General features: G+C 41.3%; 1 protein-coding gene and 1 long non-coding RNA gene across 2 annotated transcripts in view; both read left to right on the top strand.

Annotated features, from left to right (window-relative positions):
• The window catches only part of LOC118999010 (uncharacterized), a 10,040-nt gene extending 7,234 nt beyond the window's left edge, over positions 1 to 2,806 (top strand). The window contains exon 2 of the long non-coding RNA XR_005069017.1: positions 2,508 to 2,806. This is a non-coding gene — a long non-coding RNA (uncharacterized LOC118999010). The remainder of the gene's footprint in view (positions 1 to 2,507) is intronic.
• Positions 2,807 to 14,790: 11,984 nt separating this feature from the next.
• Positions 14,791 to 70,742, top strand: CD47 (CD47 molecule). The gene is made up of 11 exons (XM_037063358.1): positions 14,791 to 14,836; positions 27,205 to 27,552; positions 40,443 to 40,532; positions 53,977 to 54,084; positions 55,233 to 55,325; positions 56,361 to 56,459; positions 57,857 to 57,949; positions 63,472 to 63,503; positions 64,849 to 64,873; positions 65,504 to 65,536; positions 67,467 to 70,742. The coding sequence occupies exons 1-11, from the start codon at positions 14,791 to 14,793 to the stop codon at positions 67,469 to 67,471; spliced, it is 972 nt and encodes a 323-aa protein (XP_036919253.1). The 3' UTR covers positions 67,472 to 70,742.
• The last annotated feature ends 1,347 nt before the right edge of the window (positions 70,743 to 72,089 follow it).

Raw genomic sequence — 72,089 nt, 5'->3', positions numbered from 1 at the left:
TCCTCAATTCAGGTTTTCAATACTTCTATGTTTAAGCAACATAATTATAAAATCCTTCTTGCTGAACTCCTCATGTCCAGCAGAGCCATCCCACACGCTGTCAGAGATTTCACTTCACACACCTCTACTTGAAATCCTTCCAGGGTCTCTGCTGCCTAGAAAGTGAGGTCCACAGTGCACAGAGTCCTGCCTGCTCTGACTCTGCCTCCTTCTCTAATCTCATCTCTCACCACACAACACCTTGCACATTGTGCTCTGATTATACCAAGTGACTAGTTGTTTCCCAGAAATGCTCTTCCAAACCTCTGTACCTTCATTCATGTAATTCTTTGTGTATATCTTCGCTACTCAAAGTGTGTTCCATGGACAAGTAACTTCAGCATCACTTGGGAGTGTTAGAAAATTAGGCTCTCAGGCCTCACCTCAGACCTATTAAACCAAATCCATATTTTCACAAAACCCTCAGGTGATTCCTGCACACATGAAAACTTTAGAGTACCATGAGACCTTACTTAACAGGATTGATAGCTTCTGAGACTTTAAGCAAAATCATGTCTAACAAAACCAATTTTACCATAGGCTGACTGATATAGACAAGAATGAAGTCTGTACTGCCTCTCATCAATGTTACAATGAAACGATGTTATTCAAGGACCTGCTGTACTTCCTAGAATGCTCTTTCCACCTATTTTGCCCATCTTACTGGTCCTCAGCCTTCAACGCTCCCCTCTTAGTTATTAAAAATGCAACCTGCCCTTTATTATCTTGAAATAAATGTCCTGGATAACGTATCTATGCTCATAATTTTAAAAATCCTATATAATATTTTAACTATAATAATAAAAAAGACCCTAGTTCACTGTTGGTGGGATTGCAGACTGGTACAACCATTATGGAAAACAGTATGGAGTTTCCTCAGAAAACTAAAAATGGATCTGCCTTTTGACCCAGCAATTCCACTGCTGGGATTATATCCTAAGAACCCTGAAACACCAATCCAAAAGAACCTATGCACCCCAATGTTCATAGCAGAACAATTTACAATAGCCAAGAGTTGGAAGCAACCTAGGTGCCCATCAACAAATGAATGGATCCCAAAACGATGGTACATTTACACAATGGAATTCTATGCAACAGAAAGAAAGAAGGAGCTCCTAGCCTTTGCAACAGCATGGATGGAACTGGAAAGCATTATGCTGAGTGAAATAAGCCAGGCGGTGAAAGGCAAATACCATATGATCTCAATTTTAACAGGAACCTAAACAACAAAACAAACAAGCAAGCAAAATATAACCAAAGACACTGAAATAGAGAACAGGCTGACAGGGACCAGAAGGGAGAGGGGAGGGAATTTCAGGGGAAAAGGGGAAGGATTCACAGGAACAAGTATAAAGGACACATGGACAAAAACTAACAGTGGTGGAAATAGAAGGGAGGTGGGGAGCACTGGGGTGGGTAGGCTAGGATGGGAGTAAAAGATAGAAAACTGTGCACTTGAACAAGAATTAAATTTAAAAAAGAAAGTAATATGAGATAAAATATGTATTTCTATATGTGAATGCTTGGAGACAATGGCTCTCAAAGACCTAACAAAGTAATGAAGCATTTGCCTAGACTCACTGGAGGTGGACAAACACCAATGAAGGTGGACTCAGGTGCACTGGTGACACAAACACCATGAGCAACAAGACAGTCAATGATACGACTCCTGGCAAATTCCCAGAGAGGGCAAAATACGATCTTCCTTTGGCTCATAAGAGAGTCTATTCTTGCAAAATGAAGGTTTTATTAAAACTGTGCAGGATATGCTTTCTGGCTATACGTGACAAGAGTTGGGTTTGGGGCTAAGAGCATTCTAGTAAGCAGAATTTCACCTACGTAAATGTCCGGGATGGAGCACTCAAATGCCACATTGGCTGCAGAGGGTTCTCTGTTACAGAGGGCTGACTCATGCATGACAGCACATGCAGCATCTCTGGCCTCCGTCCAGTAAATGCCAGTGCTGTCTTCCTATCAGCAACCACCAGTGATACCCCCTACGATTCCCAAACCCCCAGAAGGGGCAATATCTCCTGCTGAGAACTGTTGGTCAGCCTGATCCACACAACACTTCCTTCAAGCCTCAGTTCACACAGCCGCTCTCTCCACCCCCAGTGCTTCCCCATATCTTTCCTCCAGGGGTGTTCTCTTAGTTCCCAAACCCAGTTCTGGCCCAGTCCTAGTAGAGGAGAGGGTGGTTTGTAGGCCGGGATGGTTTCTTGATCACTTCCTACCTCCCAGGGAATCACACAGTCTGAAACTGATTAAATCTTCAACGGAATAAATGTCTTAAAATAATAATAATTAATAAATAAAACAACTCTGAGAGCTTGTGGACTAGTGGTATAGTCATTCATAACAACTGAATGTTTTCTAATATATCTACACTGAAGATAACTTGATAAATACGGACAACGGTTGGTAACCTTTCTTTTTTATTCTTCATAACTGCATGTATTTCTGCATAGGATACAGACATTTGACACGTTCAGTGCCAGCTGTGTCGGGCACTGTGCTGCACATTCCTTGAGGAAGTCACAGTGCGTCGTGAGGAAGAGCGAAGCACACAACCTGGTATATTTAAATCTGCTGTTACGCCTCCCAGGTGGCACCAAGGGAAGGCAGGATAAATCCTGACCAGGGCATTTGGCATAACATCTTCTACACGCAATAGAGCAAAGGATCACATGTGGGGACTCTCACATAAAGACAATATGAAGAAATATGTGGTTTATTTATTGACAGCACTTTTCAGAAACTGTCTAAAGTAAAAAGAAAAAAGAAGATGAAAAACCCCAGAAGGCAAGCGTTTCCCTAAAGGTTCATGGGGTATGGAAGGGGAACTGTTTGCCCTTGGCTGCATGACTGGACACCCTTCTAGGGACCTTAGGTCAGCTGTTAAAACTGGCCTTCTACACGGAATGGCATTCCCATGGCGCTCTGGGCAAAGGGGCACTCTGAAGTACTGTTATTGTTTTTTTCCCCCTCTAACATGTTGAGTTTGGTACTTGTGCTCTGAGGGAATTTACTGCTAAAAAAATACACTTTTTTTTTCAAATAGTAAATAGAATAGATCTTGAATGTATCTGTACTTTTAGGAGTGGGGATGGTGGTAAGAAATGAAAACAAACATACTTTTGACAGCTCTAATATTTCGGAATTGCAACATATATACATGCCTGATTCTTCTCTGTCCCAGAGTATTCCACGGCTCCTGGCATGTCTGAGACATAGAACAAATACCTGTTGAATGAATTAATGCCTTATCAATGAAATGGCCTGTATTTCCATTTGTTCTGAGCTTCAGAACTTTTACTAAACTTACTGAGCTTTAGGGAAGTCAAGCTGTGAAGGAAAGGGACGGTGGAAGGGTTTTTTTCACACCCTGGAGTGAATGCAGTCTTTGAGGCACGGAGGACTCAGTCAGGGAGGGCTGTGACCTCCCCAACCTAGCACAAAGGTGGCCTTTTTTGTTTTCCTCTTTCCCTTCACTGGTTTCAGGAGCTGGTGCCAGCTGAGTCTAGATGGTGCGCACTTTCCACTTGAATGAAACACACCCTGCCCTCGGTTCTGGGAGCTCCACTCTGTTGCCTCCATCTGCTGCTTCTGATAAATGCTCACATTTTAAATATATTCCTATCAGCTCACTCCCAAAGTGGTTTGCCAGCTCTCCACACAGCAAACAACCCCACTGGCACAGAGCCCCTTCTTGGGTGGAAAGAATTTGGGCAGAGAGAAGATGCATCTTCCAGTGAGGAAAGATGAGAGAGAAAATCAGGAACTCGCCTGGAGAAGCCAAAGACAAAGACCCCATCTGTGTCCTGTGGGTCTCTGGGGGTCATCAGGATGAACACAGGGCTCTGGGGTATCTTGCAGAGGGCCAGGGGGTCTGAAGTGTGGCCATGCTAAGAGCAGAGCAGAGGTGGAGTTGAAGATGGTTTGCTCTTTCTTGGAAAACAAGTTGAACATTGAATGTGCTTAGCCTGGTTGACTGACAACCCTCCATTATGAATAAGCCCCAGGGAACAAGGATGCTCGGGAATTTGCCTCCAGCCCTCAAAGCCTCCCCGGGCACATACAGCTTTTAAGCAGCTCTTCCAAGTCCCCTAGCTAGTTTCAGCTGGCAGTTGCCTTCCTTTCGGTGTTTCTTCCTTGCAGCGACTGATCTCTAGCCAGCATAATTACCAAGTGCGTCTGGGAAAGATGAAGTAATTCGGTGTGGAAGGTCTCCCCAAAGAACACGATCACAGCAGATGCCAGCAGGGCACGTGCTTGTTCTCTCACAGTCGCAGGGACACAGAATGTTGGAGCTAGAAGGGGAGGTGGGGTCACTGAATCCAATTCCTTTGTCCTAAAGGCATCTTCAATTTCCATGTCTCAAACCTACTCTTGATACGCACCCCCATCTCCCCCATCAAACCTCGCCTCTCAGTTTTTTCCCACTCCAGTTAACAGTGACTCTATTTCTCCAGTTGCTCAGGATAAAAACCTTGGAGTCCTCCCTGGTTTCTCTCACAAGCCACATCTGGTATGACCACAAATCCGGCAGGCTTTATCTTCAGCAGATACTCACTATCTGACCCTGTCTTGCTACCTCCATGGCTACCGCCTGGTCCCAGCCACTTTCATCTCTCCTCTGGATTATAGCAGCCCAAGGATCAGCATGGGCCAGTCTGACCTGCCGCCTGGTTTTGTAAATAAGGCTTTATTGCAACACAGCTGTACTCATTAGTTTACCCTGTGCTACAACAGCAGCATCAAGGAGTTGCAACAGATACCTCATGGCCTGCAAAAAATACTTACCACCTCTAGCTAACCCCATCAGTAGACGATTAAATTGCAAGGTGAATGATATCATGCCCTGCTCAAAACCCTCTCCCTCAGGGTAGAAGCTAAATTTGTATAAGGTTCTGCAGGAACTGGGCCACCCCATGATCTTCTGACCTCAGCTCCTACCATCCTCCCCTGTGGCGTTCATGCTCACCTGGCCACAGCGCCCACTCTCTCCAGCCCAGGTAACCTCTATCTCCACGTACCCCTTCTCTTCCTCGGACACGGCAGGCGTGGGTATTCCCGCTACGGGACCCTGTGGTCACTGTTCCCTCTGCTGCAAATGGTTTCCACATTCACATCTACCCAGCTTGCTCACCCTTCATTCACTCTTTACTGAAATGTCACCATCTAGTGACCTTCTCTGACCCCCTTATTTAAAATGGCCCTCCCTCCCCATCTCCCTGCATTGTTTTATTTTTCTCTGTGGCTTCTATCACCATTTAATAAATGTACCACATTTCCCTTGTTAGTTGTGCCTGTTGTCTCTCCCCCACCTCCCTTCTTGTTGGGAACCTGGATTCAGAAGATTTAATCCCCCGTGGCCAAGGCTGAGTAAGAGGCCTTGGGAGTCTAAGCTTCTAAGGAGACAAAGCTTACCTTCCTGGTAGAGGCGCAGCCTCTGCCCGCTTTTACTTCACTCTGCTTGGCCCCAGGCGGAAGATTGGTTAGCAGATGATGGGTAAGACTCCTCAAGGGAGAGATGACGTAAGACAGGCATGGTCATGAAGGGGCCCTTAGGGAAGGACTTGGGAAGCTATAGAAAAAGGGGGTAATGGACCCTTGGCTCTCCGCTTTGACATAGCCTGAGTCCTCATTCTGTCTGCAAGAAGTCTCCTAATCTCTTGGCTATCTTACTTCCCTCCTGGACTTAAGCCTGAAACAATGCTGGAAGTGGGTGCAGCCCTGGGCAGGAATGGGCGGTTTCCTGGAGGGATGATCAGGCCTAAGAAAAAATACGCAAAATCTTATGAAACCTGCTTTGCTAAGAATGCTCTCAATTTTCTGATAAGGGTCTGAGGAGGAAATAAGTTTGTTTCCCAAAGTTTAATGGTCCTTTAGCTAACTGACCCTGAGTCCGAATAAGCCCTCAAAGTTCTTTGAATGTTATCTATTGTTTGATCCTTACAGCCTGACAATGATGAATGAAGGGAAACCTTCCTCGAAGTACTGCTCCAGAAAAGCAATAAAAGCCTGTACAGGTAGGGGTCAAGGCCCTCTTTCCCTTAGAGAGTGGCCGTGCCATCCCTTTTCCTCCACAGGACTTCTGCGGTCCGTGTGAATCTGTTCGTCGCAGCCACAACACCGTGGACACCACTGGCTGGAGTCCACATCACTTCTAAAATGCCAAGTCCCATGAAGGCAGGGGTTTTGTCTGCACCTAGCCATGGACTTTTAAATAAATACAACTTTGAAAGCAATGATCCACAGCAAATGTGAAATATATCAGTGACTCAGCAAGAGTTTCTACAAATACTCCCACTTAGGGAACAAACTCTGGGAACGCCAGGCACAAATGACCTGTGGGTTTGAGGAGGCACTCTATTTCCCATTTTCCCACTTCCCTTTTCTCATCTTACTGCTTACCAGGTAACAAGCATCCTTGTGCTGTTCTTTGAGTCTATGGCTATAGTTTCAGTAGCAGTCCAGATCTCACTATTTTTTTCCCACTTACCATTAACATTTATCTCTCTGGCTTCTATTACTAAAAGACTCTGGCCTATTCCCTTCTAAGCTGATAAACTCATTAAAGTCCAAATATTAATGAATGATAATGTCTCTACCTCCTAGAAAATAATTTGCATTTAAACAACTTTCAGTACCTGAATCCAAAGAGGCCGGTGTTGTGAGAATTCCCAGCAGGCAACAAGCCTGGGCCAGTTGGAGTAGCCGTGGAGAGGTCCCCGCAGCAAAATCAAATCACAGCCCATCGGCAGCTGTCCACTTTGCCTCCACAGGGTGAGTCCAGCCGTGTATATTCCCATCAGAGTGTCCAAGCACACAGATACATAGGGTGTCAGATAGAGGCACTGAGAACATCTTCATTTGCATGGAAATGAGCCTGTCAATATGTGTACACACTTACATATATTGCTATCAATTCCTTCCCTTTGCGCTTTGATAGCTTTTCTTCCAGTTTACAGTCCCACTAGCGAAGAGACACTTCTTGGGAAGGGAAAGGAAGCTAGATAGGAATAGGACTCAGCCTCCAAAGAGGCGAGAGAGGGAAAGGGGGGTGACTATTGGAGCACAAATAGCCACAAGCATGTTCCATTGGCCTTCTGGGGCCATGTCTGCCACGCTGCAAAACACAGTGAGGATTCAGAGGAAGAAAAGATTGAGAAGTACAACTTTTTCTCCAGTAAAGGACTGGTTATGCCCGCAAAACCAAATTCTGGTTTATAAGATTCTAAGCAAAAATCTTCTTATCTTACTTTTGCATATCTGGTTTATGCAAAAAAAAATTCTGGTTTATAAGATTGCGTGCTGTGCAAGGGACACAGTAGACTTTTTTAGGCAACCCAGTACTGGCAAATGAAAGTAAGAGAATTGCCTGAAGAAGAAGGAGATGTCCTTTAGCCAATCTGACTGATTTGTTTGTCAGGAGCTGCTCTTACATCTCCAGGGGCAGAAGCACTCATCACTCTCCTGGACAAGGATGCCGCTTGCCTCTTAAGGACAGTGGAAGCTAAGATGAGCCCTTTACCTTAACATACCAGCACCAGCTCCAGGTGGTCTAGCCCATATGGCTGTCGTAAATAAATGAATCATTTTCTTTTGGATTATGATAGAGTATAAATAAATTGTTTCTCTCCTACTTCACTTACTGCCATGGAGGTGCGTCTGAATTTGTCGTCTGGTGAAACGGGTATTGACCTGTCCTCCCTCCAGGGAATCTTTGGTTTGTTTACTTCATTCTTTAGACAAAAAGGTGCAATTAGGTAACCATATAAAAGAATGGTACATTTCATCAACATGGCACCTTGTAAATGGAAACTCACAAGAGATTGGCACAGATGTCATATAGCCAGTACCTTTATGGGCACACAAAAAAGGTAGTTTGTAAACCACAGTGAAACCAGTTTCTTGAACCACTGCTAAACTCACTAAATATAGAACTAAAGAGACCCTCAAGGCCCTTGGAAGTACACATAGGTTTCCACCAGAACACCAGCAGGGTATTGCCCCTTCACAGCGGATGTTACAGAATTCTCGCTCCATCGAGAGGCCTCCCTTGGAGCTGGCGGGATTCTGTCGCTTGGGCACCACGGCCACCTGACAAGCACTTGTGACCACAGCTAATAGAAAATGCCCAGTGCTCCAGGAGACAGCCAGGCTTCCCAGGGATTCTCCACTGTACCCTAGGAGGGCCTTTCCCACCAAATCAAAGGAGGCAGAATTGCTGATGATATTTTCACCAAGATGGATCACGTCCCTAACAGGCCACCTGACCCTAAGCCAGTGGCTCTCAAACTTCAGTCTGCACCACAGTGACCTGGAAGACTCCCTAAACCACAGCTTGCTGAGTCCCAGCCCAGAGTTTCTGGTTTAAGAGGTTTGACATAAGGCCAGGAATTTGCAATTTCTAATAAGTTTCAAGGTGCTGCCGATGCTGCAGATCCAGGTACCACACTCTGAGCGCTATCCCTCTCAGCCCAGTCTCCATGGAATTTTTTCTGTTCCGCTTTACCGTTGTGGTTCACGGAGCCTGTGTTTAGGGAACAGAGTGTGGAAGTTGCAGCAGCTGGCATGTGGGGGCCTTCAAGCCCGGGCTGCCAATCAAGACAGGCAGATAAGTGAGGTTAGAGGGACACGGAATTGTGCGACCTTTTCCATGATTCCAAATATGCACGTCCCTCTTGTTTGCCAGTTTGATCCTACTTTATCCACTTCCCTTTTAAAGTCCATCTGATGATAGTTTGAGTCTGCTGGCCCATGCCCATAAGCAACTCAACCAGTATTAGAGAAAAGTAGACTGGCAGGTGTACCCAGAGAACTCATGGGGCATCAATAAATACACCTCATGAGGCACAATGTCTCAAGCACTTTTGCACATGTGGCCGCAGCAGGGCAGCGAGGAGCGCGCCGAGAGGGCCCTGGTTTCCGGCAGAGAGCAACGGTTTCTCAGCAGAGGTTCTGGCTGCTGCAGGGCGGGGGGCCTCTTCTGAAACTGGAAATGAGACAGCCTGACACGCAGTCAGCTTCTCCGTAGTTAGTTTCAGAGGTCACCCATGTGCACTTGCCCTCATTCTTTTTTTACCCCTAGAAAACGTGCCTCTCTAAGGATACAAAAGGCTGTTTTAAAAATCTATTTCTTTCTATACCTTAGCCCCAAGGAGGAAATACAGTGCAGTGAAATATTGCCAACAGAGTTGGGACTATAAGGACCAGTGAGGCCACAAACTGGTTTGGGTTACCGCCCGTGTTAAAGGGTGTTTTCACTTGTAAGGCAGGAAGTGGGTAGCTGCCTTAGCTGCTGAGAATATCTCTGAAGGGCGGGACTGTAGTTATTGAATGCTGTCAATGATGTCTGTCAGGAGAGATGACACATTTATTTCTATGCTTGTTGTACTTCCTTTGTAGGTCAGCTGGGGCTCTGCTTTGCCTCATCGTAACCCTAGAGCTCAGGCTGAGGGAGCACCCCATCAGAGCCCTGCTGATTGCCATGGGGTGGGGGAGGGAAAGAGAGAGTGGCAAATAGCAGGCTAGGTCTTGACGCTTCTTCCCAGAAGTAACACATTTACTGGCTGTTGTGGGTTGAACAGTATCCTCCCAAAATTCATCTCCACTCGCAGAATCTATGAATGTGACCTTATCTGCAAGTAGGGTCTTTGCAGATGCTTTGAGTTAAGGATCTGGAGATGATATTACATTGGATTTAGGGTGGGCCCTGAATCCGATGACTTGTGTCCGTATGAGAAAAAGAGAGGACATAGAAACAGAGAAGAAGGCCATGCGAAAACAGAGGCAGAGCCTGGCGTGATGCAGCTCAAAATGAGGAACTCCAAGGACCGCCAAGACCTTCCAGAAGCTGGAACATGGTTCTGTTGACATCTTAATTTCAGACGTCTAGTCTCCGGAACTATGAGAAAACGAGTTTCTCTTGTTTTAAGCCCTCTTGCATATGGTAATTTCTTAGGACAACCCTAGGAGACTAATATCGAGCTCAAAGCAAGGCACAGTATCCTACCCAAATTCGAGGGGGCTGGGAGAGACAGTCCTGCTGTGCTGAACAGCTTCCCTTAGATCCAGTTTCTTCCCTTACATACTCTGAGCCTGTGAGTGCATAAACAGACTCCCTTCTGCTTAGCTTCTGGTTGCTATTTGCCCAAAGCAGAAGTTCAGAATGTAGGAGGAGAGTAAAGTCACGCTGTTTACTCGGACACCTTCCTCTCCACCAGGCTGGTATTGGCTGTTCCTCTTCCGAAGGTCACAGATCCTGCCAGGAAGCCCTCCTTCGGTTCCTCCTATCTCTCAGGGTTCTCATAACCATCCTTCTCCTTGCACCTCCAGAACTAGAGACCAGGGGACGACAGCTGTTGCTAGCTAACAACACTTCTCCTTTCCTTGTCACTCTCCCTTAACCCTGCCGACACCCTTGTAAACAGAGCCTTTATTAATCTCATCTCAGTGTCTTCATTTGAGCATGCCATCTGTTTTCTGCTGAGACCCAGTGGATACACATATTGCGCAGTTAAAAGGAGAGCTGGAACGTTGGTGGACAGGGTGGGGACGACCTCCCTGAGCTGAGAAGCCACACTAGTGAAGCAACGGTGGGAACTGCAATGAGAATGACAATCACACAGTTGCTTTGCTTCCACCTTTCCTTCACTTGCAGAGGAAGGAGCCCGAGCTCGCCAGCAGGACATACTCCAGCTCCACCATTTACTACCTGTGATATGAACATCTCTGGTCCTCAGTTTCTTCATATGTACAATGGGCAGGACAATGCTTCCCTTACTGAGCTGTTTATACAAAGAGATAAATACAAAGAGAACCTGACTGTGGTAGGCAGAATAATGCCTCCCAAAGCCCTAATCCCTGGGAATCTTGGCATATGTTACTCTACCTGGCAAAAGAGACTTGTGGGTGTGATTAAGTTTACAGACCTGAAAATGGGCAGATTAGCCTGGATTCCTCAAGGGACCCAATCCAATCACTTGAGTACTTAAAAGTGGAAGGGGAGACAGAAGAGCAGTCACAGAAATGTGGCAGAGGAAGGGGAGGCGGCGGAGGCATGACAACAGGAGAAGGCTCTGCTGTTACCCGAAGCATGGACGCTAACCCGTACCAAGATGGCAGCCAGAAAGGAAATGGAGACCTCATCCTACAGACACCGAGTTTTGTGGACTGCCCAAATGATCCTGGAAAAGGATTCTCCTCCAGGGCGTTCAGAAGGGAAAGCATCCCAGACAACACCTTGATTTTGGCCTTGGGAGACCAGAAGCAGGGAAACCACTGGACTTCTACAGAATTGTGAGATAATAAATGGGTACTGTTTAAAGCCCCTAAATTTGTGGTAATTTGTTCTGGTGGCATCAGTCAATAAATACACCAGCGTGGAAAAGTCTCAGTGCATAGTCTATGCCCAATACAAAGAGGAGAGTTGGGCAAGGTCCGAAGATGCCTTCCCAGGACCCCAGATATGATGTACTCTCAAAAAAATCCACCTGCTGTGATTTTACAACTAACCTAGGAGCTGGCTTTCTCTAGTGCTTTCCAGCTGTCATGAATACAGGCCCCCTACCTGAGCAGCCTCCAGTCGAAGCAGCAAAGAGGAACAAGAAGTGCTATGCTTTTCCTGATTGAGGCCAAAAAAAGCCTGGGCACAGTGGCATCCAGATGGAAATTCACACCAGATCCCACTGTCATCTCTCTGGTAGGCTATCCCCTACCCAAAACCCTCAGTCCTGCCATCCTCCTACTTGGAGGCAGTTTCTGTTTCTAATATTTCCCCCTAATTGAAGCACAGGCTAGGAAGAAGATCATTTCTTGCTGCTGGAGACTTCCCTCTGTTTCCCTAAGCCAAATTCATCTCTCTAACTGCATGTCAGTATCTTCCATCTGCCTGACCATCTAAGCCCAGTCTTTGCCTGTTGAGCACAGACACTCATTGCTACACTGCTTTATTTGATGACTGGGGCAGCTATGCTTTAATAAGTGGCTCTAGTTGAAATAGTATTCCAGGACACTGGGCCCTGAGCCAGGTATCAGACATGTGGGTCCCTCCGTGTTCAGTTGCCAGCAATGTGTACAGAAGAGAATGCGGATTATGGGCTACCCACTGGGCACAGACTTGCACCTCAAGCTTGAATCAAAACTGTAGACACTTTGCCAACTCACAGTGCCTCTTCAGTGTTTCAGACCAGCAATTGGTGATCCTTCAGATAATAATTTTTGCTGTTCTTCTAGGAGGCTCATCTCACTGTAAGAAGATTGTAATAACAAGAGCTAATATTGATTGTGTTCTTGCTGTGCACCAGGCACTACTTTATGTAGCTGTAAAAATGTTAATATTAAATTCTCAATTTAAAGAGTTAATTTCTCTTATTTTTATCATCAAGCTGCAGAACTGAGGAAAATAGGGCTCAGACAGGTTAAGTGACTCGTTCAAGGTTAACCATAGGGCGTAGCTGAAGCAGAAACTTGAACCTTGGCTAGAGTGTTTCTGTATACCACATACCACACCAATTCTCTAGGTTGAGTCCACACACTCAGAGCTTTCAGGTATCGACCACACACTGTGACAGACCCTGGAAGTACAAATATGCCCAGGAAAAATTTCATTTTCTCCTAACTAACATGATAGAAGAGGAGACAGATATGTTCAAAAAATATATAGATACATTTTATTAGCATCATAAACACAGTGCAATGGGAGAGATAATTAGATGTTGCAGGGTGAGAAGAAAAAGTAGGAAAAAGAGGACAGGACGACAGACACAATCAAGAGAGACGGAGACAGAAAAGTATCACGGATAACCAGGGGCAGAGTACTCACTATCCCTCTTTCCCTCCGTTTCCTCAGCACTAAAATGGAGGCCACAACACCCACTCTGAGGCTGTTATGAAGATTAATTTTGGTAATAAGTTGAATGTGTATTACCTCTGTTCAAAACATTCTAATATGCATTAATTACTCTCTCACCTTCCAACCAAGAAACTCCTTAGATAAAGATGAGCTCAAAATCCAAACAAAAATGCTTAGAAGTGTTAAAGAGACGCAGAAATGTAAGGTACTTAGATCCGGGGAAAGGAGCACACGGTTATCTCAGAAAAAAGATAATCAACACTAGGCAGCTTGCTTTGGATTCTGTGTCCCAAAATAGGCCTCCTCTTGCCCCACTGGCAAAACCCATTCCAGCGAGATTCCCCTGAGCAGAGGTGGTCACTCAGGCGGCCTCTCGTTCACCTGACTACAGATTACTCCATTCCAGACAAAGCTACATTTAGTATACGGCTCAGCAGCTCCCAGGACAAAACAGGGCATCACTCCAACTCTACCTCTGAAAGTTGGGGACAGTCCCTTCCCACTCACCCTTCCGCTTTGCGGGGGTTGGTTAGTCTCAGAGACAGCTGACAGCCGCATTTAGCCAACCAGCTGCTCTGTAACACACCGCGTCCACAATGCTCCAAGTCTGGTGGGTGATCCTTTTTGTATCCGCAGAGGCAGCAGTTGGAGGAGAATCCATCAGTCCCTTTGATAGCCTCGGGGTGTCAAAGCTGCCATTCAAGTCATGACCACCATGATTATTAACCATTGTTTTAGTGAAATATCTGTTTTCCTTTCTTTTTTAAAATCATTTAAAAACAACCAAATTTCACTGGAGCAATGCTTGCCTCAAGCCACGTCAACCCATGTATGAAACACCTTCTGTTTGCCCAGTTGAATAGGAAGTCTTAGAGGAGGGAATACTTAAAACACTCTGTCTAATTTTAAAGCATTGATAAAGCTGTGGGAAAGAGGTTTACATAAGAAAACCATTACACAAAGTTACACAGTATATAATGCACTGCTACTGAGTGTCAGAGAGCGGAAATTTTGTTTCCTGGATTGTATTACTTGGGGATGGGGTGCGACGGCTGAGATGCCATGGGTATAGGATTTGGAAAAGTGGGATATTGTGGTGGGGAGTTGCTTTCTTTTCCAGCAGGTAAGAGAAAAACAAGCAGAGGCGCTGCCAGGATAGCAGCCCCTTAGGGTAGCCACCGGAGCCTGACTGTGACAAGAGTTCATTATTTAGGATAAATTTGCAGGTAGTTTTAAAAGGGCTTCGCTTCGGTATGATTGATATGGCCTGTGTAATTCAGTGAGATATTGAAAGACCTTGTTCCTGTTATGGCTTGGAGCCACATTTTGAATCCATTTTCCCAGAAGAGCGGGCAGTGGAGGGAGGAGAGCGGGGCCCAGGGCGGTGGAGAAGCAGGAAGGGGACGCGGGGAGCGGCGGGTGCAGTCGAGCCCACCGTGAGCGCAGGAACCCAAGCCCAGCCTCCCGTGGCGAGCGGCGACGCAGCCCGGGAGCGGGGTGGTGGAGGGTGCGGCGGGGCGTGCCTGGGAAGCCCGGCCTCCGCCACTTCCCGGTCTCGGCGAGCCGAGGGACAGCGTAGACTCGACTCCGCGAATGAGGACCACTCGCGTCAGCAGGCGCCGCGGCGGGGCTGGGCGAGGGCGAGTGCGCGTGCGCGGCTCGCGCGCGCTGGGGAGCGGGTGTGCAGAGCGGGAGCTCGGGTGCGCGCAGAAGCCGGAGCTCGCGTGCGCGCGGCCGGGCATCCTGGGCGGTGGGTCCTGCTTGCGACAGGCGGTGGCACAGGGTCCTGACTGTGACGGAGGTGGTTGCTCCAGACCAGGGCGGAGGCGGCAGCGGCAGCAGCGGCAGCAGCGGTGGCGGCGGCGGCGGCAGCAGCAGCGGGCGCGGAGATGTGGCCCCTGGTGGTGCTGCTGCTGCTGAGCTCGGCTTGCTGCGGTGAGTGGCCCCTAGATCCTGGCTCTGCGGATCGCGCCTCGTCGCCTCCGCGGCGCCCCCGCGGCCGTGTGGGTTGTGCCCCTGCTGGTTCCCGCGGTGCCCTGGAGAGGGTGGCCGGGGTGGTAGATGCGAGGGCCCTGCACGCCCCAATACGAACGTGGGAGGGCCCCTTGGGTAATGAGACGCCCCCTTCCTTCCTCTTTCCCTCCTCATCTTCCCATGGGTGACAGCAGGGTTCATCTCCTTCCCGCGTTCTCCGCCTCCAGACGCACACACCGAGGAGGACTCCAAACCGTGCTCCTCCAGCGCAAATTAACTGTAGAGAGAAAGAGCGATTGGAGGCGAGTGGGTGGCAGCTGTTGCGGTCCCCCCTCTTTCGCACCCCTCTTCGTTCCTCAGTGCTTCAGTGCGTGGGGATGAAGGAGGGAGAGTGGGAGAGCCCGGGCCTCTTGCGATGGAAGTGCGCATTTTGGCGAAGTCTGCAAGACGGGTTTTTGTTTGTTCGTTTGTTTTGCTTTCTTCCTATTTGCCCTCTCACTTGAGCATGGAAGTCAAGGGGACATAATGGATGCAATTAAGTTTTATTTACAACCCACCATTTAATCAGAAGAATCTTCGGGCCGCTTAAAAAATAGATATATACATTAAACCCTAGAAATAGGCTTCCTGGAAACTCTCGCTACCCCCACGCCACACCAACCACTTTAATACAGTCCAAATTGCACATTCAAGTTTCCCCGCTCTATTTTGGGAAACGTTTAACAGTACTATAGATTTCGCTTGAAATTTGAAGACGATAACCCCTAGTCAAAACGTATTTGCAGCTAAGGGAGACTTGGTGTAAATTCCACCCCGAAGCTTTCAGAATCTATTTAAGGGGGGAAAAGGCGTGCTTCGTAAAAACTGAGGAAAGAATAGGAGTTTTTGTGGCTTCCTTAGGTAGCTCCTTTTTTGAACTCTTTGTAAGATTCAAATTGAGTTTGAGTAACAGTTACGTGCAATTGTCATATTTAATTCTACGATACTAAACTAATTAGAATTTAAATGGATTATTAGCTTCACTATTCCATTCATTACGAATTGGATTTCAGCTACTTTCAAGGTGTTCTTAAGACCCTGCTTACCACTTTCCCCACTCTCTGAATATCCTAGGATGTTGGAACTTAATAATCATTGTATCTGTTTTCTAAATAGTTGACATTAGATAAAGAAGTGTTTTCTGCCCCTATCATCAAGGATTTGTTGCTATTACTATAAAAATAGCTAAAATAATAGTGCTTTCAGAAACCTGTCTTCCAATCAGAAAGCATGTTGAACCAGATGATATATTTGTGATAAAATATCCCTAATTCATACTGTAGGCATCAAGAGCTAATATGAAGAATAAAAACTGTAAATCATGTACTGCTTTAAAAACAGGGGTCTGTTTTCAAGGAAATTAGAAAGAACTGCTAGAATGGTACTTTTGGGGATAGAAATACTGTTAGGCCTCCTTTAGTAATAGTTAAGATTATGTATAATTAACACTTATTCACAACGAATATTAGTGTGCTCAATTCCCTGTAGAGTTATAGAATTGAGAATTTATGGTATTTTATTGTAGTTAGTCAATAACTTGAAAAAATAAAAAACAGAATAGAGGCATTTTGTATTTGGGTTCTGTTAAGTATTGAATATAAACAAGGAAGTGATAGTATTTGCCATAAAATACAGTGGATTTTTATGTGTGTGTTTAATATTTAATTTTAAAAGGATATGTCTGAATAGATGTTATCAGTCTCAGAACACAAGTAATTCCAAAGCAAGGTATTTGAGAGACTGAATTTAGAATCTAGAATGAGTAAGAAAGTGTATGGATTTGTATATTCATTTATACTCGGTCTTTGGTTTTGCTTTCACTTTCTTGTAAATGGTAATCAAAGGGCATTTCCTGGTAGGTTCTACAGTATCAGTTCATCTTTGTAGTAAAATAAGTTATCTCAAATGCCCATTTGATCTAATTACAGGCAAACTGCAAGCCCCTGTATTGGCTTACAAGATGCAGAATGAATTATTATGCTCCTTTCCTCCCCTCTGCCCCATATGTCCAATTGTACTTTGTTTAAAAGTACACCATCGTTTCCAGTGGTATTTATGAACTGATAAATAAAACCTTAAATAATGACAGTATATAAACTGTCAGGGGTTGAATCATTTTTCAAAGTGAGTTTTTGAAAGCAAGGGTACGCATGATTGAAAAACATGTTTATTGTCTAAGTCTAGGAGTAATTTGGCTTGCTTAAAAGAAAATGTTTTCTCCTCAAAAAATATATTACTTTTAAACAGAAGTTGCCATTTTAAGGAAGTAAATGCCTATTTAAAGTAGTTACAGAGGGGGCCGCCCCAGCAGTCTGGAGGCAGTGTGTCAGAGCATCACACTCTACGTCTGCCATCAGGGGATGGCTCATGCTGTCATCGGTATTTTGGCAGATGTTTTATCTTTGCCACTGAGTTGTTCATGGAAATTTCATAGGCCAGATTCTAAAGAGGAGAATAGGTGTTTTTCCCAAAATTGAGAAATATTCTAAATTCAAACCTATCACTTATATTATTAAAACTAAGTCTGTATTCTTTCATGTCAATCCAACTATTGCTAGTATAGGCATTGCTTTTAATACATTAATGTCATTTTTGTGACACAGTTTTCAGAAAGCCATTTCCCCATCTTTTAGGTTTTTACTGTCATAGCTTTTTATTTTAAAAAGCTATAAAATAAAATACTCTACATTTTTATATCTTATGTCTCAGCCTGATATAATGCACTCTTGGGTTGTCATAAAGCTACTTTGACTTGTACTAGCACAGATATTTTTTCTGTGATAAAAGAATACGAATCCTAGTGCAGGTCAGTGTTGCTGAGCTCATTGTAATACTAAAGTAAAAGATATAGAGCACCAGGAAATTTGATTCTGACAGACCTAGACTTAAAACAATAGAACCTGGATTTTCTCTCTTTGTGGTTGTGTGGAGAGAAATAGGACTCAGAAGCTACACCCTTCTCTGTTGCATCCCATATCCACAGAACAGTTGTATATGACTCAGAATCCGGTCAGCCCCAGGGTTTGAGAACATTTGTGCAAATTGGAATACATGTCACACTTACAGGTTAAAAGTCAAGGCAGGGAAATTGGCACGTGCAGGGTCTGTCAGAATTGCTTTTTTTTTTTCTCTTTCAAGCCAAGTTTGAGCCCTTGCTGTGCTCCAAGCACTTTATAAGGCCCTCTTGGACACAGCGACAACTTTCAGACCCTGTACCCCTTAATAACATAAAATGTAGTTTATAGATGGTAGGGATTTTTTGTTTTTATCCTTCAGTGATACTTAATATGTTTTAAGTGCTTGATAAGGCCTTAACTCTGTATGGTGCTGACTTTAAACTGCCCTTCTCCCTGTAATTCTAGGTCAACCACTTCAGTTCTTGTAAGGCCGCTTCAAAATCTCGTGAGGGCTTACTTTGAGCCAGAACTAAACACTTTGTGCTCACCTCCACTCTATTCCAGACCTTATTTGATCTCTAGTGAGGAGAGATCTGACTAAGTCCTCCTTTTTGACCGTAATTCTAACCCAATTCGGTTGGCGGCCCTCGTTTTTATACCAGACTCAAGGTCTGATGGCAAACAGAATTCACTTCCAGAAGGTATCTTTACTCAGGAGCTTTGCTTCATTTAACGTAGTGACTGCTGGGCCTTCTTACCCCATTCCTAAACATCCATTCCGAGCAGATAATTAACCTCCTACTCTGCCGCAAAACAAATTAGGATGTGTGGTGTAGGCTCTCTCAACTTCCCTCCCATTGTTTCTAAACTTATCCATAAAATCTTAGGTAGCCTTTGTCTCTTCATCCTTTCTCACCCAGTGTCAGAGGTATACCTACCTATTCACCCTTTTAGGGAAAATATCACTTGTCTGCAGCTCTTCCACCAAATTGGAGACCTAACCAGTTTAACTCATCAGTCTTGTGTCTTAGATTGTTCCTTTTCCCTTGTTTCTTTCACCTGAGCTTGCAGACAGGCTCAGATTTTATCCCATGCTAAAAACAAACAAGCAAGAAGAACCAAAACAAATCTTGCCCTTGTCCCTGCCTCCAACTCCTACCATTATCACCTCTCTCTGTTCTGTTAGCCTCCCATGTTTATTGAGAGGATAATTGCCTCTTCTTTCTCTCCTCCCATTGACTTCCCAAATGCAGTCCAACTTCTGATCTCACTTGTCTATTGACATTGCTACAGATAAAGAAGCTAATGTAATTTTTAATCTAGAGGCTGTTTGTACTTATCCCATTTAGCATCTGTTTTGTCCATATCAAGACCTTTCCTTGATGGAGTTCTTTGCTGTCTTACCTGCTTCTCCCACTACTTAATGCTTCCTTAGTTTATTCCTTTCTTGACTATTTCCTCCATGAACATTGGTATTCCCCAACATTTAATTCTCTGGTACTTGCTCTGTTGCTTTGCAGAAACTCTCTGGGCAGTCTTGTTTGTGCTCCTGATTTCAATTATCAGCTATATTCTTGGTGATTCCCAAGTCTTTGTAGCTCCAGCCTTTCTCCCTAAACCTAGATCCATATATCCTGGGATCTACTGGACATCTCTGTTTCATTGTACCGCAGGTACTTTAATACTGGGCCTGTTAAATATTAAAAGAATATTTTCCCCTAAATCCCCTAAATCTTTTCTCTCTACAGTTAATCCACAATCTAAGTGGTTACACATCCTATTTTGGTTAACAACTAACTCTTTTCTTTCCTCTTCTTACATTTGATTCACATTGATTTTCTTTCTTCTTCTTCTTCTTCTTTTTTTTTCCTATGATGTTTGGCCTTTTCTCCAGTTGTCCTTTACCTGGACTATTGCAATAATCTCTTAGTGGGTTTCCCATTCTTGTCTCCCTTCCTGTCCTCAATTCATTCTTCATATTGCTTTATTCATCATTTAAGTGTAAGTAAATGTGAATGGTTTGCTATTGCTTATTTTATCAAGTCCATACTCCTCAAAATCATATTCAAGCAAGCCTTTCAGTATTTCTTAGCCATCTTTTCCAGTCCCTTTTTTCTAGAGATCACCTGAATAATCTTCTTCCAGTTACTCATTCTCTTCATTCCTCTGTACATGTTACTGCTCTGCCTAGAAAGCCCATCCTTCTCCATAACACTCCTGCTCATCCTTCAAGACCCGGTTTAAACATCACCCTCTAGGGAGATCATCCTTTGGTACACTCATGTGATTTTTAGGAATTCTTCCATCTCACCTGCAACTGACTTAATTGAGATTTTCCATTGAAATATAGAGCTTCATGATTCCATAGTCAGGTTCTAGAAGTAAGATGTAGAGGATTCTCGTGAAACATGGGAGCAAAATGAATCTTCCCTGATAGGATTTTTTTGATATTTCCTTTCTTGGGATTCATACTTTATTTTTTTTTTACATTCATAAAGAATTTCTTGAATTCTGTTTGCTGGACCCTGGGTTAAGTCCGTAGGATACCAAATGATGACACCGTCCTCCCTTTTCTACCTTTTGAGTCTAATGGGGAGACCGGTTAAGTCCAGCATTAATATGAGATTCAGTAATAAGGATAGTGACAACACTTGGGTGGGGGATGATGGGAGCAATAAAGAGACGATAAGTACATGAGCAGTGGTAGAGAAGGGGAACAGGGCTAAACATCTCAACTGTCCTTTAGCAGGAAGAGCCAAAGTTGCTCAACTCTAGCTGCCATGTATTGAACATTTGCTATGTATGTGAAAGACATTGTGATGGGAACTTCATGGTCCTTATCTCATTATTAAGTTTTAACAAAATCCCCATGAGGTATATACTATCACTATTCACTTTATATAGATGAGGAAACTGAGGTGCAGAGGTTAAATAATTTGCCTGTTTGCATCAATAATTTGCATCTAGAAAGGACTAAGTCTTGAGCCAAGGTCTGACTCCAAAGTATGTGCTCTTACCTATATACCCAGTGAAGGGTATGGGCCTTTTTGGGCTAGGGGAATGTGTGCAAAGATGTGGATATGAAAGTACAAATGCATATTTATGGGATTTTGAGAAGGTCATTGTGATTGGACTTTGGTTTGGAAATGAGGAAGGTTAGGAGGTGAGGCTAGACAGGACCTTGGAGGACCTAGTTTGTATTTCGTATTAATACACTTAGAATTTAGCCTGAGAAAAGGGAAGGGTGTTGTTAAAGTATCTTAAGCAAAAGAGTACACATTTACATTTAGAACATTTATTTTTAGGAACTGTGGAAAATACCCAGGGGCTGGGGTGGGGAAATGTTGAGACTGGAGTCAGGGAGCCATGTAAATGGCAGTAATTCAAGGCAGAAGTGATGAATGTCTAATTCATTCATAAAGCAGACATTGGATTTAGGAACTATTAAATAGGCCAAGTCCACCAAAAATTCTCCAGGGCTAAAAAAGAGGAAAAAATCCAGTGTAATTCTTAGGTCTATGTCTGATTGATTAGTAGATAATAGAATATACATTAGGGAGGTGAGGATTTGGAAGAAGGTGAATTGATTTTTGGACACGTTGACTTTGAATTAAAGGTAGTATGTTCAAGTAGAAATGCACAACACATAGTTGGCTTTCCCAGGTCTTAAGGAGAAAGGTTGAACTGGTTAAATAAAAAATATGTAGGTAATTGCCTTGGCTGGTGTGAATCAGTTGGTTGGAGCATCCTCTGGTATACCAGAAGGTTGGTTCAGTTCCCAGTCAGGGCACATACCTAGGCTGCAGGTTCGATCCTGGGTTGGGGCCCATATGGGAGGCAGCAAGTCAATGTTTCTCTCTCACATCGATGCCCCTCTCTCTCAATTCTCTCTCTCCTTTCCTCTCTCTCTAAAAATCAATAAACATTTTGTAAAAAATTTTAAAATGTGTGTAGGTAGTTAAAACCATGAAGTATGGGAGAATACTGAAGAGGGGAAGGCAATACTGAATATGAGCTTTAAGAAACACTAATGTTTATTGTGAATTAATGAATAGTTTTCAATAAAGAAAGGAAGCTGGGATGGGTAAACTAAGCCGTGGAAAGAAATTTGGAATTCAGAGACATCGTAGAGACCAGAGGACAAGAACAAGAAAGGAGCTGCCCACTGGCTCAAGAACTATAGAGAAGTTAAGATAGAAAGTGAACCCTGCATATTGGATTTTTCACAAGGAATTTTTGGTGACTTTGTCAAGAGCTGTTGTGAAGTAGAGGTGGAGAAATTGCAGCTAGGTGGTAGCAGTTTAAGAAATGGAGTGGAAATGAAGAAATGTTTTTAGGTTATTATTTTAAGAGGCTAAGGAAGAGAAAGACAAATACGAGAGGTCATTAAAAGTTGGTGAATATTCAAGCATTTTTTAAAATGTTAAAAAAAAAACCCCTATGTAAATGGAATAGGGGGATGTGGGAGGCCGATAATCAACTAGGAAAAGTCCTTGAGGAGATTGATGGGTGTGGAGGCAGAAATGGAAACTTGATCTCAGGTGAAGAGATTCATTTCTGAAGAGAAGTGTGGGTGGGGGACAGGTGTGGGTTGTTGGGGTTGCAGGTGAATTTATAGCTGGGGAGTATTTGAAGCTTTTGGCTTCTCATCTGAAGGATTCCATTTCAATTAAGAAATAAGGACAGGACTGCTTTGGAGAACATAGGATAAGTCTTGCTGCCGGAGAGTGATTTAAGAACTCTTAACAAAGAAGAGAAAATTTACTTACGTGGAACATGTTTTAAAAGATTGTAGACCACCCAAATGGGTGGAGACTGTAACAGTTGTTCCCCTGGTAGCAACATACATTTTCTTGGAAGCCTGTAAAACTGATTATTCTCCTGCCCTTCTAGAGCTCCTTGTACATACAGGAAGGATAGCACTTATGTAACCTTGTGTTATAAAAAGTACATATCATTCTCCCAAGTGAGAATTGTGAGCTTTTAAAAGATAATTCATACTCTTTTTTCCTCTTTGTATCCTCACATCCTATCACAATGTTTCAGATCAGATAATTCTCAGTAAATGTTGCCTGCAGTTTTAAAATTTCTGAGCTGGACCTGTGGACTGTGTCTACCATATACTGAGCCTTCTTGGCGAGTACATATTGACTTGTCTGTTTTCAGGACTGTGGAATGGGAGGTGGTCTAGGTTGGTGATCTGTATTAACAGAAATTGTAAATGGCCAATATTTTGGGCATTTAATATAAAAGAATCTTCCCATTTAAAAAAAAATTTTCTTGGTAACTCTGCATCACTGATGCTCATATTTATATCTTTCTATGTGATTTAGATTGCTGTAAGCATATCTTGATTATTCAGAATTTCCTCATTCATGTTAATTATCTATGTTCCCTTATTTTCTCTCTGTATTTCAAATCTTTTCTTCACTTTGCTCTTCCATCAGAATGCAGTAGGCAAAAAGAAAACCCAGATCATAATTTTACTAGGTAACAGTGTTTTAATAAGTGTTTTTAGGAGATAAAGTTGTGGTTAACCGCAGGTAGAGTGATATTTTTGGACTACCCTTATTAATTATTAGTGCAAACCTTATTCAGGTTTTGGTTTATCCATGTCAAAAATTTTTTTGAATTTTATTGACAGCCTTAGTTCTTTTTAAATTGCTTTAGCTGTAAGATTTTTTTTATTACAGCAAATAATGCAGTACCATTAGTACTTCCCGTATTCCGTAGAAAATTCATTCACTGGGCATGAGTTATGAAATTGTGAAGTGTTTGGTGACCACTTTTTACTTACATTGAGCCTTCTAAAAAATGTTCACTGGGATAACTGAGCTCTTGTATCTTATTAAAGGATAATTTTTATTTTTATTTATTTGTTCATTTATTTTTTGAGGAAGCAAAATATGTAGTGTATTTACAACCTAAAATAGAGCGCCCATACCCTTCCTGTGGTGATGTACACGGGGGACACGCAGAGAGGTTATGAAATTCACGCCCATTGTTGTCTTATTATAATTATAGAACTCTACGTCCACATAGGTTGTTTAAAATCTCATGCTATGCCACCAGCATGATCTCTCACAAAAGATGTCACATGTATTTGACATTTTCGTGGCACGTTTATTGTGGATCTAAGAGGCCAAGTACTGGGTAATGATTCTATTCCGACTTCCAGGGGCCGATTCTAGGGGTGAGTTTCCTGTTGGATTGTTTGTAACCAAGGAAGTAACTGGCGAGATTTGGAGGGTCTTGGTCTAACTTCAAATTGCTTTGCAATGACTACAGTAAATATGGAGTCTTTAGAATTCCTTGACTGTTCCATTTGGTGGAGTGATCAATCAATTTTTTGGATAACCTTTTCTTCTTAAAGGGTAATTTTTAGAAAGTAATATCTTGACTCAAACAAATATAAAGTGAACATGTTTCAAAGATTTTATTTCATGCATTAATAAGCAAACCAGCAAGATGGTAAAACCATCTTAGTTTTTAAAGAAAATTGGAAGAACGGACACGTTTATAGGTAATCAGGAGTGCTGAAATGAATTTGTTAATATATGCAAATTGGTCAACGTCCCTAGGGCAATAAAATGTAATTTTTAGAAATTCTCTCTTCCACCAGGTGGAAATCCATTGCAGAACAAAGTTTATTTGTACCTCTACAAACATGAATTATTTGCATTACCATCAGTTTTCTACAACTTAAAAAAGTTGTTGAATACCTCAGTCAAACACAGTATAAGGCACAGGCCCTTATAGAATCAGATATTCCTGAAGGACCTGTCAGACAATGCCCAGAGCTCCACTGAAGAGACACTCAGAAATCCTTTTATCCATTTCAAAATGGTTCTCCATATTTTCTGACTCATTCTTTCTTTTCTAATTCCAACATCACAGCCAGCCACTTTTCTGTCTCCTTGTTGTGTACTATAGCCTCCCTCTCAAAGCTTCCTTCTCAGGGGAAATAATTCAGAACCCCATGGTTTTTGAAAAATGCAATTGGAAGTCCAGGTTTTGCCTGGGGCCTCCTAATATTTGGATGGCTGGAAATGTAGGGAACTGGGAAGAAGTGACTGTGGATGCCCACAAGCTTGGTTCAGACTGCAAATTCCCAGAAAACTCATATAACGATTTGCACCTGCCAGTCAGAGAAGGTCTATAGGTCATTCATTATATAAAACTGTTGTTGTGCCTAGTTTTTGTAGTATTACCCTGTATGTCTGTAGCATGGTATTGTTTGGAGGGCCCTTGCCCATATGTTTTTCTCCTTTGATGCTCGCCACTCTTCTGCGGAGCAGTCTACTGTCCATTTTTGATCCTCTTACTTACAGAGAATAAACCAAGACATAGAAAAGTTAGACAGATTGCTTAAGATCACATACTGGCAAGTGACAGGTAGGACTTGTACTCAGGCTTTCTGAACACTGTCCAATTTGTATTTCACTATGTGTGGGGGCAACTTTGCCCCAAAAGTTCCCCCCTCCGCCACGGATGAAAGTGAAACTACCAAGACAAGATCTGCTTGAGGGGGAAAGGTGGTCCATCCCTCAAAGGGGAAGGGCCAAGAGCCCCTTCCTCAAGGGACTTTTATTGGGTTCGTTTGCACCAGAATATAGGTAAGGATCAAACAATAGATAGCATTCAAAGAACCATGAGGGCTTATTCTCAGCCAGGTTCAGATAGCTAACCAGCCATAAAGCTTTGAGGAACAGATTTCTTGCTTGGATCCTTATCATTTAAATGAGAGCATTCTAAACAAAGCAGGTTTCACAGGATTTTTACATATTCTTCCTCATGCATCATTACCCCAGTACCCGTCCTTTCCAGCACAGGGTTGCACCACCTTCCTCATCATAGTTTTTTAGATGAGAGCCAGGAAGCCCTTCTCCCAGACTGAAATGGGGACTCAGGCTATGTCACAATAGCGAGGGGATGAGGGTCCGTCACTCCCTCTTTGTTGCAGCGCCATCCCCCCAGTCCTTCCATTATGGCCTCCCAAGTGATCATGTCTGGCCTAGGTTGCCCCTCTCTGGGGGGTCGAACCCACCATGGACACCGACCATGCTTTGGGGGCAGGGGAAGAAGCAGAAGCAGCCCTTGCTGCCAGAGACAAGCTTTGTCTTCTGTGGCCTGCATTCCGGAGGTCGCTCACTTAGTCATGGGAGGCAGTTACAACTCCTGAAACCAGGCAGGGCGATTCCCAACAACTATGCATCTTAGCTTTCAATTTAATGGACATTTATTCAGTAATCTGTTCCTCGAACGACATCCTGTACCCCTGATTTTTATTCCCAATTTACATAGAAGGAAGAAATCATGAGGATGAACAATTAGAGTTGACATTTTATTTATATTTGTTAGTGCTTTGTTTTTTGAGGGAAAAACCAACTAGTTACTTAGATAAAAGTGTTGGTAAATGGCTGAAAAATGTGGAAGACAATCACAATTTCTTCACAGTCTTGCACATTTTAGATGGAAGATGAGTGATTGCATTTACTTTCCCCATTTTGTATGATAAAAGGTAGTTTATCCTGTTGAGAAGAGTTAGAGAGAATGTACCCTATTTATGAGCAGTATCTGTTCTTGGTTTCCTCTTGTTTTTCAGCTTTATTTTGAGGGGTTTATGGTTTCTAAGAGGAAGGAATACCTGTAATAATTCATTTGGAAATTGTTTTTCTGTAGTTTCAATGAAATGGGGGGGGTGAGAAAATGCCTTTTAATTCTTTATAAAACTTGCACACAAAATGTCTATTGCTGTCTGTATTTTGCAGTGAGGAAATAGCCACACAGAATATTTTTCCTCCTTAGCTTTCTAAGACTTTTCATCTTAGTGGAAAGATGTGATATGATTTATCTGATTTACTTTTTATATTGAAGTACAGAATATCTCACCAGATTTCTTGGAAATGCTACATAAAGATAGAGATAAACTTCATATCAGTTTAGCAAGTTCTATTTGGAGAAAGTATATAGAAGGTGAGACTGAATATAATATTTGAGTTGATTTTCTCTTCAAAAATTTCCCATGGTAAGGAAAATATTTTTCGACATACCTGAGCAAGCAGTTATGGTTACTTCAAAGCTCTGGAAGCTAGATGCTTGCATCTTGCAACACAGGTTCCTGAGTTTATTCCCAAGATGTATGGTAATGTGTACTTTGTACTACTGAGAATGAATAAGGAAAAGTTAGAGTTTTGCCTACCAGCTGTGCACGTTTATATTAAAATAATTTGTTTCTTTTTTTTTCACCTTGCCTGTCTTCTCTCTGTAGGTGCACTGCTTACTTAAGTGAACAACTGAATCATTGCTCTTTTAGCTTAAGGATTTGTAGCCTACCTAAGATATAGTATAGAATTCTCTAATAAAATGAGACTATTTGTTTTTCTTTTCTAGGTTCAGCCCAGCTAACATTTAATGCAGTCAAATCTGTAGAATACACCACTTGCAATGACACTGTCACCATCCCATGCTTTGTTAATAATGTGGAGGCAGATAGCCTTAAAGAAATGTATTTAAAGTGGAAATTTGGAAAAAGTTGGATTTTCATCTACGATGGAGATAGAGATGTTTCCAACCACAGCGAAGGCTACAGCAGTGCCCAGATCAAGAAATTTGACTTGCTAAAGGGCATTGCGGCTTTGAAGATGAGCAGGAAGGATGCTGTCCCAGGAAACTACACTTGTGAAGTAACAGAATTAAGCAGAGAAGGCGAAACCATCATAGAACTCAAGTATCGTGAAGGTGAGCGTTCTATAAAAGCTTCCCTTTCTATTATTTGTCTTGCAGCAACCTGATGCTATTAGAAATGGGGCAAAATGGGGCTGGGAACTCCTATGAATCAAAAAGTACACTATTCATAATACATGTTTATGGAATGATTTGTATATTGTATGGTTCTCAGACTTTTGGTCTGAGAACTATTCTTTTGGAGTGAGTAGTCCTGAGGTCATCCACTCTGCATTTCTGTTTGCTGCTATCAAAAGTACTTTCTTTCATGTGATTAATTTTCCAGGCTCCTTCCGATTATTTAGCTATTTTTTATTACCTACACTTTGTTCAAGGGTTGACAAGGGCCAGCCTTGTTCCAGCTAGAAAGAATTGATTAGAAGGAGAATCAAGAGATTAAAAATCAGGTTATAATAATGTTTCCTTGAGGTTTCCTGTGTTTAGCCTTGCTATGGTGTTCCTCCTCCTCCTCCTCCTCCTTCTTCTTCTTCTTCTTTTTTTTCTTTGGCGGTGGGAGGCTGAGATGTGGGAGAGTGAGGGATCCAATGTAATTAATTTGAAATCAGCCTTGGGTATAGCGCCATGATCTTGTCCATTCTTCACAAACTTGGTTTGGTGAGTTTCATAAAGCTGGAAAGTTAGCTGAAGTAAACAGTCTGCTTTCTTATCTATTCCTTGCTGTATCAGCTGATTACTTTACCCACAGATAGGTGCATGCTGGCTTTCTGCTTTGAAAGCTCTATTTGGAACCATTAGACATATTACTGATCTCAGGATTAGAAAATTTTTTGAGAACCTCCGCTTTAGATGGCATCAGACAGTTCAGTCGGGTCAACTATTTGCCTTCTATTCTTCTGTCATTTCTAGTCTGTTACCAGATTGGGAGTGGAGTGTTTTCTTTGATTGAATATCTTGACATTGCTTAAGATGAGGAATCAGGAAATCTGATTATATCCCCTATTGTGCAACTTAACTATATTGACTTCACTGAGTCTAAGTTACCTCATCTCTGAAATGGGGATGAAAATAGATTCCTGTTTTTATGTGTTCTGTAGTCTAATGAGCATCAAATGAGACCCCTTGTGTATGAGCCCTTTGTAAACCAAAGTACTTCCCAAATGTTAGTTTTGTTGCTGGCCGGGATGTTTGTGTTGGGAAGTAAGGGACTGAGTTGCTGAAGCTACGGTAGGTATATGTAATAATGAGAGGGAGGATCATGCAGTGAAGAATGGGCGAGAGATGGCTTCAGCAGTCTAGCAGATTTTAGAAGGCTTTTCTGCTCAAAAATCTCTCCTACATTGTAAATATAATTACTTTGATATTTTTAAATATATTTTATTAATTATGCTATTACAGTTGTCCCATTTTCTCCACTTCACTCCCCTGTACCCTGCACAATCTCTCCCACCCACATTCCCCCCCTTTAGTTCATGTCCATGGGTCATACATATAAGTTCTTTAGCTTCTACATTTCCCATACTATTCTTACCCTCCCCCTGTCTATTTTCTACCTACCACTATGCTACTTATTATCTGTACCTTTTCCCCCTCTCTCCCCTTCCTACTCCCGTTGATACCCTCCATGTAATCTCCATTTCTGTGGTTCTGTTCCTGTTCTAGTTGTTTGCTTAGTTTGCTTTTGCTTTTGTTTTAGGTGTAGTTGTTAATTTTGAGTTTGCTGTCCTTTCACTGTTCATATTTTTTACCTTCTTTTTCTTAGATAAGTCCCTTTAACATTTCATATAATAAGGGCTTGGTGATGATGAAGTCCTTCAACTTGATCTTAACTGAGAAGCACTTGATCTGCCCTTCCATTCTAAATGAAAGCTTTGCTGGATAGAGCAATCTTGGATGGAGGTCCTTGCCTTTCATGACTTGGAATACTTCTTTCCAGCCCCTTCTTGCCCATAAGGTTTCTTTTGAGAAATCAGCTGACAGTCTGATGGGTACTCCTTTGTAGGTGACTGTCCCCTTATCTCTTGCTGCTTCTAGGATTCTCTTCTTCATTTTAATGTTGGCTAATGTAATTAGGATGTGCCTTGGTGTGTTCCTCCTTGGGTCCAATTTCTTTGGGACTCTCTGAGCTTCCTAGACTTCCTGGAAGTCTATTTTCTTTACCAGTTCTCCTTTATTATCTGTTCAAATAACTTTTTCACTTGTTGCTCTTCTTCTTCCCCTTCTGGTGCCCCTATAATTTGGATGTTAGAATGTTTAAAGATGCCCTGGAGGTTCCTAAGCCTCTCCTGATTTTTTTGAATTCTTGTTTCTTCATTCTTTTCTGTTTGGTTGTTTCTTCCTTCTGGTCCACTCTATTGATTTGAATCCCAGTTTCCTTCCCATCACTGTTGGTTCCCTGTAGATTTTCTTTTATTTCACTTATCATAGCCTTCATTTTTCCATAGAATTTGCTACCAAATTCAACCAATTTTGTGAGCATCCTGATCACCAGTGCTTTGAACTGTGCACCTGATAGGTTGGCTCTCTCTTCATTGCTTAGTTGTATTTTTTCCTGGAGCTTCAATCTGTTCTTTTGTTTGGTAAACACACTGCCTCCTTACACAACCAAAAGAAGGACAACAACAAATTTAAAAACAAAAAACAACCAGAACTGCCAGAAAATTGAACTGTATGGAAATCTGACAACCAAGGGGTTAAAGAAGATGTATTCACCCAGATGGTAGGCAGGGTGGAGTGGAGCAGCTGAGGCAGAGAGGACTTGCAGCAAGGCAGTGGCTGGTGGAGCGGGTGGTCCCACATTCACTTGCAGATAAACCAGGAGGAACAAGTGGGGAACAAGGCAGATTACGCAGCCCAGAGCTCTGGCACGGGCAATACAGCCTCAAACCACTGATTGAAAATACCTATGGGGGTTGAGGTGTCGGGAGAAACTCCCAGCCTCACTGGAGAGTTCGTTGGAGAGACCCACAGGGTCCTAGAACATATACAAACCCACCCACCTGGGAATCAGCACAAGAAGGGCCCAATTTGCTTGTGGGAAACAGGGGAAGTAACTGAAATCTGGCAGAGAGTGGAGCAAGTGGGAGGCACCATTGTTCCCTCTCGGACCCCTGCCCCACACACATTGTCACAGTGCAGCAACGTGGGTTAGCTCTCCCAGGTAAACACCTAAGGCTCCACCCCTCACTATGTAACAGGTGCATCAAGACAAAAAATATGGCCCAAATGCCTCCATCTTGGCCGGAAGTCTCACTACTTTGATATTAAGTTGAGCTACATATTTTTCTTTAAGGAAACTTTTTTAGGAGGGGTCAAATCATTGAGTCATATGCACTGTGAGAGACTAGAATTATATAACCTAATATCTAGTTGAACTTTTTCTGAGGGGAATGTACAGTTTCATAGGAATGAAAAAATAAACAGGGGAGTGGCAATTTGAGGAGATAGTTTAGGTCACTGAGAGGAAAATTGGTAAACTCAAGAGACTTGAAAGGCTAGAAGATGGATGGGAAAGGAGTAACAATATCTGAGATAAAGACAAAGTTTATAATTTTATGTGTGATTGTTTCATCTTTGTTTTCAAAGTACTCTCTAAAAATATTAACTATGCTTACTTTTGGGGCCATTAAAATGAGAAGGTGTTGTGTTGTTGTAGGGAATGTAAAAAAATTATACCAGAGGACTCCAATCTTTGACTTTACACCCATTTCTATTTTTTTGAAATAACTAATAGAGGACTTCTGCCAAGATGGAGGCATAGGTGGAAACACTGTGCCTTCTCCCACTACCAAGTCTGAATACAACAAAGGTTTGGAGAACAAAGACACAGCCAAAGACCAGAAAACGGAATTATACGGAATTCCGACAACTACAAACCGTTCGATGGGGATGGTAAAAGAGGCGGAGCCAGCAGCAGAGCAGGGTCGGCAGGACAGATCCCCCAACCTGGGCGCGCAGGCAGCCCGGAACCAGTCGGGGTGCGGGGCAGACCGCGGGCGCATATTCGCACACAGTGAGACGGACCACGCAGGCCCCGGGGGTGAACCCAGTGGTGGAGGGCTGCCGGCGGTGGCACACTCACATGCAGTGGAATGAAACACGTGGGCCTGGTGACGGTGGTGGCTGCGGTGCCGGTGGGGGCCGTGGCGGCAGGCGGCAGAGGGAAGCCATTGTCCCTCTTTGACACCGCCCCCACATACAACGTCACAACCCAGCGACTTAGTTGCCCTGCTCTAGTGAACACTTTAGGGCTCCGATCCTGCTACGGAACAGGCACGAACAGCCCAAAAGATGGCGCAAGAAGAACTCAAAGTCCCAGAGCCAATAACTCTAAGCGACCGAGAAATTGCCAGCCTCTCAGAAGCACAATTCAAGACACTATTTATCAGGATGCTCACAGAACTGGTAGATTATAGTCACAAATTAGAGGAACATAGTCACAAATTAGAGGAACATATGAAGGCTAAACTAATTGAAATGAAGGGAGATGCACAGGAAACCAATAGTGATGGAAAGGAAACTGGGACTCAAATCAATGGAATGGACCAGAAGGAAGAACAAAACATCCCACCAGAAAGGAATGAAGAAATGAGAATTCAAAAAAATGAGGAGAGGCTTAGGAACCTCCAGGACATCTTTAAACGTTCCAACATCCGGATTATAGGGGTACCAGAAGGGGGAAAGAAACAGCCACGAGTGGAAAATGTATTTGAACAAATAATAAAGGAGAACTTCCCCAGTCTGGCAAAGGAAATAGACTTCCAGGAAATCCAGGAAGCTCAGAGAGTGCCAAAGAAGTTGGACCCAAGAAGGAACACACCAAGGCACATCATAATTACATTAGCCAAGACTAAAATGAAGGAGAGAATCCTAGAAGCAGCAAGGGATAAGGGGACAGTCACCTACAAAGGAGTACCCATCAGACTGTCAGCGGATTTCTCAAAAGAGACCTTCCAGGCAAGAAGGGGCTGGAAAGAAGTATTCCAAGTCATGAAATCCAAAGACCTACAGCCAAGATTGCTTTATCCAGCAAAACTTTCATTTAGAATGGAAGGACAGATAAAGTGCTTCTCAGATAAGGTCAAGTTCAAGGAGTTCATCATCACCAAGCCCTTATTGTATGAAATGCTAAAGGGACTTATATAAGAAAAAGAAGATGAAAAAGATGAACAGTGAAAGAACAGCAAACACACAGTTATTAACAACCACACCTAAAACAAAAGCAAACCAAGAGGACAGCTAGATCAGGAGTGGAACCATAGAAATGAAGAACACGTGGAGGGTTAGAAACGAGGGTGGGAGGAGGAGAAGGGGGGAGAAGGCACAGAAGATAGCATAGACAGTAGATAGAAAATAGATAGGGGGGAGGGCGAGAATAGTGGGGGAAATATAGAATCTAAAGAACTTGAGACACGTGGTTATAAACTAAGGGGGGAGAATGGTGGGGGAGGGAGTGTGCGGGTAGAGGGGATTGAAGGGGGGGAATAGAACAACTGTAATGGTATAATCAATAAAATATATTTTAAAAAAAAAGAAATAACTAATAGAGTCACAGAAAGTTTCAAAGATAGAAGAGAGGTGCTGTGTGCTCTTTACCTAGCTTCCCCCAATGTTTACATTTTATATAATGGTAGTTAAATGTCACAGCCAGCAAGTACAAAAAGATACACTGTATACACTATGTGATTACCACCACAATCCAGATATTTCATCGACACAAAATATCTCCCTCGTGCAATTGCTTTATAGTCTCTTCCTCTATTTGTTTGCCATGTCTATACTTTTGTCATTTCAAAAATGTTATATAAAAATATGTAACCTTATTTTTAAGGTTTTATTTATTTATTTTTAGAGAGAGGGGAAGGGAGGGAGAAAGAGAGGGAGAGAAACCTCAGTGTGTGGTTGCCACTCACATGCCCCGTACTGGGGACCTGGCCTGCAACCCAGGCATGTGTCCTGACTGGGAATCGAACTGGTGACATTTTGGTTTACAGCTCACACTCAGTCCACTGAGCTACACCAACCAGGGCATATGTAACCCTTTGAGATTGGCTTTTTTTCACTCAGCCCAATGCCCTTGAGATCCATCCGTGCTGCAGTTTATGTATCAGGATTCTGTCTCCTCTCCTTCCCCGTCCCAGTCCCCGCCCCATGCACTGAGTAGTATTCCATGGTATGGGGATGTCACAGCTTGTGTAACCATCTACCTACTGTGGGACATTTTCATTGTTCCTCCTTGTTTTTGGCTGTTACAATGAAACTGCTATAAACAATCACATATGAGTTTTTACGTGGACATAGTCCTCATTTCTCTGGATAAATGTGCAGAAATACAATCCCTGGGCTGTGTGTAACTGTAGGCTTAGTGTTTAAAGAAACTGCCAAACTGTATTCCAGAGCGATTATTCCATTTTTTCATGCCCCTCAGCAACAGATGAGTGATCTAACTCCCCCACATCCACGGCAGCATCTACTGTTGTCACTGTTTTTACCATTTTTGGCTGAAAAAAAGTGAAACTCTTCTGCACAAAAAGGTTAATTGAAGCAGGGCCTTTGCAAATTTATTGTGATAAATTTGCTTTCCCATCCTTTGAACTTTGGGGATTAAGCAATAGAATCCATTTTTACTGTGTTGTGTGTTTTGCAAATATTGGCATAAATGAGAACTAGAAATTGCTTAATGGAGAATTCAACTTAATGGAATGTAGATGAATGGTGGCCATTCTTTGTTCCCTTTTGGGAAGCACAGGAACTGCCTCCGTGGAAATATTATCAATGAGGTAAAGTTTTATATGCCTCTGGTACCCATGTAGAGTACCAAAAAAGGAACAGAGAACTAATTTAAGAAAACTTACGTAAGAAATTCAACCTATTTGACCCTCAGTTTTTATCTGTAAAGTGAGGATACCATCTTCATTAGAGAATTGAGATGTAAATATATTAATCTCTCTCTTACTTTAAAAAGGTTTATTATTGGGTTCTGGCCTCATAGCTCAGTTGGTTAGAACATCCTCCCCAACACACCAAGGTTGCTGGTTTGGTCCCTAATCAGCGCACAGACAAGAATGAACCAGTGAGTAGAACAACAAATCTCCCATCTTCCTTCCCTTTTCCCGTCCTCGTCCCCTTCGTCCTCATCCTCCTTTTTCTTCTCCTCTTTCCCCTTCTTCTTCCTTCTCTCTCTCTCTCTTTCTCTCTCTCTCTCTCTCTCTCTCTCTGTCTCTCTCTCATCAACAAAGATTTATTGAGTATCTACTGTGGGCCAGGCACTGTACTAGGCACTTTGGATTTGAATTTAGTGGTGACTGAAATAGGATACCTGCTTTCAGGGAAGTGGTAACAGTACAAATAAGAACAGTAAAGTAACCTAACATTATCTGAGCAGATGCCACATACTTCACATATATCATTGCATCCTATGATCTCAGCACCTCTAGGAGATAGATGTAGGTCTATCAACAGACAGGAGATTCAGGGTGCTTGTTCAAAGTCAGAGTCTTGGACAGGATTTTAGTGTGGCTCTGTCTTCAAAACCCACTATTTTTTAACCATGCTATATAGTTTCCATTCAAACACCTTGTTAACAATCAAATACTAAATGTAAATAATAGTTATAAAATTTGTTACTAATGTTTATATTTAAATTATTAATGATACAAAAACTTAGAAGCTTAAGATTTTAATTTTGTCCAAGCAAGCTATTAGGATTTTGTTTAAAAAGGTCAGTTCAAGTACAGCGCAGTTGCTGCTTCCGTCTTTGTCAACATGATATATACTATGTTCATAATGTTGACATGAAGGCATCACAGGATCCTTATATTAGTTTTCTAGCTGCATGACAAACAACCACAAAAAAAAAAGGCAGCTTAATGCAGTAACCACTTATTAGCTCACAGATTTGTAGGTCGCAGTTCTGGTTGAGGTGTGACTGGGCTTTAAAGTCCAGGCATGGGCCAGGCTGTGCTCTCGTATGGAGGTCGGGGCTCTGTTCCAAGCTCACATGATTGTGGCCGAAGTCAGTCCCTTGTGGCCGTAGGACTGAGGGCCCTGTTTCTGTGCTAAGGGCGTTTCTGGATTGCTAGAGGCTGCCCCCATTCCTTGCCACGTAGCCTCTTCCTTACTTAAAGCCTGCAGAGGAAAATCTTCCTCTTACTGAGACTTTCTCACCTGTTGGATTTCTTTTGCCAGGAAGAGCACACACCCTTTTAAGGGCTCAATTGATGAAGTTAGCCCTCTCCAAGGATGCTCTCTGTTTCTTAAAGTCAGCTGATTGAGGACCTTAATTAGACCAGCAAAATCTTTTTTTCCATATGACACAACAATCACAGGAATGAAATCCATCCTATTCACAGTCCCACCTCTCCACCAAGGGGAAGAAACTATAAAAGGCCGACTGTAGTTGGCAGGCATTTGGGGAGCCACCTTACAATTCTGGGTTTGGTTAAATAACTGGAATTATAGCCAAGATAGTACCTCAAAAAAAAAAAAGCCATCACAGCTCTGGCTGCTGTGGCTCAGTGGATTGAGTGCTGGCCGGCTACCCTTTGGTTCAGTTCCCAGTCAGGGCACGTGTCTGGGTTGTGGACCAGGTCCCCAGTAGGGGACGTGTGAGAGGCAACCACATGTTGATGTTTGTCTGCCTCTCTTTCTCTTTCCCTTCCCCTCTCTCTAAAAATGAACAAATAAAATCTTTTTTTAAAGCCACCACAATTTTAAAACATCCAGTAAAACTTTGGCTTGAATTTTAGTGTTACAAGTTTTATTGCGATCTTCTTCTGTGGTACCTGGTATTCTCTGTGTTTGTGAAGGTTGGCCACGTACAGGTGTGCCTTGGTGGTATTGAGGGTTTGGTTCTTGACCACCCCAATAAAGTGAGTATCACAATAAAGCAAGCTGTAATCTTTATGCTGATGGAGGGTTTTGCCTTCAATCTGTAGAAAAACACAACATCGGTGAAGCGTAATAAGTGAAGCATAGTTAAATGAGATATGCCATATGTATTTGGAGGAGAGGCACAGTTAATTGATTGGAGTGATCTCTAGTTTTTTGAGTTATATAGTGATAAGCAAAATAAAGTACTGGGTTTTATATACTTAGGCTTGGGAGCAAACATTAAACACTCATCCATATACCACACTCTCTTAATACTACTTCCTGGCTCTTTCACTAACACGTAGGGTCTCTTCCTGGGAGCTGCCCTGCCTGACCAGGAGTTGGGGCAGAGGCGCGGGCACAGTCTGCGTCAGCCCACCTTAGGTGGGGTGAGAGCACTGGCAGCCTTGGTTTGTTTTTCTTAATTTTGAGGTGGACAAATATTGGATACTGTTCTTAGTCCCATTTTAAGCTGATTTGTTTTCTTAGTGCCATAGGAGTTTAGAGCTGAAGGGGACCTTAGAGAAGTATTTTGTCTCCTTCTCCCCTTTGGGGAAGAAGAGGTAAAGCCACCTGACGGTACCGCCATACCAAATCAATAGCTTAATGGGCACGTAAGTGGTTTTGTAGAAAACATTGGGTTTCTCCCCCTCATCTCATTTGGTTCTTGAACGTCCAATTCAGTGATCCTCGAACCCTTCCCACCTTAACACATTAGAGAGAGGTGACACATTCATGTCAGTGAGAGGAGGCAGCCCATTCATGTGAATTACAGCAGAGGACTGCAGCAGGGATTTTAAACTGAGAACCACGGACAACACCCGCCCCACCCCCCTGCACATATACTTACTCTGGGGAACGTATTAAAATCCTAGGGTGGGAGCTGAGAGGGGAGAGTATGGGAAGCTTGAATACCCCCAGGTGATTCTGATAAGCTTCATGTAAGAATCACTTAGACAATAATATTTTGTATTCTATAATTCCACCTTCTTCTGTCATTGAAATATCTGTTATACTTATTTCTGCACAGAGGCTCTGAGTCATTAGTAGTTACGTAGTCTGTCTTGCCATCTAATTCAGGAATTACTTCTATCACACCCCAGCTGATTGGTCATTCAAAGTTTTTCCCTAATTACTTGTCATGATGAGACTGTAACTTCCTATCCTTGGGTAGTTCTGTTTCTCGTGTAAGTCAGGCTAAGGTTTGCAGTCCTACAATTTCTCACTTGCTAGGAAACCTACAGTGTTTCTCCCCCAAGTTTATTCTTCTCTAAGGTGGGAATCCCCAGTTCTGTCCGCCATTGCTCATGGTTCCAGGATCCCCATTCTGGTCCCCTTTCTCTGGAGTGATCCCCTGTCTATCTGGGGAGTGTGGTGAGTCCAACTGAAGTCAGGAGTGCATGTGTGGGCCACGCCCCACCCCCCGACTGCTGCGGTGACTCCGACCGGTCCTGTTTTGCATGGCTTCCAAAGAAGGTTTTAAATCAATCAAGTCACTTTTTCTTCCCTATTTGAGGCTTCCCAGTCACTTGTCATTGCTCTTAGAATAAAATTCAAACTATCTTAACAAACGGTTAAGCCCCAACATGATCTTGCCCCAATACACTCTTCCCATCCCATCTGTATCACTCACTTGCAGCCATGTTCCATTGCTCCGTTGCTGTTCCTTTGGAGTCTCTTCTTCCCTGTTTCCCCATGGCAGGCTCCTTCCCATCCAAGGCTCAGATCTGGTTCCTCTCCCCAGAGGCCTTTCCTTACCACCGCACAAGGGTCTGTCCATCCGCTGCTCACGTTCCTCAAGCTGCTTTCCATAAATGTGTAACAAGTGCAAAATGAGTGGGCCCACTAGGGTCCAACACACCTCTTATTTTCACTAATATTTAGGTCCTGAGGTTGTTGAGGATTGTTCTGTTGTATAGGGAGGCCCGCGAAAGACCATTTCTTCATCAGCTCAACTTGAACAAGAGATCAGATACTGGCTGTATTTTGAAGGTAGAGCCCAGAGGATCCACTGTTGGAACAGAGGTGGGGTGTGAGAGAAGCCAAGGAGCCAAGGGTGACTCCAAGATGTTTGGTCTGAGCAATTGGAAAAATGGAGTTACCACTACTGAAACAGTGAAAACCAGGAGGGAAGGTTTGGTAGAGGGGTGGGGAGCGGGATATCAAGAGTCAGTTTTGGACATACAAAATTAACATCCTTAATTCACTGTGCCTCAGTTTTCTCAGTGAGAAGCAGAGGTTAATAGTTCCTCCTATAATAATTGTAAGGATTTGACCCCGACCAGCATGGCTCAGTGGGTTGGGAATCATCCCAAAAAGTGAAAGGTTGCCAGTTCGATTCCTGTTCAGGGCACATGCCTGAGTTGTGGGCCAGATCCTGGGTTGGGGCTTGCAAGAGGCAGCCGATCAATATAACACATTGATGTTTCTTTCCCTCTCTTTCTCCCTCCCTTCCCCTCTCTCTGAAAATAAGTACATAAAATCTTTAAAACATAATTGTGAGGATTTGAGAAGTTAATGTTCCTAACTCAAAACAAAATAATAGAGAAAGTAGGTAGAGAAAAATAAGTTAATTAAGAATAGCCATTAGAACATAGAACTTTTACCAGGTTTTTCAGGCATGTGAAAACCTAAGAATAATTCACAAAGGTATTTTTCCTGTAGGATTTTAGGCTGAATTGAAATGGGTTTTCTTTGGCATAGGGAGATATTCAGTAATTCAATTGGAAATTAAGGTGGTATTGACTCAGAGTACCTGAAAACCATTTCTGCAACCATTGGAGCATTAAAAACAAGCAAACAAAAAACCCCCAAACCCTACACCTGTCTTCTATTCACTCACTAAACTATCTTACGATGATTGGCACCATGAACAGCAAACCTATTGAGTCTCTGCTGTGTATGCAAAATGCTAGGTTCTGGAAGGCTAGTATCTCAAAGATAAGAATTTATAGTATTTTTATATTCTGGGCATTATTGTGAACACTTACCAGAGTTTAACCTTATGAGCCTAACACAAGAAATGCGTGGCTAGCATTATGGATTAAAATCCCACAAGGTTCCTTACATGTACCCTGACATAGGGGAGGATTTGAAAGGGTTAATTTCAGAGCCACACGGGTGCTTGTGTGGTGCAGGATTCGGAGTGTTCCTCACACAGCAGATTCTCCCAGACAGGCCGACTTTGAAATGCTTTCAGTGCGTTTACTTGGCTTTGCTGTTACAGGAGAAATTTCACAGATAGAAATATGGTCTTAAAAGTTCCCAACAAATTGCATTTAAAGTGTTAACATCACAATTTCCTGTATATAGAATGGGTGGCTGTATTTTCGCTGTTTAGGTAACTTGCGACCCACTTAATAGAGGCTTCCTTAACACCTAAAGCTCTTCATGTTACTTTGTATGTAAACAGTCAGTTGAAGCCTAATTACTTACGAGTACACCTTCTGTTCCAGAGTAAGTTTCAGAAAAGCTTGGGCCCACCTCTGTGTGGGTCTTAAATCGCGGTAAGTGGGGTGGGTACCCAGTTGTACAACTTCCTCACTTTCATTCCCTGGTTCAGTCTTTACAGGAAGACTTAACTCTTCTTTAAGGTAAATTTTTCATGCCAAGTTTTGTTTTAAGCCCTTTTCATATCTTATTTTTGTTAACACTCACAACAGTCTTTCAAGGTGTAGATGCTGTATTGTACTGGTGCAACAACCGGAGAGCAGAGGGGTGGTTAGACCATCCAAGGTCACGGGGATTGTGAGTGAGAGCTGGGTTCCAGACCCAGGAGGTGTGGCTGTGGAGCCTTGGGCTCAGAGCCTGTGGCATGCCACCTCCTCTGTGAGTGCCAGTTTAGGGAGAATGCTGTGGGAAACACTTAACTAACTAGTATTTTTAGTTTCATAAATATCTGTTATATAAGTAAATTATGTGTAATTATTCATGTACTTGTTTAAGGTCACAGTTTTAATTAATTATCTTTATTTTCCATCTCCATAATAAAATATATTGTTGACCATTGATTGGCAGGACTTAAAGTTACTATAGTATGTATTAATTGTGATTTTTTTTGTGTTCTTGCTTCTCAGTTTCGTGGTTTTCTACAAATGAAAATATTCTTATCATTATTTTCCCAATGTTGGCTGTGCTTCTCTTCTGGGGACAGTTTGGTATCGTGAGTAAGTACTTGTTTCTCCTTTTCATTTATGTTGTAGTGATGAAATTGTCATTTCTAGGAGGCAATATTAGTGAAATATTCTATAAGTCATATCAGAAAGTGTGATAATGTTATAAATAAGAATATACAGTCTTAATATTCTCCTTGAAGTATATATTGTCCTCTATAATTTGCCACAGTTCCTAAGAAGTTTTTTTTTTTTTTTTTAAGAATAGTGGGGCCCTGACTCAGTGGATTGAGTACTGGACTGAGAAGCAAAGGGTCTCTGGTTCAATTCCCAGTCAGGGCACATGCCTGGGTTGCAGGCCAGGTCCCCAGTAGGGGGCAGGTGAGAGGCAACCACACATTGATGTTTCTCTCCCTCTCCTTTTTCCTCCCTTCCCCTCTCTCTAAAAATAAATAAAATCTTTAAAAAAATAGTTGGAATCCTAATAATAACATACCTAAAACACATGCTGATTTTAATGTTTACTGAGCACTCAGACACACATTATTTTGTTTGGGGAGGCAGTGGTCACAGCCTACATTAGTTTTAATTAATTATCTTTATTTTCCATCTCCATAATAAAATATATTGTTGACCATTAATTGGTAGGACTTAAAGTTACTATAATATATATTAATTGTGATTTTTTTGTGTTCCTGCTTCTCAGTTTCATGGTTTAATTGAAACAGCCCCTGTGTTAAGATAGGATTTTGCACTTCTGAACATGAAGACTTCCCAGTTTATTTTCCAGTTTGAGCTTCTCTTTCTACGTGTGTTTGTCCTCGGAAAAGCGGAGTTGGAACCATGTTTGTCAACCTTACTGTGCAATTCCGCAGCCTCCAGGAAGTAGCCACAGGAGGGTTCTGTTCTTTGATGGTGTTTTGCCGAGTAGCCACGTGAAGGAACTTCTCTGGGCAGCTCCTGGTGCTGCATAAGATTAGCACCTGCACTGTAGAGTTGTCACTATAGAGTTGTCACTGTAGATTTGTCACTGCCGAGGGAACAGGAATGTGCATTCTGGTTGAGGACTACTCAGCCGTACAGTTGACCCTTAAACAACACAGGGTTTTTAGACTGTGCAAATCTACTTTTAGGTGGATTTTTTTCAAGTAAATACCTTAAGTGTATTTTCCTTATGATTTTCTTAATGACATATTTTATTCTCTAGCTCACTTTATTGTGAGAATACAATATATAATATGCACAACATACAAAATACAATATGTGTTAACCAACTGCTAATTTTATTGGTAAGGCTTTTGTTCAACAATAGGCTATTAGTAGGTAAGTTTGGGGAGAGTTGAAAGTTACTTGGGGATTTTTGACTGTGTGGGGTGGGGGTGTGAGTTCTCTTAACCCCTGTGTATTCAAGGGTCAACTGTATTTGCATACCAATATGAGAAAGGAGATCTACAAAATTAGTGAAGTTTTGAGGTGACAGTCTAAACTTTTAAACTTTTAACATTTAAGAGTCATTCCTTGTCTCCCAATAGTGCACTGAAATAGTCATTGAAAGCCAGTCAGCGTTTATGCAAGGCAAGGAGTAAACAGTGCTGATTTCATTTATCTATTTCATTCTGCAACCTTTAAAAAAAGTGAAAACTAGTAAACTATTGTAGTGGATTGGCCTGTTGCATATCTCATGAATTTTACTTTTACTCAGAAGTTTAAGGCATGTATATCTAAAATGATTATATAACAATGGAAAGGGAGATGACTGGTTATATATTAAAGGTTCTTCTCAATGTACGACGCTCTGAAAAGAATTTCAAAGCTGTTCTCAATTTTTGTCTAAAGGCCAAAAAAAAAAAACCCCGAAGGAAAGGGCTCACAGTGACAACTGTCAGGACATTTCACTTCTCTCACTTTTTAATGGTGTCTAGAATTCCTGCAGAAATTTTCTTAGAATTTTAAGAAGCCTTTTATATCAAGTAAATGATTGGTACAGGATCAAGGCCTCATCAGTCTTCACTGACATTAGGGAAGNAAAAAAAAAAAAAAAACCCTGAAGGAAAGGGCTCACAGTGACAACTATCAGGACATTTCACTTCTCTCACTTTTCAATGGTGTCTAGAATTCCTGCAGAAATTTTCTTAGAATTTTAAGAAGCCTTTTATATCAAGTAAATGATTGGTACAGGATCAAGGCCTCATCAGTCTTCACTGACATTAGGGAAGGCCTTGAACCGTATTGGCAGACCCAGGCATTAAGGCTTATATCATATAATTTTGGTTAAAAATGGCCTTTTCTTAAGATCATGAAGTTATTTCAAAGAGTGTGATTTGTTGCAATTGGGTTGATCACAGTTTGCTGATCAGGACATCCTCATTGGTACCCTGATAGTAGAACAATAAGTAAGTCTGTTCCTGGCAGCCATGTTTTGACAAATTTTTTTTTTTTGCTGGCTTTTAAAAAGTCATCAAAATACATCTCACTTTAGAATACCTTATGCAATATGGGAAGTTATAGGAGAAAAAACAAAAATAGTCTAGAATCCCACAACCTAAAAAGAAAGTGTAGGTCTAGTCTAGTAAATTTTCTGCTTCCTTTTTGTATTTTTCTATGTATTTTTGTTACCTTTCTTAAAAAAAAAAGAAAAAAGAAACCGTAAATGGAGTCATGTAACTTATGTACATCCTGATCCCCGACCATGTTTTCAGAAATATTTTTACAGCTGCCTCTGCTTTACTTTCACTGATGCACTGTAATTTATTTAACTCTTATCTTGGTGGATATTAAACATTGTTTCCAATTTTTTTGATACTCTGAAAGTAACTCCGCTAAAGATATGTAAGGCGGGAAATGGCAGTGTATCAGTTACTGCTGCAGGTGAGACCACCTACCTGCCTTTCACCTCACAATCCTGACGTCATTGTCGTTCTAAAATTTTTGTTGATTTGATGGGTGATAAAGATCTTGTTTTAATTTTCATTTTTGTGTTAGTGAGGTGAATTTTTTATACTTATTGTACTTCTCATATTTTAAAGAATGTGCTTATGGACCTAAATATTTTGGTGGCAATATTTTATTTAGCTCATCTTAGAACAAACAACTGTGGGGGTGGGGATGCATGTATGGAAGGCACCTAGGCATTTCATTCACTCAGCCTGGATTCACATTTAAAGGTGTTTATAAAAATAGCACCTGAACATTTGTAAAACTCTTGTGCTGTGTGACAGGCACTATGCAAAGTACTATCCATCTGAAGTCACATTCACATCTCCTGGGAACTTTACGGGTGCAGGTACTATTGTTATGAATCCTGTTTTATAGAAGAAAGAGGGGCATGCGTAGGTTGGGCTGTTTGCCCACAACTACCCAGTTTCTGGGCAATCCAGGGATTCGATCTAGTGTTACTTACCACTACTCTGTACTGCATCCCTGTCCTGAACTTATCGTGAGATTATTTTGAAACTGTATTTTTCCACAGAGAGTGAACCTATCTATATCTGGTACACAGACCAATTGAAACTGTTATTGATAGAGTAGAACGTGAACCTGCTTTGTTTATTTATTCAACAAAGTCTATTGACAAGATGCCTGCTGATTGCTAGGCAGAAGACTGTATGTACATGATGTGGACATGAAATGCATGTTCTCCCTGGCTTAGTAGCACTCATATTTCTGTTCAGGGGACAAGTAAGCATGCATGTTCTCTGTCATCTGTCGCATCTTTGGGAATGACACAGATCTAAATCTACCATTTTGGGGGGAGTGGTGTGGGACCCTTGGTAAGAGGTCTCCTGTTTATGGCCTGGGGATTCAACCAGTAGGAGAGTCCTTCGGTTTTCTGTTCGCTGCTTAATTATACACTTTTGTTTAATGTACTAACATAAAATAGTACCATTTTTATTATAAATTTTTAGTCACAGAGATATTAATCCACATAAAAAATAAATGTTTTACTAAATTTACCTCACCTTTTATTCTCCATTGATGGTCTATTATTATCGGGATTTTGATATTATCGCCATCGTTGTCAACTGCAGGAGGGTTAGCAGCTATGTTTATAATCTAGAGATTGCACACTTATTCTTTTTAAATATTCTTACAATTTTTCAATTACAGTTGATATACAGTATTATATTACTTTCCGGTGTGCAATATAGTGATCAGACTTTTGTGACTAAAAAGTGATTGCGACTACAGTACTCTTGACTACATTCCCTAAGCTGTACTTTGTATCTTCCTGATTATTTTCTAACTACTAATATGTACTTCTTAATCCTTTTTTACCCACCCCCCCAACCCCCTGCCATCTGGCAGCCATCATAATGTTCTCTTTATCTATGAGGATATTTCTGTTCTGCTAGTTCGCCCATTTTGGTTCCCTTATAGATTCCACGTATAAGTGAAATCATCTGGCGTTTGTCTTCCTCTGACTTATTTCGCTCAGCACAATACCCTCTAGTCCATCCATGTGGTTGCTGATGCAAGATTTCATTTTTTTTATGGCAGAATCATAGTCCATTGTATATAAGTACCACTTCTTTATCCATTCATCTCTTGATGGCCACTTAGATTGCTTTTATATCTTGGCAATTGTAAATAATGCTGCAATGAATATACAGTGCATGTGTCTTTTAGATTTACTGTGTTGGGTTTCTCCTCATAAATACCCCAGAATGAAATTGCTGGGTCTTTCTTAGTCTCTTGTTATAGCTTCTATTTTAAAGTCTGTTTTGTCTGGTGTTTAAGGATTGCTACCTCAGCTTTTTCATTTTCATGAAATATCTTTTTCCATCCCTTTACTTTCAGTATGTGTGCATCTTTCAGTATGAAGTGAGCCTCTTGTAGACAGCGTATGTAAGAGTCTTGTCTTGTTATCCATTCAGACACTATATGTGTTTTGATTGGGGCATTTAGTCCATTTGTATTTAAAGTAATTATTAATAGATATGTATTTATTGCCACTTTATTATTCGTATTTTTTTTTCTTCTTAAAGAAGACTCTTTAACATTTTGAATAAGGTTTGCTAGTGATGAATGCCTTTAGCTTTTTCTTGTCTAGCCTTCAATTCTAAATGACAGCTTTACTGGTAGAGTGATCTTGGTTGTGGGTCCTTGCTTTTCATCAGTTTGAGTATTTCATGGCCTGCTAAGTTTCTGTTGAGAAATCAGTTGACAGTTACGGGAACTTCCTTGCAGGTATCTAATTGCTTTTGTCTTTCTGCTTTAAGATTATCTCTTTGTTTTTAACCTTTGGCATTTTAGTTATGATGTATCTTGGTGTGGGCCTCTTTGGGTTCATCTTGTTTGGAATCTCTGCATTTCCTGGACTTGTATGTCTGTTTCCTTCACCATGTTAAAGAATGTTTTTATCATTAATTTTTCAAATAGGTTTTCAATCCCTTGCTCTCTCTCTTTTTCCTTCTGACACCCCCATGATGCAAACATTAGTGTGCTTGAAGTTGTCCCAGAGCACTTACACTGTCCTTGTTTGGGGGGGATTTATTTTCTTTTTACTGTTCCAATTGGGTGTTTTCTATTTCCCTATCTTCCAAATCACCGATTTGATCCTTGGCTTTGTCTGCTCTACTGTTAATTTCCTGTAATGTAGTCTTCATTTCTGACTGGTCCTTTATGCTTTCTATCTCCATTTTTTTTGTTTCCTCTCTGTTGAAGTTCTCACTGAAATCATTGAGCATCCAGTGTTTTGAACTCTGCATTTGCAAGATTGCTTGCCTCTGTTATTTTTAGTACTTTTATGGAATTTTGTTCTGCTTCTTCAATTTCAGCGTGTTTCTTTGTCTTCTCATTTTGGCTCCTTTCTGTGTGTTATGAAACAAACTCTCTGTGTATTATGCAGAGCTTCTATGTCACTTGGTTGTAATAGTGTGACCTAATGTAGTAGGTGTCCTATAGGGCCCAGTGGTGCAGCCTCCCCAGTCACCCGAGCTTTGTTTTCCAGGTGTGCCACAGTGGAGGATCTGCTGCCCAGGGGCAAATCCCACAGACCAGGCTCTGGTGTCCGATGAGTCTGCCCTTTGGGTGTGTCTCTGGTGGAGGTGTTTAGGTGGTTCTCTGGCATGGTCTGAGGCTGGCCACTGGGTGTACTGGCTTGGGCCCTCCCTGCAAGTGCAGGCCAAGATCAGCTTCTGCCTGTGCCTTGCCTGGAGCCACTCGGCATGAGCTACAAAGTAATCCGCAGATGGCTGCTGCTTACTCTGGGCCAGAGATGCCTAAAGGAGGCCACGCTGCAGACCAAGCCTAGCTGCCGCCAGTACCAGGCCTGAGGCCAATTAGTGAGAGGTGTGGGGCGTGCTGAGGCCAGATGCTGCTTGTCTGGGGTTTGTGAACCTTTGAGAGATTTTAGGAAAATCTGAAGCATGAGCTAAGACGGGCAGTTTGTATGGGAGAGTCCCTGGAAAGGGCTTGAGCCCACAAGTTGGGTGGGGCAGTGTCTCCGAGAATCACCAGGGTGGAACTAACAGTGCGAGCCAGTTTGATGGAGACTCAGACGTGGGGCGGTCTCAGCAAAGGAACAGTGATCTCTGCCAGTACTTCTGTCTGGGAGGAAACTGGCCCTTCAGCCCTTGCCCCTGAAGCCTCCCTGTATGTCCCTTATGTCCCTTTCAAGCTGCAGCCTCCACACTGGAGCTCAGAGCCAGTGAGTCCGTGTGTGGACCCTTTAAGAGAAACTGCCTGGGACTCCCCCAGTCATTGAGCTCCCTCAGCCACAACCCCTGCTGGTTTCCACAGCTGAAGTATGGGGACTCCCCTTCCTGGCACTGGAACCCTGGGCTTGGGGGCCAGGTGTGGGACTGGGACCCCTCGCCTCTCGGGGGTGACCTCTGTGGCCAAGCTATCCCTCCCAGTTTTTATTGGCCACACATGGGTGTGGGACTAGCCCATTCCCCATCTCTACCCCTCCTGCCCCTCTCATGGGGCTTTGTCTCTATATCCTTAGTTGTAAAACTTCTGTTTAGCTAGGTTTTAGACAGTTCTCAACAATGGTGCCCTGTACTTTAGTTGTACTTTTGATGTGGTTGTGAGAGGATGTGAGTGCCACGTTTACCTTCTGCCATCTTCACCAGAGCTCTGGCTGTACACTTTTTAGAGCATGGTATAAAAACAGGGGTGTCAAACTCATTTCATTAGGGGTTACATCAGCCTCATGGTTGCCTTCAAAGGGCGGAATGTAATTTTAGGACTGTGTAAATGTAACTACTCCTTAACAGTTAAGTGAGAGCTCGGTGCTGCTGCTGGGTAGAAACAAGGTGCTGGGTCGGATAAAACAAGGTGGGGGACCAGATTCGGCTCGCCGGCCTTGTGTTTGCCACCTGTGGTATAAAGTATAAATAGTAATTCTGACTCTCATGGCTTTCACTTTGTAGATTTCTAGTTCTCCTTAAGTTCTGATTACCATTTATGGTCCGTACTTGACCACAGGGGGTTTCTCTCAGTGGTTTTTCCAGCTCTGCATGTCTGTCTTTTGGTGGTCCTAGATAAAACCTGGACTTTCCATAGGCTAAACATTCGGTAAAGACAGCAGGTTATGCCTTCACTTTGAAGAGAAAGTGTGTCTATACCAGGACAGTATAGTATCTTGGACTGATCTGAGGAGACCAGGCCCCTGCTGAGGAAGGAGCCTGAAAAGACTTCAGAACCCCTAAAGCCAAGCCAAGGGCTCTCAGATACCGTGAGCCCTACACCACCTTTTGAAGACAAAGTTCACTTACAGGAAGATGTCCCTAAATGCCTTTGCCTTTAACTGTAACTTAAGGACTTTTAAGCAGAAGCTTAGGCTTAGCAAACAGCTCAGAGATTACTGGAATCACACGCTGAGCTTTAACTGAGGTAGCGAATTTCAAATAGTATTACATTTCAGGCACTTGGTTTTGTTCTCACTCACAGTTTCCCACTCCACTGACATGAAGTTCCTGGTTGATTTTTAGGGTGGTTCGTCCTCATTCTTTGGTCATATGACAGGCACTTTCACTACTTAGATGTCTGATAAAAGATTTCAAGTGCTACTTACCATGCCTTCTTGTTCCTGTAAGATTACGGTTCAACTCCATGTCAGGAACTGGCTAACAATTTGAAATTCTTTGAGATAGGTATGTCTAGGCTTACTTTTCCCTTCTTGGAACTTTTGCTGTAAGGAGTCTTCGCCTTATACAGACCTATGAGACTAGAAGCATGACCATGGAAGCTGAAACTCTGTGGAGCAAGCTAGTAATAAATATGAGAAATGACTATTGCTCCATGACCTCTAAAACTTTTTGTCAAAACATTAAAAACTCTTACTGTATACCTGAAATGAATATAACATTGTATGTCAGTTGTAATTGGAAAATTTTTTTTAAAACTCTGTCAGTAATAACTGTATTAGAAAATGAAACATAACACTGCTCTTTAGTAGGTGGTAAACTAAAATGTTAAGACATTGAAAGTGAAAGTAGTTTTAACATGCTTGCTTTCTTGTCATAAAACTTGTAGAGAACAAGCGTCTTTTCTGTGCTTCGGTGAATTGTCACACTCCCTCCAAGTTCAGCTCAGCTTCCAGGGTTTTAGCCTGTGCATTTTCAGTGTCATGGACGACCTCCAAGAGTTCCTTTCATGTGAAGTTTTTTGCCAGAGTCACTTCTTCCGGGACATCTTATTCTTTGTGTCACAGCCACCCCACTGTCCTAATTTATGCCAATACGTTCACTTTTATGAAGTCTCTCCGGCTGCGTTATGTAGTCTCTGAAATAGCAGTGGTGTTGACATTCCCACGGTCAGCTCTTTCTTCCGCAATGTCATTTACGTTCTATTCGAGTTTCACTTCCAGCATCGTCGCTTCTCCTTTCTTTGCTCTTTCATCTTTATTGCCCAGTTTCCTCTTTGGATTATCCATGGTAAATGTCACAGTGGTTTATCACAGGGAAACGGGAGCTAACACAGCATATGCTTTGCTGTCCGTGCATGCGGTGAATAATAGATGTGCAGTGACCAGTCCCCAACAGTCTTGGGAAGAAGCGACATGATTGGTCACCGATCGTGATACACATCTGTTATTTATATTGTGATTTGTGGTCTAAACAGATGGCAGTGAAGTTTGCACTTTAGGGAATGACTCAATATATTATGGTACTGAAGTCTGAACTGTAATTTTAGGGAACTTGTATTATTTAACTATATCATGGTAACTGAAATTCATGCATATCAGAGCTATGGTCCGTGTGGGCCTATGTGGACTTGTCAAATTCGGTCTTCAGAGTATTATGAAAACTAAGATGATAGATGTTATTTGATCTCCACATCAACCTCCAATTGCTCCATTAAGCACAACCTGCGTTCTCTCTTACATGTGCTTTATATCAGCGACCAGGAAAGGAGAAAACCCGACTGGAGTATGTTTTTAACATGAGCTATTTCTTCAGGTGACTAGAGGGACGTGCCCTTTCTTCATTCACATGAATGAATTGCATGACAGGGCTTTCTGAGGCTAGAATAGACCCACGCTTTTTTATTTAGCTGAACAGGAAGATCTGGGAGAAGCACTTCCCATCCCTCATTCCTCCCCCACCCCAAACACACAGACTTACTCACACATTAGAACATAAGGGTCTTGAGGCAGCACTTAGAATAGTTAATTATCACATAGTAGGTGCTCAATCAATTCTTGACTAAAGTAATCTACTTGTATCATGATTTGGTTGAGATGGACTGAGGAAAAGGCCAGCTACATTGTGGCTACACAGTACCTATTTGTAGAGCAAACAAATGAAGCTACCTAGCCCATTTCTGAAAAGTAGCTGACTAGATTTATAGATGGTATCAGATATTCTACAGATGGTATAAAAGGAGAAACTTGAAAAATTCTGAATTTCTTGACGGAAGTATAATGTTGCCTCCCAATATTTTTGGTATGCCTGTGTCAGGTAGCACTGAGGTTATAAGTTCTGGGTATAAGGGTTAAAGATGTAACTAAAATACCACGTGCTAGTGGAGATGTGGTGCAGAAGGAGCGGCTCCCTCTTGCTCGTGGGAATGCAGAATGCCACAGCTGCTCTGGGAGAAAGTCTGGCAGTTCGTTACAAAATCACATGTACCATTTTGTACAATGATCCAGCAATTGTGCTCCTTGGTATTTATCCAAATGGAGTTGAAACTTACGTCCACATAGAAATCCGCACATGGCTATTTATAGCACCTTATGGATGATTGCCAAAACGTGGAAGCAACCAAGACGTTTTTCTGTAGGTAAGTGGGTAAGTGCACTGTGATACATCCAGATAAAGAGAAATGAGCTATCAAGCATGAAAAGACCTGGAGGCACCTTAACTGCATAGGACTAAGTGAAAGAAGCCAATCTGAACAGGCTACATGCTAGACATTCAGGGAAAGGCAAACGTGTGGAAGCGAGGAAAAGACCTGTTGCTGCTAGCAGTGGGGCTCAGGGAGAGATGCGTAGGCCGAGCACAGAGGGTTTTTACGGCAGTGAAAATCCTCTGTGTGATACCGTAGTGATGGACGTATGTCATTTTACATTTGTCCAAACCCACAGGATGTACAACACCTAAGGCACACTGTGGACTTTGGGGGATCACGATGTGTCAGTATAGGTTCACGCTTGGTGAAAAATGTGCCGTTATGGTGAGTGATGTTGGTAATGGGGGACTCGCACATGTATAGGGGCAGGGACGGTATGGGAGTTCTCTGTGCCTCCCTCTCAGTTCTGTTCTAAAGCTAAATTGGTGCTTAAAAAGTATTTAAAAAGTGTAAATACTGTTCTTTCTAATATTTGATTTTGCATATAGATTTCAGTACTTTTAGCTGAGGGGAATTTTTTAAAGCATGCAGATTTTTAAAATTATAATACCTAGATTGCCTTACCAAGCAGCTAGAAAATCATATGGGAAGTTTGATAAGAGCCTGCTGTTAAGAATACATTAAATTATCTTTATCTTAATGCTAAGTGTTTGTAGAGTTACTTGAATTTGTTTCCTTTCTTTACATTTAAATTTTTGTGGATTTGATAAATAAGGATAAATCTATCTATTAAAGGATGAGAAAAGGTCATACACACACAAAAAGATGCTCACGATTATTGAGTTCTGTAGCATCTATACTAGATTCCAAGCCCTTTTGCTACAATGGAAAAATTGGCAACTGGGCTGCAAAATACTGTCTCCCCACTTGCTGTGGAATGTGCCGAAATGTGGCCACTGTGAGCAAAGAAAATGAGCAAAAGAAACTTTTTAAAATATTCACTAAAAAAAACCCATGGAGATAGATACTCTTTCATTCCTGTGTGTACGTAAATAGATCTTACTAATATATTTGTTAGAAATGGTTGTTTAAGCCTGGCCGGGAGCTACAGGGCACATACAAGAGGCAACCAATGAATGCATAAATAAGTGGAACAACAAAGTCAATATTTCTCTCTCCCTTCCTCCCCTTCCTCACCTCTCTCAAAAATCGATAAATAGAAATGGTTGCTTAATTTAAGGGAGAGTTGCAGGTAGCCTGGAAAATAAATACTGGTTGAACCAATTAATAGAAACTAGAGCTACCTCCAATATTTATATGCAAAGCTTTTGAAAAGGTCATTCTATGGTAAAACACTGTCAATCATAGTATTTTAAGGTCTTTTATTTTTGTGGCTATTCTTGGTAGTAGTTTTTTTCCCTTTAACTCTTCTAAGCTTCATGTGATTGAATTTTATATAAGGGTCAAACTCTTATTTTTATTAAGAATGGTATGTCAGCCTTTTTACATGGACTTCTACTGTACTCTAAAGGTGAATTCTTGCTGCTTAATCTTAGTAGCTCTTTTATGTATTCAGTTAAACTCAGAGAGTATATTTTGAATCTTTGATTAATTGTGAGGGGCATTTGAAACAGCTATTTTTTAACCCTTCTGTAGAATTTTCAAGCTCTGTTTAGATAACAGTATGCATTGAATTAAATGGGAAACCTCACATATGTCTAGAGTAAGTTTATTTTCTATGTTTGTGCCTTTTGTAACCTATACACTGAATTTTATCCTCATTAGTGTTTGAGCCTAGAAAATAGAGAGTCTGTGAAAATCTGTGCCCTATAAGAAGGCAGGGACATGACTGAGTCACAGTGGTGACTTATGTAGCTGAGGGGTAAGTTCCGAGCCTGCATGGATGAAGCGAAAGCTTGGAGAACTTGCCATATGGTTTTTCTCCCTTTTCTGATGAATCTGAATTCCAGTTACTCATTTTCAGGACTGATGATTGATTAGCTCTCAATCTTCTCCCTAAAGAGAATGAAGTTGAGGTTTACAGTCTAACGTATGAGGAGGTAGTGATTTTTGAAAATCTTCAGGTGCCTGTATTACACCTCAAATACTTCACCACAGGTTATCATATAACACTAGGTTATACTACCTTTCAAATAGATATTGGCATGGTCATTTAGGGGGTTGTTTGTTGTTCATACTGTTTGATCTGTCATTTTAGTGGAACAAATTTAATGCTAAATACAACATTTTAAAAAATTTGCCCCCTCAGGATACTGATTAATAGCCTGGGCAGAACCAAACAGAATTTAAGCCGTGCACTGTTTCTCTCTGTTGCTCAGTCTGCTTTTAGGTTACTTTTAACAACTTTCTATGTAGAACATTAATTTTAATGTTAACCAAAACAAACCAAAAAGTGAAGATATAGTAAAAGAAATAATATTATTAGGCTTATCCATTACATTGTTCTTTCAGGAAGGTACCGGATTCTGGACAATAGAGCTAGCACCAAAATCAGTAATGTGTATAATGAGTCCTGTTGACTGCTTACAGTATATTTTTAAGAAAAGATTTTAATTGAACAATGTAAGCATTTCCTCCCCTCGGGACTTCTAGAGTGTATAATTTGTCCAATGTCTGTTCTACTTTTTAAAAAGAAAATATCTAGATTTCCAGATACTTTACTAATTTTATGTAAGCTAGAACAAAGTTTTCTTTTTCTCAGTGTTACTGATTAGTCAGTTATGTCCTATAAGCATCATCTATACCAGTTGTCAACCTGAGGCAGGGGACATTATTCCTCAGGGGACATTTCACACCGGATGGAGACATTGTTGACTGATACAACATGGTGAGGGGGTGGCCTTGGTGCTCCTGGCATGTAGTTTGCAGGGAGGTGGGGATGCTACGAAATGCTCTCTGATATATGGAGCGGTCCCCTTCCCCCACGAGGACTTACCCAGCCCTAAATGTTAACTGGGAAAGCCTAATGGAATGTACATGACTTATCTATAAAGTCATGTAGGGGCATAAAAGTGTCACCTGCAGATCCAGCATCTGTATTTATACCGTCATGACTGTTAGTCGTTGACTTCTTAAGAAAAGAATTTGAGGTGGCTCGATGTGATGTGAAGGAGTTGTTTCTCAAGGGCTATTCACTTAGAGGAAGTTGTCAGTTTGTGCCTGTGCTCTGTAAGTTACAGAAATGCCTTCACTGCGGAGATTGAGTTCATGGAATTCTTTTTGTTTTTGTTTTTTTAAGCACTTAAATATAGTTCCAGTGTTTCCAGAGAGAAGTCCGTTTTTTTCTTTATTGCTGGAATAGTGCTCACTGCATTTGTCGTCATCGGAGCCATCCTTCTGGTCCCAGGTGAGGTGCACAGTTACCGGGAGGGAAGTCAGGATCAGCAAGGTTGAGAGCATTGCTGGGCGTGGGGGGTGAAACATTAGTTTCTATGGCTGCTGTACCAAATTACCACAAACTGGGTGTCTTACAACAAGAGGGAATTCCTCGGTTTTGAAGACCTTAGGTCTGAAATAAAGATGTCATCATGGGTGTACTCCCTCCCAAGACTCTAGGGCAGAATCCATTCCTTGCCTCTTCTGGTTTCTGGTGTTTGCTGGCAGTCTTTGCGACTCCTTGGTCTGTGGCAACATAACTCCAATTCCCTGTGTTAAATCTCCTTCTGCCTTTTTCTTCCAAAGACACACTTACTGGGTTTAGGGCCCGCCCGGTTAGTCCAGGATAAGCTTCTCTTTTCAAGATCCTAAATTTATTCCTATCCTTTGCCATATAATGGAATACTTACTCTTTGGCTGTATAAATTAATATTCACAGACTCTGGGGATTAAGAGGTAGACATGTTTTTACAGTCACCATTCGACCTACTACGGAGGCGAACTTCATTGGCCGAGACATGGATGTGGGGATAACTGTGGGAAACAAATCGACCTGAAGCTGCCTTTGCATTTGGAGGGCGGGGCAGGAGGGTCTGCCGCACGTGGAAAGAACAGCAGAGATAGGCTGGGGCTTAACGTGTAGACTGTGGAAAGCCATTGTTTTTTGAGCAGAATACTGTACGGGTGTAATGTTTGGGAACATAAATGTGGCAGCTTTGTTTGCAGCTGGAGTTAGTGAGAATGTGGGGAGGAGGGAGATAAATTCAGGAGGCAGCTAGGAAGACTAAGTATTTTGGCTTTGGGATATAGTAAATACAGCAGATTAAGGGGTTGGTAAGCGAGGCTCCAAGGTACGTAAGGGGGAAGCAAAGCCAACTCAAAGTTTTGGCATGCTGAGACTTAGATGTCGACATTTAGCTATCTTAAGTTTGGTTTTAAATAAAACAAGAGTCACTTATTTTGTGTGACGTTTGGGGAGAAGCACATATTTTTAAACATTTTACAGTTTATAAGAGTAGTATTACTATAAATACATTTAATAAATTAAGTACTTTCACTTCCTGTGGAGTAGGAAGTATGTATTAAAATATTTTAAATACTATTTGTATTTATTAATAGGTGAATATTCAACAAAGAAAGCCAGTGGACTTGGCTTAATTGTGGTTCCCACAGTGATATTAATATTACTTCAGTACTCCATGTTCATGATAAGTAAGTATGTGTTGTTTTAGCATGATTGTGCCTACTTTTTTCACTTAAAAATGTCATTTTTTATTAAAATATTCTTGTGTGTTTTTTTTATAACAATAAAAGTTGGTTTATCTCCTTGGCTATTCTTTTTTCCATATGGATTAATTTTAAGGTTATATTAGGTTTTCAAGGTATTTAATTATTTTGTAAAAAGCGATTTTAATAGGTATATTTAATGCAAATCAGTTGATTTTAAAAATTATGCTATATAATTTCTAAACGACTATCTTCCTATTCTTATTTCAGTTTTTTGAAGTTGTAAGTAGATAGTAAACATCCCCATTTTCTTCTTTTGCTAAGCTTCACTTTAAAAAAAGATACTAGTTCTACAAAATAGAGTTAGAGTTATAAATCATAGAGTGAAAAAATGTATATTTTTTAGTTATTGGAAAATCTTAACATTGTAGTTTTAAGAGAATATATGTAATCTCCAACCTATAATTGGTAGCATTTTCACTACATTTGGGGAGTAAATCCCTGAATATTTTTGTTACAATCAAAGAATCTACTTTTTTCTATTTGCATATTTGACTCTTGGTCTTAGAGTCTCTCTCTGGGTTGCTGTACATTGAAAGGTATTAATTTGTTATAAAAACACAGATCTAGACCCAAAACAGAGGCTGTGGTGTTCACAATGATGTGCCCGCGTAATGGTTCTCCACCAGGGCAGTTTTGTGGGCATGTGGCAAAGCCCTGCATAATAGCCATTCCCATTATAAAGTGCCTGAGTGTGGTAAAAGCAGCCTTGTTCTAAGATTGTAGGTGAAAACTGTCCATCTAGCTCAGCTCACTGCACAAATAAAAGGCTGCTGAGTGTGTGAACCCGGAGCTGACTACTTGGCTAGAGTGTTATGGTTCAGATCACTGGGAAAGCACCTACCATCTGACAAGGAACTCTAGAGCAGTCTTTGGTCATATGATGCTAGCCTTGATTGTACAAAATACAGATCGAAGTGATTGCTTCTTAAACACTCTCAACATGCTTTTTCCTCAAAGGTCCAGCTGTTGGGCTGTCCTCCTTCAGCATTGCCATACTGGTCATTCAGCTGCTGGGCTTTGTGCTCTCTGTGGTTGGACTAAGCCTTTGTGTCTCAGGTAAGGGTCACATTCTTCTCTGGTCCCAATTTCTCTTCTTACTAGGACTTTCTCTTGGACAGAACTCTCTTTTTTTCTTTTTCTTTGCTTTTCTTATTCTTTTTTTAAAATAGATTTTATTTTTTAGAGCATTTGAGGTTCACAGCAACTTTAGTGGAAAATACAGAAAGGTCCTCTGTATCCAATATACTCACAACCTCTTCCACGGTCAGCGTCCCCCACCAGAGTGGTACATTTGTTGCAGTGTGTTGAGCCAACATTGACATAGCACTATCATCCGAAGTCTCTAGTTTATGTTAGGGTCTACTCTGGTGTTGTACGTTCTATGATTTTGGTAAATGCGACAAGGATCGTAGTCATAGAATATCATACAGAAAAGTTTAACTGCCCTAACAATCCTCTGTGCTCTGCGTGTTCATCCTCTCTATCCTGAAAACCCTGGCAACCATCGATCTTTCTACTGCCTCCATAGTTCTGCATTTTCCAAAATATATTATACTTGGAGTCATGTAATATCTAGGCTTCTCAGATTAACTTCTTTCCCTTACTAGTATGCATTAAGGTTCCTATGTCTTTTGTGGCTTGATAACTTAACTCCTTTTAGCACCGAGTAATATTCCGTTGTGTGAGTGGACCATAGTTTGTTTATCCATTCACCTCTTGAGGGACATCTGGTTGCTTTCAGTACTTTGGAAAGATTGATTTGTTTTAAAATCACAGATCTAGACACATAATACAGAAGTGCATGTTTTGTTTAGATATAATTTTTCCACTTCATTGAGACAGATACTACGGAGTGCGATGGCTAGAGACTGTACGTTCAGAGTATATTTAGTTTGGCAACAAATTAGTGAACTGTCCTCCACAGTGGCCTGCCACTGTGTGTTCCTACCAGCAATGAATGGACATTTCTGTTGCGCTGTCTTCTTGTCAACACTGCGTGTTGTGAGCTTTTTATTTTAAACTCTCATTTTGCCCCCACCAAGATCAGTGCTTTCCACATTTCACTACATGTGGCTTATGGGCTCGTTGTTCTTGGCTCCAAACTGCTTAGAATCATGGGAGAGCTTTTAAAATAACCAGGCTTCAAATGGTTGGAGACGTAGGCTTTACAGACAGTCTTCCATTATTCCTGACAGAAGGTATACATTATGCAAACAAGGAGTTTTTTATGTTAATAAAAAATTAAATGAGTCACTTAAAAATAAAAAGATTGAATTGGAGTCATTTCACTGAGTGAAGAATGAATGTGAACATATATGTAGGTAAACTTTGTTTCTCGATAGTGAGAAAAATAATTATTTTCTTTAAAACTTGATGTATTACTTTTATTGTTTTTTTAAGAAGTTCAGTTATTTCATGTGAATTTCTAATGTAAGATTTTATTTGTTTTACAGCGTGTTCCCCAGTGCACGGCCCTCTTCTGATTTCAGGTTTGGGTGTTGTAGCTTTAGCAGAGTTACTTGGACTAGTTTATATGAAATTTAATGGTAAGTTCATTTTGTTTTTGTTAGTCTGTGCTAAGATTTCAGATATACAGGGTGAGGCAAAAGTAGGTTTACAGTCGCGAGTACGTGAAATACACAGTTTATTCTTGTATTATGGTTTACTAACTATTCTATTGTTTTCCACATGAACTACTGTAAACCTACTTCTGCCCCACCCTGTGTCACTAGCAAAATGCTTTTTGGTTGGTTCTTAAGTTAGGATCAAAGAAATATATTGGTAACTCATGAAGGAGGGTAGAAATCCTATAAATAAATAAAAAGTTTAGATTATAGGTTATTTTAAAAGAAAATGGCTTTATGTTTTAGAATGTATAAACCTATTTATACTATGGGAGAGCTGGTTGAGGATTCATTCTAACAAATAGAAAAGGGTTTTAATTGGCCCATTTTTTTTTCATGATAGCGTTCTTTCACAGAGATCTCTTCTTGAAGATTGTTTCTACACCTTGACACCCATAAGTGGATGGGAATTGAAATTCAAAATCTCCCACTTTTGCTAATTAAAGAGCAGTGTCCGCTGATACTTGACTTTAGAGTATGAATTTTAAAATTTAGGCATTTTTTGCTTTTAAAATCAATTGTTGTGAAGTGTGGAATTAGCTTATTGTTTCTAAACTTTGTAATTAATCTGCCAATTAGCAGTTGACAGCTTTCTGTATGTTATTTTTAATACATATATAGAGATAACTGCTTTTATTAGTACCAAAAGATGTTTCCTACAATCTGGTTTATATTAGTATCCCTTAAAAAAACTTTTTTAAGTTTATGAAGTAAAGCAAATGCTTAAACCCCTAGTAAAATAGTCAGAAGTTACAAACTAATGGAGTAAAAAAATCATTCTTTCTACTTTGCTTTAAGTGAACTTTACTGTATGTGTTTCTAAAAATTCATGCAAACCTTGAATTGTTAAATTCAAAGAATTGTTGCATTTAACAAATGCACGTAGTCAAATAATGTTCCATATGTCTTGCACAGTACTTTGGAAGAAATTCTGTCTTTATTTTTGAACTTCAGCTTTTGCTGGCTGATCATTGAATTCAGTTCTGTTACATATTCTTTGTCTTCCTTTAATTAATGCTTATTAGATACACAATTAAAATACAATACTTAAATGTACGTATTTTAGTTTATGTGTTCATAAAGTCATAGTTTTTTCATCAGTGCAATTTTCTGAGTTCCTGCCTCCTAAGTCCTAAAGCACATTTAAGACTTCTAAAGCAGAGTGACATTCGTCTAGTAGCTATTGTGGGCATCACATTGTGAGTGTTGATATATATTCTGTTTGGTCACTTCATCCAGTCACCATTGGTCTGGTTCTTGAAGATGACACTGCTGATTATGTCCCTCCCTATGAGTGCTTGAGAACAGTACGTGAGCTGCAGTCTTCGGTGTCCCTGCCTGATGGTCAGACCCTCGTTCTTTTCCTCCCTTACTCTCTGGCTTGCTCTCCCTTTCATTGCCATGCTCCGCCATGCCTTCCACGTGTAACAAAGAATGATGTTCAGTACAGTTGCCAGTGGGTCTGGCGATGCTGACTCAAGTGGAGATAGGCATTGTCTAGCTGCCACCCCCTTGACTTTGCTCTGCCCCTTCTCCGTTGCTGGCACCCCTCAGAAGCCTGTGGAACCAGTATCGCTACAAACGTACTGTTCTCACATTAAAATCAAAGTGAAAGTGAAATGACGAAAATTTCCCTGGGTTATTTTTTATCGTAGTTTAACATATAAATATACCTATTATAAGTTAAGAATTTAGTCCAATTTTATTGACATGATGAGGATAATCTAAATTAACTTTTCAAATCAACTTGTCTGATACCAGAGCTCAGAGGCACACCTTCCCTCAGTTGAAGGGCGAGAAGAGAAAAGGTACAGGAAAGTTATTCTCTAGATACTGTACGAGACTGGGAGAATGGATGCGTTTTTCTTACGTAATCTGTAAATCTGATTATATGTAACATTAAGGCTGCAAATTTGAGCATTCAAATCAGGAAGTAAAATTATAAATGTTTCCAAAATAATTTTTACTCTTCGCAGATGCTCTGCTTTGGAAAAGCCTAATGAATGTGTCTCGACTTCAATGCAGTAAAATCCTCAGATAGTTTTTTAAAAAATCCAAGCTATTTTTTAAGATTAAATTAATGTCCCAATGAGAGGTTTAACTTTTATCATTTTCATTATTTCCAAGTTTAAATTTGTGGCCTTACTTGTTACTTTAAAGAGTAAGATTTTAATTTTCATTTTTTCTGGTCTTTTAATTATGTTAGATATCTTTTTAATGGAAACACTTAAATTTTATGAAAGGAAATTAGGGTCTGGGGACAATAACAATGGGAGAGCATACAGAAAGTTAAAAGGAACTAACTAAATGCTGTAGAGTTAGGCTTGCTATTTATGTAGGGTGTTTATATACTTGTTAAATTTTAAAGCCATTACCACTATAAGTACATATAATCATGTTTTGATACAAATCAGCCTATAGGCGGCCAGAAAGCCTATTTACCACGTCCCAAATACATTAGAATGACATGGAATATATATGTAAATTAGGGATATTTTCCTGCCCATTGTTGAGAAGAGGTGCATTTGGTTATCGATAGCAAAACGTATTTCTGAAAGTTCAAAATCTAAGAATATTAATATATTCATGGCATGTGTCAGGCATTTCAGAGAGAGAAGAGCAAATCACGAAACATTGCAAGTGAGCTCATGTGAAATGCTTAAGGCTTCGAGGTTTTAAAAACACGTAGCTGTGGCTGCCAGTGCCTTAGGCCCCCAGTGGCAGCAGATAAATCACAGTCGTTGTTTTATTACATAGGTCATATGCTTATTGGAGAGGATTAAGTCCAGTGAAATTAACTTCTGCACCGGTTGGTTATATCATATTAAAGGGATCTCAGCGGATCTGTGTCCCTTTGAATCACTGTTCTTTATAGATCTCTTTTTTTAAGAATCAGCTGGCTAAATATGATATTCCTGTGCCTGAGAAGGGGAACGCACAAAGTATTCTTTACAAGTCATTAGGATAGAAAAGGGGCTACTTGGCAGTTAGTTCTTAGTACTAATTCTGATGAATAAGTTTCTGAGCTCAAAAATTTAGTTCTGAAACCTTGCCTCTGATTCTTCATGTTACCAATTAGTGGTTTACAAGCTGTTCCGTTCTTTGTTTCCTGGATAGGATGTAGATAGAGGGCATGGCTTGGCTGAAGTGAGTTATTTATACATGTAACAGTCATGATGGTGCCTGATACAATTCTGTAATTCTGCTGGTTTACTTGGAAGTTTGCTAAATGCGAATTCACTCTCATTCCCAACCCCCTTTTACTCCCTAGTGCTTTAAAAAGAAGCTTTCTTCTTCTTTGGTTGCGAAGACCAAACCACTCTCCATGTGCTCCCAGTAAAGGAGCTTTCCTTTAAAGCCACACATGAGAGTAACAGAGATGGGAATCTTATGAGAGCAGATATGAGAGGGGACCCAAAACACCTGGAATTGATAGTACAAATTCATATTTATTCTGACGTCTTTAAAGTTCAGTCACTTTCAAAGTACTCTCCATTGGGTGCAATACATGTATTGAGATGTTTTTTTCCACTGCTCAGAACAGTTTTTGGACTCATCAATTTTGATGCCTTTTAGTGCTTCTGCTGTTTTTTGTTTCACTTCTTCTGCATCGGCAGAACTTTTCCCTCTGAGAGCTTTTTACATTGGAAAAACAAACAAACAAAAAAGGAGTTCCTCAAGGCAAGATCAGGTAAATAGGCAGGGTGGAGCATGAGGGTCTTGCCCTTTTTGGTCAAAAACTGCTGAACACTCTGCAGTGTGGGCAGGAGCACTGGCAAATCACCTTCATGAAATGGGCAAACATGTAGAAAGAGTCTTCAAAAAATTTTCACTCACGCCAAACACAGGCTTTCGTAGCAATGCCAGCTGGTACACGATACCAGTGGGTTCCTAGAACACTCACCTAGAGGGGGAAGCCTGTATGTCAAGGAGCCCGCCTTCCAGAAGATAATCCCAGGTTTTTCTGGGTCCCCGCCTCATACATAACTGGCCCTCACAGAGAGTGGAACAGTAAGTAGTTTGGGAATTGGAAGTACAGTCTTAAAGGTCTGAGTCATCATGTGCCCTCTGAGGGGCCAGAGTTGGTTAATCCTTCCTATGTTTACGGTTACTTAGGTCCTCTCTCTGGTTCTTCACCTACTAGCCCACTAGCCCACCCTCTTTTTATGTCCTTACCTTGCGTTCAATTTATTGTCTTCTCACTGCTAGTTTTTCTTACCTAGAGCTCTAAACTTTGAGCTTCTCCTTGCTTACTTTCCTTATCACCTTCCTTTGCCATCAGCGACTCTCTAGTCATCATTCTCTCTCTCCCCCTTCAGATTTCCTCAGGATAAAGAAACTTTCCAGGCCAGTCTGTTGCCATTTTCCCTCCTTTCAGAGGCTTGTCAGCTTCTGGTTCACCTGTAGAGTGGCTGCCCTTGGGTCGGCTCCCCCGCACCTTCATTTCCCATCAGCTTTGGGAGCTTCATAAAGCGGCTATGGAGGGGTAGTAAATAAGTGACGTAGAAAACTGGAGCTGTTCTGCCTCAGTCTGCTAATACGCAGATTCAGTGCTCTCACCCAATTCAGAGAGCAGTGGAATTCACCAACCAGTAGCATCACCCTTCTAGGGTCCTTCCCAGTTGCTGCTGGTTGCTACTCTCATGCCTGTAGGACTCTGATTCTGTACTTAGGACCAGCGTTAGCTGCTCTGGGTCCTCGTCACTTCGTTTTTGTAAGAAAGTGTTCTCTTCTCAACACAACTAGAGCAATTCTTTTTCCTTTCGTCACTTTCTTCATACCCTGGATATTCCTTCATCTTCACCAACCAGTCAATCTATTCAGAAGCAGTGCTTCTGAATGGCTAAGCTGAAGGGAAGCTAAGCTAAGGGGAAGATAAGAAGGAACACAGAGAAGGGCCCGATTGCAGCTAAAGCTACCTGTCTAGAGAAATTCTTTAAACTCAGAGGAATCTGAATATTTTCTTTCATTGTAGCTATCTAGAGCTCTGGAAAATTGAAAGATGAAAGAAAGAAAAAAGAAGACTAGGCTGTAAGGAACAAGAGTAGTGAGCTAAGGGTTGGAGGTGGAGTAGAGGCAGAGACTGATCATTGTCACATTCTGTCCACTTAGTAGGGAGGGATATAGAGTCGACAGTGGTGTGAGTGGATGGCAGCCTTTTCCCATCACAGAGTGGGGGAAGTTTTGGAATGTGCAAACGAGTGAATGTGTATGCTTATTATCTGATGGAGGTGGATTATTTGCATCATTTTATTCTATCAGTTCATATAATCAGGAATGTTCTGTGTTTTTTAATAGACTGTCAAAACTGGAACTCTTTCAGTGGACTTTCTGGCACCTCTAGTTTCAGCCTGAACATTTTATTTTAAAATTAAACGGGGCATTGCATTGTTTTAATCGCCTTCATTTATTGCATTTATTTTCTTATTTTTTAATTTTACCAGCTTCTGATCAGAGGACTGTACAACCTCCTAGGGTAAGTTAAAATTTCTTAAATGAATTGGGTCTGATCACGTGATGATGTAGACTGAGGAAAGATGGTTGAGATGCTGAGCCTTTTTGCTGTTTAGTGTAACATCCAACTGAGAGCACATTGAAGTCATTTCATGACCTTTGCACAAATAGATCTAATTCTACTTTTAAATTTTGGTCATTTAGTAGCAATGGGGTCGAATAAATGATTCCTTAAGATGATGCTAACTTCTCATAGCTGGAACTGGAACGTTTATGTGCAGGAACAAGGGTCCTCATCTCTGCCGGAGCAAAGCTGGTTCCAGCACGGGGCCTCCTCACCTGTCGGATTTGCTCCATGTGCATCTACAAAACAGTATTTGGGCTTCAAATGAGGAAGCAATATATATCGAGTTGATTTTATTAAAATACTAATTTATAAAGTAAATGTGAACGTTGCTTTAAAATGCCTATTCTGAATTATGTTTTATTTCTCTCCTTACCTCATTATTTTATAAGCATTTTTCTTCCTCTAAACTGTACTGTAGTTTTGACTGTATCTTGGATACATTATTAAGCTACTTTAGAAAATTCCAACAAAAAGAGTAAATTTAGGAGATTAAACTGAGAGGAATAAATGAAGGGGTTAAACAAAACTTTTATAAATAAGAGATTCATTGTGGTGACCGGTGCAAGAGCTACTTTATGCAAATAAAATCTGGAAAGTACGCATCTTCCTGTAAAGGATTAACATAGCTGTATGGGGAATGCCCAGAGTGTGAGTGGCAGGAAGTAGGGATTACCCACGCTCCTCAATCTGATGAGCCTCAAGGGACAAACCTGGCAGGCCTGGGAGAGAAGGGGTGTGTCTGCCACTGGTATTTGTTCTGAAGAAATTGGGGTGGGGGCTACATCAGTCACACTCAGCAGTTTTTCACAGGCCTCCATTAGAGATGATCCCCAGCCAGCAGACCCTTAAATCCTAACACATCCTCTCTCCCTGTCACTGAGTTTAATTTGCGTAATTTAAAAATGATTGTTTTGCTCTTGTTTCTTGTTTAACTCTATTGCTTATGTTGCTATTTATTTTGAACTTTAATAATTTTTTGAGAAGTTAAGATTTCTTGAATTGAGACAGGCTTGGGTGGAGTGGGAAATTTTGTGTAGAAAATGAATGTTCAGGGAACAGTACAGTTATTATTAAACTATTAGTGAGACTTGGCAGGCATTGCATTTAGCCTTTATTGCCTTGTTTTTGGACTATAGGATTCACTGGTTACTATAGTTTTAACATTAGCTTATGTAAATTTCATATGAAGGACATGAAATATATTCTATTTTTATATAAATATATTTTAAATATTTTCCAGAAAGCTGTAGAGGAACCCCTTAATGGTATGTGGTTATTACAAACTTGTATATTTTTCCTTCATCTGTTACCAGATCATAATTTGAACTGGTCCCCAAATCAGTTAGAATATTCTGTCTTTGGTTTGGGAAGAATCTAGTTTTTTTCCTTGCCTTGGCCTCTTTTCTGATGATTAATCAAGGATTAGCAGTGTTGCTTTTGTAACGTCCTCCCCACTGAGGAAAGCGCACTGTTCTGTGCCTCACGAGCAGCTGTATGCACTGGTCAAGTGAGGCTCAGCGAGGGGCTGGTGCCTTTTTGTATTGGCTGTGATGAAGGGTAGCGCCCCAGTCCAGAAAAATCTCCATGGCTTTTATCTGTGATTTATACATGTAGAAGGATGCAGTCTATCACCATGGAGTGAGGCCAAAACACCCTCCTTTCTTTCTCCCTGAGTCTAGATCTGTCTGCTGCACTGGCTGTGTGTCCGCGGTGGGGGCTCTGGGCAGGGTCCACAGGAAGGCATTGTGACCAGATGCCTTACAGTCAGTGTGGACTTACAGCTGTGGAGTAGTTGGCATGATATTTGGTTATTTACTGCATATTTGTTTATTTACAAATGATATTTAATTGTGGAACCTTACTAATTGCTTGTTTGGCTTGTTACTAATTCTTAGCATTTAAAGAATCAAAGGGAATGATGAATGATGGTAAGTGTAAAATGCACCTTCAATTATAGACTGCTTAAAATATGGACACTGAAAAGACATAAAATGGCTTCTTGAAAACACGGCTTTTTAAATAAAAGGGACACTGTCAAATCATAAAGGTTGACATTTCTTGATTTACCAAACTTAAATCCACTCTGTCGAAATCGCAAAAACAGTGATGGAAAAGCTGCAGGGCGCCACTGACCAGGCTGTCAGTCACGCTGCTCACAGCGAAGAGAAATGACCACTTTTTAAAAACCATATTTTACATGCAGTGTCTGGTGACTGCAGACTTTAAAATCTCCAGATTTAAAAGTTACATGTAAAAATCACTGGGTTTTATATGACACAGATACCCTGACACAAATCTTTATCATCTTGACAGAGTTTCTTTTGTGCTTGTGTTGGTGATTTTGTTTCATATAATTCACAGAGGCTTAATATCTCTGCTTTTCCACAAAGGAAGTTGGGTCTAACCTTTTGGGAGAGGATTTAAAGAGACAGAAAAACGTTTAATCACTCCAGCTTTTGCTGCTTTGGGGGGACTCTCCACTAAGAACTTCAAGTTTTTATTAAGTATTTCGAAGACATACATGTGTTCTTAAAAGAAGTCAGAGATATTGAATACTAGAAGTGTTCGTTTTTAATTTTACTTTAACATGCTATAGTACTTTAGCTCTGTTTTTATCTTATCAAAAACTTCTTCATACCTGTGGTGTTTACAGTCATGCCTTGATCCTGTAAACATTTCATTTTCCATTTTACTGTTTTAAAGTCTGTGACCTACCTGCTCACCTCTGGAGCAGAGTGCAGCGTTGAACCTGAGGCGCTGGACTCCCCTGAGTCCAGTTAATGTTTGCCTAAGAGTAAAACGGCACTGATTGTGGGTTGGTGGGTTAAGTGTCAAACAATGTGGAGGCTGAGTTCGGCCGGGAGGCACAGAAGGACCCCACTGCTGTGGGTTCGTGTCACAGCCTTTATTACAAATGCATGTTCTACTGTGCTAACCGTGGCCCTGCCAAAAATCGTAGAACGTAGGAATACATTCAGTGGCATTTAAAAAAAAGAGCTGGGGCCTAGAACTGTAGCATGGTTTGTTCATGTTTTTATTCTGCTATTCTGTTTTTAAGTTTTATTTCCTTCTTTCCTTTTTCTACTGTGGAGTCATTCTTCTGCAGTGGTGTAAAGAAACTGAAGTCTTTTTCTCTGTTGTCAGAAAATCAGTATAAGAACCTCGAGTCCCTCTTCCTTTGTTAAGTTCCCGTAAGATGTGCCTGTTTTTGATCCCCTGTATCAGGAGATACAGCAGTGTTTGTTCATTCATAACGTGTCAAATCTATTGTGACCTCTGAAGTGTCTTTAATTTTACTAATATTTCGCTGCTCAGGATTTGCCAGTTATTTTTAAATGTCTGTCTGGTGGGATCTTCCAGCTGACAACTGACGGCTCAGTGCTCACAGTGTGGTTGCCGCATCAGTAGCCAAGATTCAAAGTACCCTCCTCGGGGTCGGGTCATGGCGGCATTTCCTCTTTCGCTTGTACCTAATCACATGTTTATTTCACTTACGTTAAACGAATGCTATAGACCTAAAGTGAATGTGATGGAATATTAATCTACAAGCAATATCTTCTGCTTTGAAAAATTAACACCTCTAGGCTTCTCCTCAGCTAATCCAGCAAATGGAAATGATTGGACTTGGTTGATCTTTATTTTCATTTGGCATTGCCCTTTTACTTACCGTGACCAAAAAGGCTAACGGTTTGCCTGCTTTCTATCTGTGACCTTTGCACATCTAAGATTAAATGCCTTGTCTTTATTTTTAGATATCGTATACCTCAAACAACTCCAAATCTCTAGGTTACATCAACTTGTTAATGCATAGAACAGAGACATGAATAGTAATTAAATACTCATTTTTCATTTTTTCAGAGTAGCTGAATTGAAGCGATGGACTCAGATTTGGACAGTAGTGAGACATGAAAAGAATGCACTTGTGTTTAAGCACCTCAGCCTTGATTCGCTCACTCGGCAAGAGAAGATGACTTTCATCTTTAATAAAAAGTAAATCATTGACTTTTGGATGGTTACTCCAGTTAAGTTTTCATTCAAAGCATTTGTGATTTAGTTAATAAAAGAATTATGATGTGTCGTGTGCCCAATTGAGATCCAATTTTTTATTTTTATTTCTCTTCAGTTAGGGGCAAAAGTAGAGTGGGCAACTTCCAAGAATGATGACTTTCAGATCCCAGGACCTTTTGACTCTAGGTCACCAGTTTAAATTGGTTCAACTTGAGAATTACTTGGCATCAACCTTGTTGTTACCCAGAGATGTTGCTGAAAAACGGGGGCTTCCATCAGACCTCAGCAAACTCAGGTTCATAGCCACATTGGCAGTTACGGTGTTAGCTGAATAATGTGTCTGTCTCTTCTGGATCAAGGAAATAATAACCAATTAAGCGCAGACAGGAATTGGGCTGGAAGCATTTTATGCGCTGCTGACGTGAAATGTGCCATTGATGGAGATTATGCTCCTCATTCTTGGGGGTTGCTGTTCACATATTCTTCAACGTACAGTGTAACAGATCCTTTCCAGATTTAGGGTAGTTTTATTGATGGATGTCTTTTTCTTTTATTCACACAACCCTTTAAACCCTTTAAACCCTGTCTTGTCCTCCTGGTGTTTGCTTCTGCTGTGCAAGCTGTAGCACCTTTTCTCTTCTTTGAACATGGTCCAGAGACATGGTAGCATCATTGCAGAAAGGAGCCAGACTTGTTCTCAGAGAGTTATGTTCACACTTGTCAGCAAAAATAGCGGTGGTTGTAACATATGTATTCCCTTCCTCGGATTCGAAGGCACAATCTACGGTGTTTCTTCACTTCTTTTCTGATCTGGGGCATGAAAAACCGAGATTGAGGTTTTAACTATGTGTCTCCTGCATGGCAACATACTGTGTGTCGCTGTCAGGCCCACGGGCCAGCCCTCGGCAGGGCAGTTTTACTGCTGTTGTGTCTCTGTTGCATGGTAAACACTCACTGTCTTCCTCCTATGATCCTGCCTCATATTCCCCCGACTTGAAGATTGAAAAAGAAAACATAACCCCCCACATTTTCTATCCCGTTAGAAGAAAATTAACATTCTGGCAGTTGTGATTGCTTGGAGTACTTTTAGATTCTTAGCGCTCGTTTTCCTCCTTTGTGGGCGTGTGTTTCTGTGTGCACGTGTGTGAGGTGGGCGCGTGCGTCTTCCGTGCAGACAGTGGTGGGGGACCCGCAGGAGAGCAAGTGCTGATTCACGCTCTTAGCACAACGTTGAAAAACAAAGGTCTCTGTCGGATGGGGTTACGTTGGACGCAGATATTTGATCACTTAAAACTTTCAAAATTTCTAGGTGATTTGCCAAGTCTCTTGACTGCTCACCAATCCTGTCTAAAAATACTAGCGATTCTTCCTGTTTGTGTAAGAATAAGACATTTGTATTTGTAATCGTGTTACAAATAGTTATTTCTTAGTCCACTGAAGGTCCCCCTGTGCCTCTTTTATGCCAAATTAATCGTCGTTTTTCATGTTGGGACCAAGTGGTTTGTCCATGGCAAGCCAAAATTTATGACCTGCTGATGCCTCTCAGAAAACTGGACGCGCTATGAAGACAGTTCTTGAGAAAAACAACAAAACTAATTTTTCCCTGATTGTGTTGCTGTCCAAAATATTACCAGGTGTAGAGGGAGCTGTATTCCTTTATACAGATCTCATGGCTCCTGCTGCTCCTTTTTCTTCTGAAAATATTTGTATTTTAGTAATATCGTCTGTTACTTTCAAAATAAATTTTGATGAAAGGAGGAAAAAAGCCGATGGACTTGAAAAAGATCCAAATTCCTATTCTCTTGAAGAAAACATCAGCTATGAAAATGTTTCTAGTAAACTTTTTAACGAGCTAACATCGTACCTTTTAATACGTAGTAAACTCTCCTTTACTGGGGGCTCCGTTTTGGGACTTCCCTGTCCTTTGTGATCTCTCGGATGCTGCCTACCCTTTGAGGCACTCACTGCCCTAAACGCAGCAAGGTAGCAGGACAAAGGCCAGATGAAATCAACCCTTGCTCTTACGAGTTGTCCGCTGCCCTGGAAAAGGGACCGCAGCAGCAGCAACCCTCTTGCCTGGGCATCATTGGACCAGTTCATTCTCTTTCAAACAGACTTGTAATGGCTCCCAGTTTTCTGTCACACATAATGAAAATTGCTAATAATGTTTTGGGCATCATATATGTGTTCCCCCTGTAATCTGATTTTTACTCACTAATGCGATTTTTGCCCTTGACTCTTTTGTTCAGTTTTATTTAGTGCATGTCCTCAGAGTGATGCCATTTGCCATTTGTGCAACAATCTTATCAACCTTTCTGGCCAAATCAGATTTTTCCTCTGCCTCGAAACATCATTCTCTAGCCCTTCCTTCCCCACGGGCTCCTCTTTGCAGTCTGTCCCCATTTGCCTACCTGCCTCTCTCATCCTCACTTACCTTTCCCAGCACTTCATGCGTCTCTGCTTAGCTCTCTCGGTTAGTCTTACTTTTTCCTTTTTCTCCGTTGAAAATTCCTCCATAGCAAGAGCTTTTTTTTTCTTCCTTTCTCTTCCTGCAGTGTTTTGCCTACATTAAATATTCAGTATATGTTGGATGGTTGAGAGCTGTGGGTAGATTTTTCACTATTTTTAATAGGATGAGCCAGAGAGTTTTCTTTTTTGACAAATTTCACATGCTCTGAAGACCCTCAAAGGCGGTGATGATTTTTCACGTTGGAAGCTCCAGCTTTCTTCTGTTTAAATTCCTGAGGATGTCAGAATGAAAATCATTGAGGCTGTCCCATAATTAGGAACATTGCTTTTTTTCAGGACGTTGTAGTCAGTTTAGTAAGTGACCAAATTGTGGTTTGACTAATAAAGCTCAAAAGTGATTAAGTTTACACTTCCATCTCATTGGTAAGAATCACACTCTGTATCACCGTCTAGATTTCTCTTGTCCTAAAACAAGTGTTCAGAAATGGACATCTGTGGCGTTATGTATGGAAATACATACCCCTTTGTTTACCTGTCCTTGGAAACTAGAGAACTTGCTGGGCAACCCTTATCTTCTCATTGTGTTTTATTTGATGGAGAGGATGTTCGGAAACAGTTTTACATGGATCGCGTTTTCAAAATCACCAACCGTCATCAGCCACTGGGGTCCTTCGTCAGGTCGTTTTCCGTGGCTAATAGGGATAGTCCAGGTAACTGTCAAGAGATGAGCAGTGAACAGGCAGTTTTCTTGCGTTTGGTTTTTGACAGCTCTTATCATTTAAGACCAGTTTTTCCAAAATTTAGCCCTTTGGAAAACAAGAGAGCATTTGTAATACGCTTCTCTGTAAGGCAACATCAGTGGACTCCTAGACATGTTGTTATCCAGGTCGATGAGAGAGCGAAACATTTTTGTTCTTATTAAATGGAGAATTATTTACGAAAAGCCATTGTTGAAAATTATATCCCACACCAGATGAATATCCATTAACCATTCTAAGTGAGGAGAACTCCAGTGTTGCTATGTGCAAGGTCCCCTGTCGGGGGGCTTTTTCCCGTAGCAATTAAAGGTGTGCTATTTGTCAGTAGCCATTTTTGCAGTGATTTAAAGACCAAAGTTGTTTTACAGCTGTGTTACCGTTAGAGGTTTTTTTTTTTTTAAAATATGTATTAAATCAACTTGTCACTGTTGAAGCTTTGAATATCTGCAATCTTTGCCAAGGTAATTTTTTATTTAAAAAAACATAACTTTGTAAATATCACCCTGTAATATTACATATACTTAATAAAACATTTTAAGCTATTTTGTTGGGCTATTTCTATTGCTACTGCAGCAGACCACAGCACACCCCTGAGAAATGTTGTCTATTGCTGTACTTTCAAGTTTACATCCTAGGTAACAATGGAAGGGATGACTTAAAATATTAATATATACATTCTTTTTTAAGGTATAATGTATAATAAGTTAACTTTTAACTGGAGCACAGTTTTAATTAAAAGTTTTAAACAAGTCCTGTGTGTTAATTTTTCCCACTGTGTAGTGCAGATACCAAGTGAGAAGGCGAGAGACCCAGGCTCTAGTCCCGCCTCTGCTACGAACTAGCAGGGGACCTCTAGCAGGGGACCTCGGCAGGTAAGGCAAGCCACCCACCTGCGTCTCAGTGTCCTTTCTCACCTGTAGAATGAGATAGGCCTCTTCCAAAGCCGAACTGTAAACTAAAGCGATTCTCCATTTTCGTTGGCTGTCAGTTGGACTATTTTGATTGCAAGTGAAAGAAAACCTAAACCTAAGAAAAGTGGGGTTTATTGGCTAACCTAACTGAAAATTCAGATGTATGACTGGATTTCAAATTCCGTGTGACTGAGCCCAAAACCGTGTCAGAAGGACCCAGTGTCTCACCGCCCTTCAGCTTTCTTTTCCCTGTTGCCTGCCTTCCCAGATTTCATGTGAGGACAAGGGGCTGCCTACAGTCCCAGACCCACCTTCTTCCAAGTTCAGGGAGAGTA

Source organism: Sturnira hondurensis, unplaced genomic scaffold (genome assembly GCF_014824575.4).
Source record: "Sturnira hondurensis isolate 20B ecotype Veracruz unplaced genomic scaffold, ASM1482457v3 Scaffold0014432, whole genome shotgun sequence".
Lineage (NCBI taxonomy): Eukaryota > Metazoa > Chordata > Mammalia > Chiroptera > Phyllostomidae > Sturnira > Sturnira hondurensis.
This window is presented reverse-complemented; position numbering and strand designations above follow the sequence as displayed.

Bases quoted from the DNA above. Each gene is read 5' to 3' on its own strand.
- CD47 (XM_037063358.1), top strand. From the start codon at position 14,791: ATGTGGCCCCTGGTGGTGCTGCTGCTGCTGAGCTCGGCTTGCTGCG. The intron at 40,533-53,976 runs GTAAGTACTTGT...TGTTTTTTTAAG, and splicing joins GGGACAGTTTGGTATCGTGA to CACTTAAATATAGTTCCAGT. The intron at 55,326-56,360 runs GTAAGTATGTGT...TTTTCCTCAAAG, and splicing joins GTACTCCATGTTCATGATAA to GTCCAGCTGTTGGGCTGTCC.